We start from the raw sequence: 72,089 nt of genomic DNA on the forward strand, positions 1-72,089 counted from the left end.
TGGTATGAAGAACTAGAGCTTCAGACAGATCTAGTAGCGGATACCACAGCACTATACACAGATCCGCCAGAGGATAGAGCCACCGGCAGAAGAGCTATGCCGATACACAGCGCAGACCCTTAGAATTGGGATTCAAGATTCTCGAGTAGCTCCCATGAAGGGAGTAATACGTTTTGGGAAGAAGGGAAAGCTAAGTCCCAGATATGTGGGACCATACCTTATCAGCAGAAGAGTGGGCAAGGTAGCATATGAGCTAGAGCTACCCCAGGAAATGTCAGTTGTCCACAACGTATTTCATGTCTCTATCTTTGAAGAAGCATACCCGATGCCACCGGTGATTGAGCCCCAGATGCGGATCCGCGAAAACCTCAGCTATGATAGTCGGCCTATTCAGATAATAGACCGAGCAGTTAAGAAATTGCGGAACAAGGAAGTACCATTAGTCAAAGTCATTTGGCACAGTCACACAACAGAAGAGGCAACTTGGGAGACAGAAGCCAGCATGAGACAGAAGTACCCAGGATTATTCTAAGTTCGAGGACGAACTTTTTATAAGGTATGGGGAGTTGTAACGCCCGAAAATTCTCAAATTATTTTTAGAAATATTCTATGATTTTTCTGGAATTTTTAGATATTTTTCCAGAATTTTTCGAGTAGCGGAAGTAGCAAAAATAATTAGAACCGCAAAATAGCTTAGGCGGGAATCGAACCCGAGACCTATGGTTTACGGATAAGTTTAGTAACCGGTGAACCCAGCAGGGCCGTGCTGAAAGAAAGAGGAACCAATTATATTTATATTGGAGTTTGGTTCAATAATCCACTTAATATAAATTAAGAACTTAAGATGGGTTTGGTTTAATTTGGTTCGGCAGCCCTATCCTCACAAACCTCATGCCACTTTTCTCCAAACCCTCACCGACGCCAACCTCTCTTCCTCCTCTCTCTCTCTCGGCGCCCTAGCCCAAGGTCCAAAGGTTCATCTTCCGGCGACGACTCCAACACGAAAAAGGTTCTTCTCCGCGAGAGGAACGCAAAGACGCAAGTGGATCGTCGAGAGGATCGTTTCCTATGGAAAACTAGCAATCCAAGTCGTAAGAAACTACGCGCAGGATGTAAGAAACCCCTCACCTGCATTATAATAGCTTCCGTTTGAATTTTTTTGCTTAGTTAGGATGTATGCAGATTTTTATCGATATCTAGGGTGTATTTAACTCTCTTCGCATATTAGGGATTTAGTTGAGCACCTCTAGAAGGGCCAGGCATGTTTTCCCTCTTCAGATAGGAGGTTAGACGTTGTCAGGTGCCTAGAGGTGGTCTCCCTAATAGGGAGAAGAGTTAGAGCATCCTAGGTGCTCGATTAAAGGTCTAATTCAGTAATAGACAGTTTAAATTAACTTATTAAATGCACTAGAAGCATTTGAAACAGAAAATTAGATTTACTTCGACTTATGTAGGACTACGGTCCAATGGGTGGGCTCCCACAGTCGCCTCTAGATTCAGACAACCTACCTCTAGGTTCAGATAACCTAGAAAGAGCAATTTAGAACAGTTTAGCTATACTCAGTATTTTACTTTTCAGTTGGCACTGTACTGGATTAGATATCCATTGGGCTGGGCTCCCATAGTCGGTCCCTAGGTTTAGATAACCTAGTAGCTCTACTAAATTCGGGACTTCCAACCCCGGGTCTAGTTAGAGATGCGCGCATAGCACGTACAGTTGTCGGGCCCCTCAGCAGCATGTTTAGTATTTTCACTTATTATTTGTATACGGTTTTCAACCTTTCACAAATTAGTTCGTGAACTCAGTACAGCTCTAGCAGTAGCTCAGTATTCGCGTAGCTCAGTTTCAGTATCATGCGCCAGTTTAATTTTTCCCTGTGAATATGCATGATGACCTTATGTTCAGCTCTTGATATGCCATGCTTAGTTTATTCAGTATATTCAGCATATGTTTTAAACAGCATGATTTTAAATCATATTTGCATCGTTGCATGTTTTTGTGAGGTAGATGGTTTCTTACTAAGCTTTAAGCTTACAGATACTATTTTTCCTTATACTGCAGATAAGGGTAAAGGAAAGATGGACTAGCAGAGGGAGCTGGAGGACAATGCAAAGGATGGTGTGTGTGGCAGGAACTGGAATAAAAGACCTTGGAGAGTTTAGCAAATTAGAAACTAGTTCTTCCTTAAGACATTTTCTTATACTTTGCTTTTTATGCATTTCTAGTAGTTAAAGGTTATGAGTTGATGAACCTTGCTTTAGCTTAAGTTTAGAATTGTTACTACATGTTGTTAGAATAGTTATTATGCATTAGGTAGTTGTTGTATGAGGTTTTGGCACGAAGCCGTGCTGAAATCAGAGTTTCTGATTCGAAATCAGAAACCCCTGATCGGTCAGCAGACCGATCAGGGATCGGGTTTCTACAACAGAACCTTCTGTTCGCTCCCTGATCGATCCGTGGATCGATCAGGAGCTGGATCGCGGCTCACTGATCGGTCAGCAGACCGATCAGTAAGCCACTGATCGGTCTCACTGACCGATCAGGGACCAGCTGGATCGGTCGGCAGACCGATCCAGCAGCATACAGAAGCGATGCAGCTTCTGGATCGGTCAGCTGACTGATCCAGGGTGTTCATCCGTGCCAATAGTAGCCGGGATCGATCCGTGGATCGACCCAACGGGAAGCAATCGATCCAGTTCAGTTTGGATTGATTGGGAAGCTCAGTTTCGACCAAGAAACTCAGTAGATCAACTTCTAGTCCATGGGGGATGTAGGATACGCTTTGTGTTCCTCAGATTACATCCTTTAGCACATGTAGAACCAAGAACAGTCATCAATTAGTAGAAAAATTTTAATTAGCCCAGCTTTCCGCACAGTATAGTTTAGCATAACTGTAGCGACCGGCCTTGCAGCCTAGTACCCAGAAGGCGGGTCTTTACATTAATAACCTCCATGGAATACCAAGAGTCACAACTCTTGGTTACTCCCATGAGGTGGCATCCTACTTAAGCAATCATGATGATGTGGAGCATCATCATTGGCCCACTCTTTGCCAACTCACCAATGAGGTGGCAAATGGTCAAGTCAAACTTGACCCTTCATCTTCCTCTCAAGTCAAGTCAAACTTGACCACTTCTCTCCCATGATTGATCAAATTTAACCATTGGTTCAAGTCAATTTTAATTTAATGAATCTCTATTCATTGAATTAAATTGACTCAATGAGTCTATGTCCAAATTAGACTCATCTAACATATGAACCAAATTGAGTCCAACTCAATTACCTAATTTGGATTACTCTTAATCCAATTTGGTTCATCACATGGACCTAATTCTTTAGGTTCATCAAATGAACCTAATCTCCATCTAATTTGCCCTTTGTGTGTGACCCTATAGGTTCTAATAACATTGGCAATGCTCCTAAACCCATTTAGAAGCATAAGTAATGAGCGGTATCTAGCAACACATCATTACTACCCAAGTTATAAGAATGTTAAGATCCAACATCACCTTGTGACTACTAATTGTAACTCTTCACAATATATAACAAGTGTCATTCTATCCTTGATATCTAGATTGATCAATGTGAGGCATAGACCGTGTTATCCTCTAATCAATCTAAATCTTGAATCCCAAGTAGAGTCACTCAATCAAATGAGCTCAACATCTCATATTAACTCATTTGGGCATGGCCATGCACTTAGTGGTCTCACTCTATCAAGAATATCGATGTCAGATCTCATCTACATCACTCACATCCCTCCGCATAATTTGTTACATACCCAGTAATCGCCTTTATAGTCCACCCAGTTACGAGTGACGTTTAACGAAGCCAAAGTATGCAACTCCTTATGTAGGGAACCATGGTGACTTCAGGTCTAAGGATAAATAGTCATACTAATAGCCACATGAGAAAGTATATGACACTCATATAATGATCCATGATACTTTCTCATGGTGGGTCATTCAGTATACATTCTCCAATGCATACCCATGTGTCAACTTGATATCTCCATATCCTTGACTTGTGAGATCAAGTCATCGAGTTGGCCTACATGCTAGTCTCGTCACATTAACATTGTCCTTGAATGCTAATACTTGACTAGGAATGATTAAGAGTAGTGTTCCCTATATCATCTCACTATCAATTCAACTAACCGATTGATATAGGTAAGAACCTTCTACTCAAGGACGCTATTATACTTAGTTATTTGACACCAATACAAATAAGCATAATAACCATAAACAAATGTCTTTATATATATATAAGAATATGATACAACGAGTCCATACAACAATCATCAAATGATTGGTTCTAGAGCTCTAACTAACAATCTCCCACTAGCACTAGTGTCAATTAGTATAGGCTCTAAGACCCAATGACCTAGTGTGACCATCATGCTTTCTCTATGCCAAAGTCTTGGTCAAGGGATCTGCGATGTTAGCCTTAGTGGGTACTCTGCAAATCTTCACATCTCCTCTATCGATGATCTCTCGAATGAGATGAAAGCGCCGTAGTATGTGTTTGGTCCACTGATGTGTGTGAGGTTCCTTGGCCTGTGTTATTGCTCCATTATTGTCACAATAGAGCTCTATGGGATCAGCTATGCTAGGAACCACCCCAAACTCAGTAATGAACTTGCGGATCCAAACTACCTCCTTTGCTGCCTCTGATGCAGCAATATACTCGGCCTCTGTTGTAGAATCAGCTACTGTGTCCTGCTTCGAACTCTTCCAGCTCACAGCACCACCATTTATGCAAAACATGAACCCAGACTGTGATCGATAATCATCCTGGACAGTTTGGAAGCTAGCATCACTGTAACCCTTTACAGCTAGCTCGTCATCGCCTCCATATATCAAGAAATATTCTTTAGTCCTTCTTAAGTACTTAAAAATATTCTTGACTGCTATCCAGTGACTTTCACCTGGATCTGACTGGTATCTGCTCGTCATGCTCAAAGCATACGAGACATCAAGACGAGTACATTGCATGGCGTACATGATAGAGCCCATGGCTGAAGAATAAGGGATCTGATCCATGCGATCTCTCTCCTCTCTAGAAGAAGGACTTTGATTCTTCGAAAGACTCACACCATGTGACATCGGTAGAAATCTCTTCTTAGAGTTCTGCATGGCAAATTGAAGTAATACCTTGTCAATGTATGTACTCTGACATAGGCCAAGAAATCTCTTAAATCTATCTCTATAAATCTATATTCCAAGAATACGGGATGCTTCACCTAAGTCCTTCATTGAGAAACAAGTCCCTAGCAAGTCTTGACAGACTGCAGCAAAGGGATGTCTTTCCCAATGAGTAGTATGTCATCCACATACAATATAAGATAGACAACTATGTTCCCTACAACCTTCTTGTAGGCACAAGGTTCATCTTCACTCTTGATGAAATCAAACTGTTTGATTGCATCATTGAATTGAAGATTCCAGCTCCGAGAAGCTTGCTTTAGTCCATAAATGGACCTATGCAGCTTGCATACTCTGCCAGTATGCTGTGGATCTACAAAACCCTCAGGTTGTGTCATGTACACATCCTCGAGTAAATTTCCATTCAGAAACGGGGTTTTGACATCCATCTGCCAGATCTCATAATCGTGGTACGCTGCAATAGCAAGCATGATCCGAATGGATTTAAACATCGCTACTGGAAAAAAGGTTTCATCATAGTCAATACCATGAATTTGCTTGAAACCTTTAGCTACCAAGCGACCCTTATAAATAAGTCCATCCATGTCAGTCTTTCTCTTAAAGACCCACTTACACCCAATGGGTTTGACCCCTTCAAGTGGATTAACTAAAGTCCATACTTGGTTAGTGTACATGGATTCCATCTCGGATCTCATGGCCTCTAGCCATTTCTCGAAATCTGGAGAAATGAGTATCTCTCAGGCTGACAACGTATCCTAACAAATCTGCGAAGAGGTAGGTCTACTTGAAATGGTTATGGTTCCTCAACTCCTTATGGAACAACATCATCCACAACACTTTGTGTTTCCAATTCAACTTCCATCGAGGCTTCAGTGCTATGGTCCACGTCTTGAACTTCTTCAAGATCGAACATACTCCCACTAGTCTTTTTAGAAACAAAATCTCTTTCTAGAAATACCCCAATCTTAGCCACAACTATCTTGTGTTGACTGGGAATGTAGAAGTAATATCCCTTCATTTCCTTGGGATATCCAATAAAATAGCACTTATCGGATTTGGATCCCAATTTGTCCGAGACTTGACGTCGAACGTAAGCCTCACAACCCCAAATCCTCATAAAAGACACCTGGGCATCTCTCCCAGTCCATATCCTATATGGTGTCTTTACTACAGCCTTAAATGGAACTCGGTTGAGAATGAAGGTTGCTGTGTCTAAAGCATAGCCCGAAAGATACATGTGAAGATCTGTGTGACTCATCATAGACCGTACCATATCTAATAAGGTACAATTCCTCCTTTCGGATACACCATTCCACTGTGGTGTTCCAGGAGGAGTGAGTTGGGATAGGATCCCACACTCAGCTAGATAGTCATGAAACTCATGGCTGAGGTATTCACCACCTCGATCTAATTGAAGTATCTTAATACTCTTGCCAAGCTGGTTTTGTACTTCATTCTTGAATTCTTTGAACTTTTCAAAGGATTCTGACTTATGTGTCATCAAATACACATAACCATATCTACTGAAGTCATCAGTAAATGTAATGAAGTACCTATAACCACCTCTAGCAGTAACATTGAAAGGGACACATACATCACTATGTATAAGACCTAACAAGTCATTCGCTCTCTCACTGTGTCCACTAAAGGGAGTCTTGGTCATCTTGCCCAGTAGGCATGACTCGCATGTCTCATAAGATTCAAAATCAAATGAATCCAGCAAACCATCATTATGGAGCTGGGATAAGCGTTTGTCATTTATATGACCTAAGCGATAGTGCCAGATATAGGTTTGGTTCATGTCATTTGACTTAAACCTCTTGGTACGTATGTTATAGATAGGGTTTTCAAGGTCTAGAATATAGAGTCCGTTCATCAGAGGTACACTACAATAGAACATATCATTTAAATAAACTGAACAACATTTGTTCTTTATTATAAATGAAAAGTCTTTCTTGTCTAAACAAGAAACTGATATAATGTTCTTAGTCAAAGCAGGCACATAACAACAATCATCCAATTCTAGTACAAGCCCAGAGGGCAGAGATAGAGAATAAGTTCCTACAGCAACAGCAGCAACCCGTGCTCCATTGCCTACTCGTAGGTCCACCTCGCCCTTCGTCAATGCCCTGCTATTTCTCAGCGCCTGCACATTAGTACAAATGTGAGAAGCACATCCGGTATCTAATACCCATGATGAAGAAATAGATAGATTGACTTCTATAACATATATACCTGAAGTGGAAGTCTCACTTCTCTTCTTCTTAAGATCTTCCAGGTAGACTTTGCAGTTCCTCTTCCAGTGCCCGGTCTGACCGTAGTGGAAGCAGGTAGCATCCTTGGCGACCCCTCCTTTGGGTTTCAATGCCTTGCCTTTGCCCTTGGCTTGGGGCTTTCCTTTACCTTTAGACTTGCCCTTGCCTTTACCCTTTTGCACCATCAAAATGGAGTTGGGCTTAACCTTCTTAAGGTTGATCTCAGCAGTTCTCAACATACTCAGAAGCTCAGGCAGTGGCTTGTCAATTTCATTCATGTTATAATTTAGAACGAATTGACTATAGCTATCTGGTAAGGATTGCAAGATCATGTCAGTGGCCAGCTGTAACGCCCCGCCCCTCCTGCTAAGGCGACGGGGGTTACTTGCGACACATATATACTTAACACAACGGAAGTCTTACTTAGAGAATTTAAAAAAACATTTTCTTACTTAAAAATTCACCATAGATATAAAAGAACCACATAGCATACCTATCATATTTTTGAGTCTTAAATACCCAAACACATACTTAAGGTCATGGAGTCATAAGGTAAAAACATCAACATGGTAAATTTCTTATTAAATAAAAGCAGGTCATTTCTTTTAGCCAGTCCACTACCGCACACATCCTTCTAGCCCCTCCTGCTGCTCCCCTAGTCCATCCATTTCTTGCCTTTATCTGTGGTACAAGAAAGTAAGCTGTGAGCACTCATGGCTCAGTAAGTTCCTTTCCTACTCACAAAAACCGTAAAACATATTAAAAACACAAGTCATAAGGCATAAAGACAAATGTATCATGTCAAGAGCATATCATGGCATATCATAACATAACATAAAGTATCATGGCATAATCATAAAGTATAAGCATGGTAAATTCCTAAACATATATCATGCAACATATGCAACATGTCTTTTGAAAACTTATACAATACATACTTAAACATAATCTCAACATGATTGGGGCCCCGGCTTGTACCACATACATAAATGCGCGCGTCCTATGTAGGTCCAAGGTAGCAAGTCTTGAACCCTACAAGGCATACATACTAGGCCCGTTTCTTAGTCCATCGACCTAGGGGCACTTAGGAGCCCATCCCTAACGAGGCCCGTTTCTTAGTCCATCGACCCCGGGGCGCTTATGGAGCCCACCCTTGGTACAAGCCATACATAAAGTAAAGTAGCATGTCATACATATCGTAGTTCTTATTCTTACATGCATATCATGTTTCTTGACATATCATAAAACATGCATTTTTTTGGGCACACAGCACATGCATGAATCATAGCATACATCATGAACATATCACTTAGCATATCATAAAGCATGCATATTTGGGCACACAGCACATGCATGAATCATAAGCTTGCATAATGAACATATCATTTTTATCATATCCTAAAGCATGCATGATTGAGCACATAGCACATACATGGATCATAAGCATACATAAGAGAGCATATCACTTATCATAAAAGACATAACCTTTCATGGAATCATTAAATAACATCTCTTGATTCATTCATAACATGTGAGGTACATCTAGGTCACTAAACCCATATGGCCGAAAGTCATGAATAGAGGCATGATCTCTAGACAACATACAAATATAAAAATCTCATGATATCTTCACATACTAGCTTAATAAAGGTCATAAGCATGTTAACCTAAATTTTTAAGCCCTCCTAGGTTTCAAATTCTTCATGGCCGAAACCTTTCATGTAGAGCAAACAAGTTCTAAATAACATGCAAACATGTAAACCCTAAGCTCATATCATATCATATTTCATAAGGAACCACTTAAGCATATTTAGTTTGGGTTCTAAGTTCCTTAAGCTCCCAAACTTATCATGGCCGAACCCTAACATGTCTCCTTCTAGGTTACAAGTAGCATGGAAGTGTTGAACCTTAAGCCAATATCTTATACATTTTCATGAGAAACAACATAAGCATATTTGTTTTAAATTCCAAACTTCCTAGACCCCTTAACTCAAGGTGGCCGAAACCTATAACTCATGGAATTAGGTTTTTAGTGGCATAAGAGCATGGTAACCACAACTACATTTCATAGCATATATCACAAGACATCATAAGCATATATAAGTTGGGTTCTAAGTTTTTTCTAGGCTTTTAAACTTGTAATGGACGAAACATATAAATCATGGAACTAGATTTTTAGTGACATAAGAGCATAGGAATCACAACTACATTTCATGGTACTTATCACAAAAACATCATGAACAAATGTAAGTTGGTTTCAAAATTTCTCTAGGCCTTTGCACTAGTATTGGTCGAACCCTGACAAGCATGAACTACATTTCTAGTGGCATAAGAGCATGGAACCACAACTACATTTCATAGTACTTACCACAAGAAGCATCATGAACATATATAAGTTGGGTTCTAAGTTTTCCTAGTCCTTTAATCCAAAAGTGGCCGAAACATGTGAGTTAGGTTTTTGTTTTTCATATGGCCTAAAAGCATGGAAAACCCTACACAATTTTCATGACATCATAACAAGGAACACATGAGTAAACTTAGTTAAAAAAATCCTACACATACTAGCTTTAAAACTTAGTGTGGCCGAAAGTTACATGTACTCAAAATTCTATGTAACAAGCAACCATAAAAACATCCACTAGTTTCATATTATTTTATCAAGAAAGTCATGAGCTTCCTAGCCTTGGTTTAAACTTTCCTAGACTTCAAATCTCATCATAACCGAACCTTTATAAGCATGAAATAAGATTTATAACTAACATACAATCATGGCATAAAACTTCATACCTTGTCTTAGGAAAAATCTTAGCATGCTTAGCCCTAGATTTAAAACTCTCTTAAGCCTTTACTTCTTACATGGCCGAATATTCATGGGCATGAAAAATGGAGTTTCAACAATATACAAGTAGGAGAAAAAGTTAACAACATCATTATCATAGAGTACATAACTCAAGAATAAGGAAACATGCTTAGTTTGAGTCTTAAACTTACCTAGTCTTCTTGTTCATGCTTGGCCGAGAGTTTAAAGCTTATGGATCTAAGTTTTCATCATTTATTCTAGCATGGAAACCTTAGATTAACCTTTTACATAAAATACATATCACAAGAAAAATAGTAAGCATATCTAGTTACAACTTTCTTAAACTCTTCTTCTTCTTTTGGCCGAATTTTCTTAAGGCAAGTCCTAGGTTTTTAAGCGATCTAACTCCATGAAAAACCATACAAACTATTGTACCACAGGTGAGGGGAAGCTTACCTAGTAATCACTTGTTAATCTTTAAAGAAATGGTACCCTTGGTGAAGAGGAAGTAGGGAGCTTCTTCTTCTAGCACTCCTTTTGATTTTCTCTTGCTTGGAAGGGTACGCCTTGAAGGCTCCTTCTTGTAGTTTAGTTTTCTCTTAGGGAGAAACCTAAACTTGGCTTGTGGAGATGAGGGAGGAGGCTTAGAGTCTTGGCAAGGGTGAGGGAGAAGGAAAAAAAAATGAAAACCTTTAGTTCCTTTCCTTTTTATGCTAAGTAGGTGGAAGTTACCAAAATGAACTTTGCTTCCCTTCCTCCTTATTTCATGCATGTATTTTCTTAATGAGAATATGTCCTCATTCCCTTCCCTAAATTCTTCTCTTTATTATCCTCTTAAACCCCACGAAAATAGAGAAGGAAAGGGAGAAAGACAACTTGTCTTTTGCTACTCTTTTTCCTTAACCAAGAGGTAAACAAGAGAAAGAAAGCCACTTGATTTTCCCTTTGCTCCTTCACTAAATTTTAGCTTTACTTTTAACTACAATTCCCATCATTTCCCATTCACATATTATTCATTATCCTAGTGGTTATCATACATAATTTTATTTCTATCCTTTGTGAGAGGTTCAAGGTTCAAACCTTCACCTCTTCTTTTATTTCTCTTATTTCTTTTTTTTTTCTTTTTGATTCTTCAAATTTTTAGGCTCTAAAGCAAATAACACCCATATACTTATCTCATAATTTTGTGGGTGTTACACCAGCTCTTAGCCAAGCGGGAATCCCAACCTCTGTAGTTTTTCTATGTACCCAATCATTTTGAGTACATATGGGCCTACGGGAGTCCCATCTTGCATCTTGCACTGAAACAGTGCCTTAGAGATCTCGAATCTCTCGTGCCTCGCTTGTCCTTGATATAGTTAACAAAGATATTCAACCATATTATAAGCGCCCATCAAATCGTGTTGCTTCTGAAGCTCAGAGTTCATGATCGTGAGCATAAGACATGACACATCTAATGCGTCATCTTGATGCTTCTTGTAAGCATCTCGGTCAGCTTGCGTGGCAGTGGCAGGAGGTGCCTCGGGAATGGGATGCTCTAGGACATACAGTTTTCGTTCCTATGTGAGAATGATTCTCAAGTTCCTATACCAGTCCAGGAAATTAGCTCCATTGAGCTTGTCCTTCTCAAGGACGGAACGCAGGGAGAAAGAGTTCGTATTTGACATCATGGTTATCTACAACAAAAAAAATGTAGAAAAATAAATATCATATTCTATTAATCGTCTAATTAGGCCTTTGATTAAATGATGCTCCCACTGAATTATAGAATTCATGTGGGACAAGATCCACATCATACTATGCCCTGAGTTAGCTTTGGCTAAATCGCCGAAGACTTAGTATGATCGGTAGGTAACTAATTACCAATTACATCTATATGCAACTCTTGTTTATAGGATCAAGATCCGTATTTATATTAAAACTCGAGTTAGCTTTGGCTAATACGCCCAAGAGTTAATATAAACGTGATTTTGTCCTATCTTCCAACTATTGGATAAATGCCTACAGTTAAACTTGATTTAACTAGTTGTACTCAATCTAATTGAGTTTTTACTCACCCATGCGTTGATAGGCGGGACCAAGATTATCCCTCCATACTCTACCAAGATAATATGTGTTGCTCTGCTTTGGCAGATTAAACAACTACATATGATCGAGGTAGTGATAGGTATTACGGTATGGTAAGCATTTTTTTTTGAGTTGACGCGATTGAGATCTAATCTAATCGACGATGTGTATCATATACTCGACTTAGATCTAATCTAATCGTGGAGGTGCATCATGTGCGTGACTTAGATCTAATCTAATCGTTAAGACACTAATTAATTACTAATCTAGCATGCATCACATATACACACACAAGTAATTAATTAATTTTGTGATTAGTCATGACCCTACTACGATCTTCTCAAGCTAATGAGAAGATCGGATGGTCAACCTACGGTCAACAGCTTCTCAAGCTCCTTCCTTTGACCACCTTGTGTTTCTCGCACCCTCCTCATAACTCTGTCTCGAGTGAACCTTCCACCGCCTCATTTTGTACATTACAAAAAGTGAAACTCGAGTTACATTCGAGTCTAAACTATTTATGTAACACCCACGAAATTATAAGATAAGTATATGGGTGTTATTTTCTTTAGAGCATAAAAACAAAAAGAATAAGAGAAAAGGAAAAATAGAAACCAAAATAGAATAAGAAGAGGTGAGGTCAAGGATTGAACCTTGAACCTCCCACAAGTAATAGAGTTATATTAGTGGATGGAACCACTAGAGTAATGAATGATAAGTGAATAAAAGATAATGGAAATGGTAGTTAAAGGAGAGAAGATGGTTAAGTAAAAGAGCAAGAGAAAATCAAGTTGCTTACCTTCTCTTCCTCTTGGTTAAGAGAAGAAGCAAGCAAAAGATAAATTGCCTACTTCCCTCCCTCTCTCTATTTTCATGGGATTAAAGGAATGAGGGAAAAGAGGAGTTGAGGGAATGAATGAAGACATGCTTCATTTACATAGGAATAAATAGGATTGGGAGAAGAAAAGCAAGGGATTTAACTCTTTTTCTTCCTCCTTCCTTCTCCTTCTTCATTCTCCACCGAAACCAAGAGCCCTCCCTCTCCTTATTCCAAAAGCTAAGCTAAGTTTCCTCTCCAAGAAAACTAATTTACGAGAAGAAGCCTTCAAGATCTACCCCTTCCAAGCAAGAGAAACAAAAGGAAGTGTAAGAAAAAGAAGCTTACTCCTTCCTTTGCACCTAGGGTACCTTTTACCTTAAGAAAAACCACAAGCGAAAGGATGTAAGTTTCCACTCACCTGTGGTACAATAGCTTATGTATTTTCTATGAGATTAGATTGCCTAAAAACCTAGGATACCTTCATGGAACTTTCGGCCAAGAAAAAAAAAGAGAAAAGAAGGACCTAGGAAATGTAAAGATCCAAGTTTGACATGCTAAATATGTTTATTGTAACATGTACCTTATGGTAGGAAATTTATCTAATGTTTATATGTTAAAATGTTTGGTTAGAACTTAGAATGATATCCCTAGACTCTCGGCCAAGCATGAATAAAGGAAATAGGTAAGTTAAGACTCAAACCAAGTATGCTCCTTTTTGTTTTGTGATATGTACCTCATGATGAGAAAGTTGTTAACATGATATGCTCATGCCTATATGTTGATTGAACTTTATTCCATGCTCATAAACATTCGGCCATGGTAGGTTTAAGGGCCTAGGAAATTTTAAAACCAAAACTAAGCATGTCATGATCTTTCTTAAGATAAGATATGAAGTTGATATGATATACTCATGTTTATATATTAGGTTGAACCTTATTCCATGCTCATAAGTATTCGGCCATGATAGGATTAGGGGCCTAGGAAAATTGTAAAACCTAAACTAATCATGCCATGATCCTCCTTAAGACAAGATATGAAATTAATATGACATGCTCATGTTGTAGTGTGGTTAGAACTTGTTTTCATGCTCCATGAACTTTCGGCCACAACAATTCTATAAGCCTCGGAAACCTAGAACTTGAACTAAACATGCTCATGATGTTCTTGGTAATAAATACTATGAAAATGGTTTAGGGTTTCCATGCTTTTATGCCACATGAAATCTAGTTTCATTGTTCACAAGTTTCGGCCATGGTAAGTTAATGAGCTTAGGACACCTAAAACCTAAACTAAACATGCTTATGTTGTTTCTCATGATGTATGATATGATGTTAGTTTAGAGTTCACATGCTTGTATATTGAATTTTCTAGCAAATGGGATACTTGATGATATTCGGCCATGATGGGTTTATAGACTTAGAAAACCTAGAACCTAAAATAAACATGCTTATGTTGTTTCTCATGATGTATGATAGGATGTTAGTTTAGAGTTCACATGCTTGTATATTGATTTTCTAGCAAATGGGATACTTGATGATATTAGGCCATGATGAGTTTACAAGCTTAGAAAACCTAGAACCTAAACTAAACATGCTCATGATGCTCCTTATGATACATGATATGATAATGGTTTAGGGTTCACATGCTTGTATGTTGATTGTTAACCTAATTTACAACCATGTGTTTCGGCCACTATATGATACTAGGGTGGAGACCTAATTATGATTTCCATGTACCTCGCATGCAATGTTTTATGATGTGATAAGAGCTTGCTATGCTTCTATGTTTATGTATGCTTATGATCTATGCATGTTGGTAACCCTTATGATGTGGTGTGTGCCCAAGTTATGCATGCTATTTATGATGAGCTGTGTGCCCAAATTATGCATGATATTATGATGAGCTGTGTGCCCAAACTATGCATGTATTTATGATGTGCTGTGTGCCCAAATTATGCATGCTACTATGATGAGCTGTGTGCCCAAATTTTGTATGATATGATACATTAAGAAATATGATATGCTTGAAATAATAAGAACCATGATATGTAAGACATGCTACTTTACTTTATATGGCTTGTACCAAGGGTGGGATCCATAAGCACCCCGGGGTCGATGGACTAAGAAACGGGCCTCGTTAGGGATGGGCTCCTAAGTGCCCCTAGGTCGATGGACTAAGAAACGGACCTAGTATGTATGTCTTGTAGGGTTCAAGACTTGCTACCTTGGACCTACATAGGACGCGCGCATTTATGTATGTGGTACAAGCCGGGGCCCTAATCATGTTGAGATTATGTTTAAGTATGTATGTAATAAGTTTTCAAAAGACATGTTGCATATATTTTTCATGATACATGTTTTCGAAAGTCATCTCGCATGATACTTATGACTATGTTATGTTATGCTAGGACGCACTTTATGATTATGCCATGATAATTCATGATACTTATGATCATGTTATGTTATGCTAGGATGCACTTTATGATTATGCCATGATATGTCATGATACTTATGATTATGTTATGTTACGCTAGGATGCACTTTATGATTATGCCATGATATGCTATGATACTTATGATTATGTTATGTTATGCTAGGGTGCTCTTTATGATTATGCCATAATATGCCATGATTATGTTATGTTATGCTAGGATGCATTTACGATTCTTGTCATGATATGCCATGATACCTTACGATTATGTTACGATATGACGCTTCTATACATGATATGATTAGTTGTCTTTATGCTTTATGCCTTATGAATATGCTATGCTTTACGATTTTTGTGAGTAGGAAAGGATCTTACTGATCCTTGTGTGCTCATAGCTTACTTTCCTTATACCACAGATAAAGGCAAGGAATGGATGTACTAAGGGAGCAGCAGGAGGGGCAAGAAGGACGTGTGTAGTAGTGGCTCGGCTAAAGAGAAAGACCTGCTTTTAGTTAATAAGAATTATGCTTATGTCGTTATTTCATGACTCCATGACATTTCATCATGCTTATTAGTATTATGGCTTAAATTCATGTTAAGCATGCTATGTGACTTTATATGATAGGTAGTTAATGATGATGATTTGAAAAGTAAAAGAAAAAGTTTTAAAGAAAAAAATATATATATACTATAAACAAGACTTCCGCTGTTTTAAGTAGAAAAGTTTATTAACAAGCAAGTAAGTAAGATAAGATAAGAAGAAAAAGAAAAGTAACCCTCGTCAGCTTGAGCAGGAAGGGGCGGGGCGTTACAGTTTGGTATCAGAGCCAAGTTTAGCCTTTTCACTACACACATGTCAAGCCTCCATCCTGCCGTTCCAAGTAAGAATCTATATGCTTAATTTAATTCTTCTATGATGCTTTAATATTATGCATGTTTACTTATTCTTTGATGATGATAAGTCACTGTTCTAGTTTAGGTATGCATGATGGTAGAATAAGAATGATAATGATCTTATGTTAGCTTGGATAGAAATAACGATAATTTATTGTCATTTAATGAAGATAAGCATGGCTAGGAGACGTACTACCCGAGCAGACGAGACAGCAACTCCATCAGATCTGACCCAGGTAGTTACTGACCTCCAGCGTCAGATCACGGAGCAACAACAGCTGATCACGACTTTGGTGGGTCAGCAAGAAAATCCTGCCACCCCGCCAGTAAATCAGAATGTAGTGTCCGTCATCCCAGTAGTTGCACCAGTACCACCGATAGCTCCTATCCCAGTGGTCCGACAGGAGACCTACTTGATACAGTGGCTAAGGCTGAAGCCGGAGAACTTCTCAGGTACTTGCGAGCCATGGGACGCTCAGGTCTGGTTCAAGACAGTGGAAAGCATAGTGGAATTACTGGACTGGCCCGTATCGGAAAAGATCAAATGTGTATCATTCTGCTTTTCCGAAGACGCAAGAATGTGGTGGGAAAGAGTGAAGGCAAAGAGACAGATTAATCTGATGAACTGGACGGAGTTCTTCGAAGAGTTCTTCCATATGCAAGTGACGAACCGGCATTACAACGAGTTCACCGAGTTTCGGCAAGGTGACCTATCAGTGAATGAAGCAGTAAAGCGCTTCAACCATCTGGCACGCCTATGTCCAGAGTTGGTTCGCACAGAAAGAGAAAGGGTCAGACTGATGATGAAGATGCTTCGACCCGAGATAGCACTGAACGTGGCCGGCGGAATTAATAGACCGCAGACTACAGAAGAATTGATCAGCAGTGCCCTGATCACGGAACATTATCAGAAAGCGATGAACGAGAATAAGAATCAGGCATGAACAGAAGGACAAAGACCTTCAGGTACCAAAACAAGCTGGAAAGGGACCCCTACAGGAAAAAGGAAACAATGGGACAATGCAAAAGATGACCCAGTGAATAAGCAACCGAAATACCCTCAGTGCACTATTTGTGGGAAACTGCATTCCGGAGTATGCCACAAGGGTACAAGAAAGTGCTATAATTGCGGAGGGGAAGGACATCTGGCCAGAGACTGCACTAACCGGTTTTAGGCACCACCCCAGCAGAATAACCAGAACAAGAGTGCCCCCTCACAACTACATCAGATGCAAGCTGCTATTGAAGGAACACCGATTAGCCAAGGGAGATTGGAAGCCCCGCCAACTACGACGAATGCCAGGGTTTTCTCACTTACTAAAGAAGATGTGGCCAGTGCCTCTACTGTCGTCGCAGGTCAGTTAACTACTTTCAGTCAATATGCTAAAATTTTATCTAATACGAAAGGCGAACCAGTGTTTGAATTTATCGGGAAGCCGAGAGACATTCCGTGTCATTGGATCGAAAATATGTCCGGGCAACTCTTTACCATGACCATAGCAACCACATTATTCGACAACCTATTGGAGAAACAAACCAGTGACCAAAGCCTCCAAAGGATTAAACAAGAAACCCTAGAAGGGAAGAATGACGGATTCTGGATCGCGGACTGTGGGATATTATACCTCAGGGATCGATTATGTATTCTCGGGGATCCAGAGTTGCGAAGAAGGATACTAGAGGAAGCTCATTCAATGCCCTATGCAATGCATCCAGGATCCACCAAAATGTACTAGGATTTGAAAAAGAAATTCTGGTGGTCCGGTATGAAAAGAGATGTGGCTCAGTATGTCAGTACCTACCTGACCTGTCAGAGGGTTAAAGCAGAACACCAGAGGCCTGGAGGATTACTGCAGCCTGTCCAAATTCTAGAATGGAAATGGGAAGATGTCTCTATGGACTTTATATCAGGATTACCCAAGACAACAAACGGCTATGACGCCATATGGGTAATCGTGGATAGATTAACCAAATCTGCCCATTTTCTAGCAATCAAGATGACTTATTCGATTGAGCAACTTGCTCAATTATATGTCAAGGAAATTATTAGATTATATGGGATTCCTAAGACCATCATTTCAGATAGAGATGGTCGTTTTGTTTCATATTTTTTGGGAATGTGTCCAGAAGGCTCTTGGTACGAAGCTATTATTCAGTACTGTCTTCCACCCTCAGACCGATGGACAAACAGAAAGGGTTAACCAAGTATTAGAAGATATGTTACGGGCATGCGCATTAGACTTCAAAGGGAGCTGGAGCCGATATTTATGCCTAGCGGAATTCACCTACAACAATAGTTACCAGGCTACTATTGGGATGGCGCCCTACGAGGCTCTGTACGGGAGGAAATGTAGATCCCCTATATGTTGGTACGAAGGCGGTGAAAAGAAAGAGATGGGATTTCAAACCGAGTTCATCGATAACACCACCCGTGCTATACAGAACATCCGCCAACGAATAGAAACTGCTCAGAGTCGATAGAAGAATTATACGGATAAGCGACGAAGGTCATTGGAATTCAGTGTCGGAGACTCAGTATTTCTCAAAGTAGCTCCTATGAAAGGAGTAATGAGGTTCGGTAAGAAGGGAAAGCTAAGCCCGCGTTATGTTGGACCATACCGAGTTCTGAAAAGAATCGGCAAAATAGCTTACGAAATAGAGCTGCCTCAAGAGTTGTCAGTCATTCACAACGTGTTCCACGTTTCGATGCTAAGAAATGCATTCCGAGCACGGACCAAGTGATCGAACCACGGGCAGTACAAGTGCAAGAGGACCTAACCTACGAGAGCCGACCAATTCAGATATTGGATCGAGACGTCAAAAGACTAAGGAACAAAGAAGTACCCTTAGTAGATGTCCTGTAGCAAAATCAACGGTACGAAGAAGCCACGTGGGAACGGGAAGATGATATGAAACGGAAGTATCCGTCGCTATTCTAAGTTCGAGGACGAACTTTCTATGAGGTATGGGGTACTGTAACACCCAAGAAATTATAAGATAAGTATATGGGTGTTATTTTCTTTAGAGCATAAAAATAAAAAGAATAAGAGAAAAGGAAAAATAGAAACCAAAATAGAATAAGAAGAGGTGAGGTCAAGGATTGAACCTTGAACCTCCCACAAGTAATAGAGTTAAATTAGTGGATGGAACCACTAGAGTAATGAATGATAAGTGAATAAAAGAGAATGAAAATGGTAGTTAAAGGAGAGAAGATGGTTAAGTAAAAGAAAAAGAGAAAACCAAGTTGCTTACCTTCTCTTCCTCTTGGTTAAGAGAAGAAGCAAGCAAAAGATAAATTGCCTACTTCCCTCCCTCTCGCCATTTTCGTGGGATTAAAGGAATGAGGGAAAAGAGGAGTTGAGGGAATGAATGAAGACATACTTCATTTACATAGGAATAAATAGGATTGGGAGAAGAAAAGCAAGGGATTTAATTCTTCTTCTTCCTCCTTCCTTCTCCTTCTTCATTCTCCACCGAAACCAAGAGCCCTCCCTCTCCTTATTCCAAAAGCTAAGCTAAGTTTCCTCTCCAAGAAAACTAATTTATGAGAAGAAGCCTTCAAGATCTACCCCTTCCAAGCAAGAGAAACAAAAGGAGGTGCAAGAAAAAGAAGCTCTCTCCTTCCTTTGCACCTAGGGTACCTTTTTCCTTAAGAAAAACCACAAGCGAAAGGATGTAAGTTTCCCCTCACCTGTGGTACAATAGCTTATGTATTTTATATGAGATTAGGTTGCCTAAATACCTAGGATACCTTCATGGAACTTTCGGGCAAGAAAAAAAAGAGAAAAGAAGGACCTAGGAAATGTAAAGATCCAAGTTTGACATGCTAAATATGTTTATTGTAACATGTACCTTATGGTAGGGAATTTATCTAATGTTTATATGTTAAAATGTTTGGTTAGAACTTAGAATGATATCCCTAGACTCTCGGCCAAGCATGAATAAAAGAAATAGGTAAGTTAAGACTCAAACCAAGTATGCTCCTTTTTGTTTTGTGATATGTACCTCATGATGAGAAAGTTGTTAACATGATATGCTCATGCCTATATGTTGATTGAACTTTATTCCATGCTCATAAACATTCGGCCATGGTAGGTTTAAGGGCCTAGGAAATTTTAAAACCTAAACTAAGCATGCCATGATCTTTCTTAAGATAAGATATGAAGTTGATATGATATGCTCATGTTTATATATTAGGTGAACCTTATTCCATGCTCATAAGTATTCGGCCATGATAGGATTAGGGGCCTAGGAAAATTGTAAAACCTAAACTAATCATGCCATGATCCTCCTTAAGACAAGATATGAAATTAATATAACATGCTCATGTTGTAGTGTGGTTAGAACTTGTTTTCATGCTCCATGAACTTTCGGCCACAACAATTCTATAAGCCTAGGAAACCTAGAACTTGAACTAAACATGCTCATGATGTTCTTGGTAATAAATACTATGAAAATGGTTTAGGATTTCCATGCTTTTATGCCACATGAAATCTAGCTTCATGGTTCACAAGTTTCGGCCATGGTAAGTTAATGAGCTTAGGACACCTAAAACATAAACTAAACATGCTTATGTTGTTTCTCATGATGTATGATATGATGTTAGTTTAGAGTTCACATGCTTGTATATTGAATTTTCTAGCAAATGGGATACTTGATGATATTCGGCCATGATGGGTTTATAGACTTAGAAAACCTAGAACCTAAACTAAACATGCTTATGTTGTTTCTCATGATGTATGATAGGATGTTAGTTTAGAGTTCACATGCTTTTATATTGATTTTCTAGCAAATAGGATACTTGATGATATTTGGCCATGATGAGTTTACAAGCTTAGAAAACCTAGAACCTAAACTGAACATGCTCATGATGCTCCTTATGATACATGAGATAATGGTTTAGGGTTCACATGCTTGTATGTTGATTGTTAACCTAATTTACAACCATGTGTTTCGGCCACTATATGATACTAGGGTGGAGACCTAATTATGATTTCCATGTACCTCGCATGCAATGTTTTATGATGTGATAAGAGCTTGCTATGCTTCTATGTTTATGTATGCTTATGATCTATGCATGTTGGTAACCCTTATGATGTGTTGTGTGCCCAAGTTATGCATGCTATTTATGATGAGCTGTGTGCCCAAATTATGCATGATATTATGATGAGCTGTGTGCCCATACTATGCATGTATTTATGATGTGCTGTGTGCCCAAATTATGCATGCTACTATGATGAGCTGTGTGCCCAAATTTTGTATGATATGATACGTTAAAAAATATGATATGCATGAAATAATAAGAACCATGATATGTAAGACATGCTACTTTACTTTATATGGCTTGTACCAAGGGTGGGATCCATAAGCGCCCCGGGGTCGATGGACTAAGAAACGGGCCTCGTTAGGGATAGGCTCCTAAGTGTCCCTAGGTCGATGGACTAAGAAACGGGCCTAGTATGTATGCCTTGTAGGGTTCAAGACTTGCTACACTGGACCTACATAGGACGCGCGCATTTATGTATGTGGTACAAGCCGGGGCCCTAATCATGTTGAGATTATGTTTAAGTATGTATGTAATATGTTTTCAAAAGACATGTTGCATATATTTTTCATGATACATGTTTTCGAAAGTCATCTCGCATGATACTTATGACTATGTTATGTTATGCTAGGACGCACTTTATGATTATGCCATGATAAGTCATGATACTTATGATCATGTTATGTTATGCTAGGATGCACTTTATGATTATGCCATGATATGCCATGATACTTATTATTATGTTATGTTATGCTAGGATGCACTTTATGATTATGCCATGATATGCCATGATAGTTATGATTATATTTTGTAATGCTAGGGTGCTCTTTATGATTATGCCATAATATGCCATGATTATGTTATGTTATGCTAGGATGCACTTACGATTCTTGTCATGATATGCCATGATACCTTACGATTATGTTACGATATGATGCTTCTATACATGATATGATTAGTTGTCTTTATGCTTTATGCCTTATGAATATGCTATGCTTTACGGTTTTTGTGAGTAGGAAAGGATCTTACTGAGCCTTGTATGCTCATAGCTTACTTTCCTTGTACCACAGATAAAGGCAAGGAATGGATGTACTAAGGGAGCAGCAGGAGGGGCAAGAAGGACGTGTGTAGTAGTGGCTCGGCTAAAGAGAAAGACCTGCTTTTAGTTAATAAGAAATATGCTTATGTCGTTATTTCATGACTCCATGACATTTCATCATGCTTATTAGTATTATGGCTTAAATTCATGTTAAGCATGCTATGTGACTTTATATGATAGGTAGTTAGTGATGATGATTTGAAAAGTAAAAGAAAAGTTTTAAAGAAAAAATATATATATATACTATAAACAAGACTTCCGCTGTTTTAAGTAGAAAAGTTTATTAACAAGCAAGTAAGATAAGATAAGAAGAAAAAGAAAAGTAACCCCTGTCAGCTTGAGCAGGAAGGGGCGGGGCGTTACAATTTACAACAGAAATAAATAAATAGAAAGGCACGATGCGCAGGTCGCGTAACAAATATACAACACGCACAATCACATGACGGCACGCAGGCCGTATTATGAATTACAATACAATTTCCAATCATATTGGGGTCTTTTGGGTCATGACCATCACAAAATAATATACAATTCTAAATTTTGTAATTTCCATAAATTTCTATAATTTTTGTCTAATATTTTTACAATTTTATGAGTAAAAATTCCCGACGGTCCCGTTTAGCGATTTTCGGACGCAATCGCGGAACGAAGCCCCTTACGGGGTTAGGGGCAGCACCCCTACCCACGATATAACCATTGCGAGTGTTCCTAAGCGATCCTACAGTGCCTTAGCCCGCTGTCCCAAAACGATTTGGGGTGAAACCTTGCCGTTTCGGAAAAATTTTCTCGATAGTCGAAGCCTACAAGTGTCTAAACTCTTGTGTTTCGCTTCTACGAGAAAAATAGCCATAAAATCTATAAAAATAGTAAATTTATAGAATATTATAGAACTGATATTTTTCATAAAAATACAAACAAAAATTCGTGCGCGTTTCACACGTGACTCTGATACCACTATTGGGTTTTTCGGGCCGCAAAAATCGCTTTTTGCATTGCGGAAACCCCGAAACCCCACCACCGGATTCTTGCGAAGAAATAAAATTTATGTAAAACTTAGAGTACGAGTTTCTAGCCTAGATCTAAACTAGATCTACAAAGGAGAAGAGCTTTACCCTTGATGCGATGCCCTTTGCTAATCACGCTCGTCCAAGGTTCGCCGGATCTCGAGAGTATCAAAGTAGATACTCCTCTATGTGTATCCACACAAGCAAGATGTAACGATCCGGCCCTTTGGCCTCTTGGGCGGCCCTTGCGGCGGCCCACTGGTGGCCCTTATGTCGTCGGCCCATTTGGCGACCTCTCATGTCGTCGACCAACGACCCTTTGGCCGTGTCGTTACTCACTAGGACTTTCCACCCCTGGTAGTGGATTTTTGCCTTCCCCAGGATTCAAACTCTAGACCTCCAGGCTAAGTACTAGAATTTATGAATCCTGGTAGCCAAGTGAGCGCCGGGTCGTTACACAAGAGATGGAGAAACCAAACAAAAAGGTGTGCTAGCACCTTTAAAAGGTTCGGCCAAGGTGGAGGAGAGGGAGAGAAGAGAGAGCTTGAGGAAGAAGATGAGAGTTACACAAAAGAAATGAAACTCACACCATGAATGAGTGGTCGACCACATGAATGAGGTTAATAACCTCCATGGAATACCAAGAGTCACAACTCTTGGTAACTCCCATGAGTTGGCATCCTACTTAAGCAATCATGATGATGTGGAGAATCATCATTGGCCCACTCTTTGCCAACTCACCAATGAGATGGCAAATGGTCAAGTCAAACTTGACCCTTCATCTTCCTCTCAAGTCAAGTCAAACTTGACCACTTCTCTCCCATGGTTGATCAAATTTGACCATTGGTTCAAGTCAATTTTAATTTAATGAATCTCTATTCATTGAATTAAATTGACTCAATGAGTCTGAGTCCAAATTAGACTCATCTAACACATGATCAAATTGAGTCCAACTCAATTAGCTTAATTTGGATTACTCTTAATCCAATTTGGTTCATCACATGGACCTAATTCTTTAGGTTCATCAAATGAACCTAATCTCCATCTAATTTGCCCTTTGTGTGTGACCCTATAGGTTCTTATAACATTGGCAATGCTCCTAAACTCATTTAGAAGCATAAGTAATGAGCGGTATCTAGCAACACATCATTACTACCCAAGTTATAAGATTGTTGAGATCCAACATCACCTTGTGACTCTTCACAATATATGACAAGTGTCCTTCTATCCTTGACATCTAGATTGATCAATGTGAGGCATAGACCGTGTCATCCTCTAATCAATCTAAATCTTGAATCTCAAGTAGACTCACTCAATCAAATGAGCTCAACATCTCATATTGACTCATTTGGGCATGGCCATGCACTTAGTGGTCTCACTCTATTAAGAATATCGATGTCACTCCCGTCATATAGGAGGGATAGATCCCATCTACATCACTCACATCCCTCCGCACAATTTGTTACATACCCAGTAATCACCTTTATAGTCCACCCAGTTACGGGTGGCGTTTGACGAAGCCAAAGTATGCAACTCCTTATGTAGGGAACCATGGTGACTTCAGGTCCAAGGACTAATAGTCATACTAATAGCCACATGAGAAAGTATATGACACTCATATAACGATCCATGATACCTTCTCATGGCGAGTCATTCAGTATACATTCTTCAATGCATACCCATGTGTCAACTTGATATCTCCATATCCATGACTTGTGAGATCAAGTCATCGAGTTGACTTACATGCTAGTCTCATCGCATTAACATTGTCATTGAATGCTAATACTTGACTAGGAATGATTAAGAGTAGTGTTCCCTATATCATATCACTATTGATTCAACTAACCGATTGATATAGGTAAGAACCTTCTACTCAAGGACGCTATTATACTTAGTTATTTGGCACCAATACAAGTAAGCATAATAACCATAAACAAATGCCTTTATATATATATATAAGAATATGATACAACGAGTTCATACAACAATCATCAAATGATTGGCTCTAGGCTCTAACTAACAGTTGCAACACTTCGGGATGGACTCGTTAGCATCTAGATGCAGAAGGATTGCTTTTTCGAAGATGTACTAGACTGCTGCTCGAGACCTCCTTTTATTCACTGCTAAAGGCGCCTTAAAGCCCATCTGAGGCGCCTCCAACCCGCCGAGTCAGCCGCGTGGATTAGCACTGATCCGGTCGCACCTCATCCACTTGAAGGCGCCTTCAGCCACTCCAAGCCGCGGGCCAAGGCGCCTTCAGTCCCCATGAAGGCGCCTCCAACTCCTCTGCACAACTGGCTTCGGCTTGCACCCGAGGCGCCTCCAAGCTCCATGGAGGCGCCTTGGATACTGTTCATCCGAGGCTTAACTTGTTCCTTTTGTACGTGCAAGATATGTTAGTCCCAAAACAACACCGTACCCTGCAAGACAAAGTTAGAACAGATATAAACATGATAAATAAGTGGTTGTCAATCATCGGACTGTCCGGGTCTGACTTCGAATTTCTGACCGAAAACCCTAGGTCGACCTGACGCTTACTGTTCCCTCTATGGGGAATGTATCCTCACCTACTCCCCTCAGGAGAGATTACCTAGTGTCAGTCCAGTCCACCAGACCGACTGGACTTTCTGCCTAGAGTTACCACCCCCTAGGACCTAGGGTTACTGTCCCCTAGGGTTTTTCTCCACCTAGGATTACCACCCCTAGGACCAAAGGTTACCGCCCCTTAGGATTTTCCTTCACCTAAGGTTACCACCCCCTAAGACCTAAGGTTACCGCCCCTTAGGTTTTTCCACCTGCCTAACCGCAGTTAGTGTTGGAGCAATCCCAATGGTTCGTGGGACCATGTGTTTTGGTGTTTTGGCAAAGGGTTTAAGTTAGGTTTACCCTTATTATTTGATATGTGTACTTGAGTTGTGCAGGACTGCAGGTGACACATGTGACTCAGGTTGACGGCTTCGGGTCCGATGAAGGATGGCATTGAGGACAAGCCGCGGGCTTGAATGCATCTGAGGGATCGTGGACAAGGCAGCAAGGACAAGGGCCGAGGGAAGCGACTTCGAGGCATACGCGAAGGATGTCATTGGAGACAAGCCGCGGGCTTGGATGCATCCGAGGGACGAGAGCCAAAGGAAGTAGGCTTGAAGGCAAGAGGTCAAGGCTGCAAAGAAGAGTCAAATGAGTCGTGAGGGTACGAGTGCATGAGAGATTGTACTCAGAGTAAAATCCTAGTTTTAGGGGTTTACTGTAGCGGCACTGCAGCAGTTACTGTAGCGTACTGTAGCAGTCGACTGGTGTATGGACCAGTCGACTGATGCACTGTAGCAGAGAGCCGTTAGGCTGGCACCAGTCGACTGGTGCCGATACCAGTCGACTGGTAACGGGCAAATCAGCCTTGCTGATTTCTCAAGCTCTATATAATGGAGCTTGGTATGGTCGACCAAGGCGACGAAATTAGACTTGGTTAAGGTCTAATTAGTAGTCTACAAGTGCTCAAGTGTTTGTGGAATCCAAGAGGTCTTGGTGTGTTGTGGTGAGGTTTCTCCACCCACAAGGAGCGACTTGAGATAGCCGGAGTTTCCGGGGGCTAATCCACCGAAGGATCGGGATCGTCCACCTTATGGACAGCCGTGGAGTAGGAGCATCATCTCCGAACCACGTTAAACGAACGTGTATTGGTTTGCTAGTTCTTTTCTTTCTTTAGCTTTCGTATTCATTGCTTTAGTATTTGTATTTCCGCTGCGCAAGCTAACAATAGTGTAGGAAGCTAACGATTTAGGGGTGCCGTCTATCCAACCCCCCTTCAAGCCGGCCACCGATCCTCCAACAGTTAGAACTTTCCTGAAACCTCATTTAAGCACATTAGATAATAAGGAATCTTAACTTTGAATTCCTTTTCCATTATCAAAACTTAGGTTCGATCGTCGGATGCTTCCCGCACCGACATCCCAAACTCAATCTATCATTGTTGTGTCTTGGACTACCCAACACCATATCTAACCCTCTAGCTTCAACCGCGAATCTTTTTAGGGTTTTCTCCAAACTATCAAGTTTTGCCTTCAAAGCTTGATTTTCCTTTTCTAGGTTCCTTACCCTAGAATTGACTTGTCTACATTGTACATTCTTAGACCTACCCATCTTTCTAGGCATATGTCTCCACTTCTTAGGATTTTTGACTAGGTTCTCCATTACCTTATTCTCTTTAGTAATGAGAATCTAAGATGCTTAGATTTATCATGTATAGGTACCTTAGGGGTTATGATCTACATTGACCCTATTTCTATCATGATATCTAAAACCAAAATTATGTATGGGTAAATAATGAAAATTATTCCTAGCATGTATGGGAAAGCAACAAGTTGAATTACATTTCAAATTAGGGTATACCTCCCTTACCCTTGAAGCTCCCCCTTAACTTGAGCTCCTCTTCTTCTCTCATTTCTTTAAATGTGTTAGCTTCTTGATCTCCTTCTTCTTAGGGCATTTGGTGTGGTAGTGACCCTTCTCCCCACACGTGAAGCATACAATATGCATTCTCCTCTTTTGGGCTTTTTCATTCCTACAACCCATGTTAGTATTTAAAATAACTTGATTGAGTTTAGGAGTTAGATTCTTCTTACCTATAGGACACCTACTCTTGTAGTGTCCTTTCTCATTGCACCCGAAGCAAATGATGTAGTCCTTTGACTTGACTTCGGTGAAGATGCTTGCAAGGTTGACTTCTAAAAATTCCTCTTCACTTGTCTTAGATTCTTCTTCAACCCTTGATGATGTTTCCTCATCCACACTTGTGTATGTCATTTCTTCATCCTTCTCCTCCTTGAATGATCTCTCATCTTCTTCTCCTCAGAAGTCGAATACACGTCATCTTTTGATTGCTCCTCCTCCACTTCTTGGACCATTGAACCCTTCTCCTTGGGCTCTTCCTTTTCATGTGTAGGGTTAGGTTCTTCTTTTAGACTCAACTTTATCTTGCTCCATAAGCCATAAGCATTTCGTACTTGCTTACATCACTTATCACATTAGAAGGTAAAATATCAATTAAAATCGATATTACCTTCTCATTTGCCTTTGATCATGATCGTTGTTCCTCGGTACAATATCTTAGTCGGAGTCTTTTCCCTTTCTTGTCTCTTGGGACTTCGAACAGCTCCTTGACATTGAACGGCTCCTTGACCACCATCATGGTGTCCTAATCGGTTTCAAAGAAGACCTCCATCTTCATCATTCAATAGGTGATATCCCATAAGCTTCCTCTTTTATATTTTAGCGGAGCTATCAAGTCGGCCATCCTTGAAAGTTGCTCTTCTTGGTGATTAGTCCGATGAAGTACTACGACCTCGTTCTAATACTACTTGTTGAGGATTGGTGGTCGGTTAGAAGGGGGGTTGAATAAACGTCACCCCAAGTCTATTACAAACTCGACATGCTCGTTTAAAGTGGTTTGGAGATAAAACTCCTACTCCACGGTTGTTCGTAAGATGGACGATCCCGATCTATCGGTGGATGACTCTTCAGTAAACTCTGGCTAGCTAATGTAGCTTCTTGTGGGCGAAAAAATCTCACCACAAGTCTCATAAGAACACTTGAGATGCTAGAGCACTGGTAGAAGTAGTACCAAAGAAAAATTTTTAGTTAATTATTTTTTAATTTTCTTTTTCCTTTTATAATTAACTATTAAAGATAATAAATAATCGAAATAATTTTTACTCTTTTAATGTTTCTTTAATTTTACTCTTTTTTTATTAATCTTATCGTATTTTTATTTTTAATAAAATTCTTAAATAAAAAAAAATATATGGATAAATTTAGTTAATCATTATGAGTTTAACCTTTTTTTTTTTTTGAAAAAAAAATGAGTTTAGATTGTCCATTACTTTTGTACGAAATTCATTAATTTGATAGGTTAGGTTTTATTCAATTTAAGATAAAGATAATAAATTTTTACTTTAATTTAGGACTGAAAGTTAGAAAAAAAATATTTTTGAAATTAAATATTTTCTTTCAGAAATATAAAAATATAACGTACGTGTTGAAAATATCAAAATTTTAAATGCGCTCTTTCTTAAAAAGTAGAAGGGTTAAAAGATTTACGCATTAGATTTTTTGTTGAGAAACCAAATTTCTAAAGATTTCTAATTCGTACTCCCCCTTTAATTCTGGACACGATCGACTCAACCCAGATATAAGCATTAGCGATATGCAGTGATTTGATGGCGACTTATCCTGTTGTCATCAACTCTGTATGTTTCTTCTAATTACTTGTTTATATGGTAGTAGAAAGGTGTTAATTATCATTTTATATTTTGATTTCTAACTATTATATATTTGTATAGATTTTTTTGAAATAAAACTTATAATCAATGGATATTGAATTTCTGAATCGTGGATGACAAGTACTTTTAGATTTACTTTAATGATTGGAGAAAAAATTTTATAAATTCTTTCAGTTTTGAAGTTATTTGGAGAGATTAAAGATTTTAATATTATCTTTTTTATGGTAATTAAACGAGCAAACTTTTTCAAACAATAATTATTTAATTTAATGGCAGGACTTCTTTATCCGGGAGATTTTAGGCTTAAGGTTAGGAGTTTAATACGTATAATTGCATGATTTATAGAAATTAAACGAACAGAATAATTTTACATCTGTAAGGACTATAAAAATTATTGTTATTTTTTATAAAAAGAAATTGTAGATAAAATTAGGGAACACAAAATCACCACCATCATCTTAGAATTCGAGAGAAAATATATTTTTAAATGATATTTGTCATGCATGTATAAATTTTGAATAAATTACTTGAATTAAAATAAGTGACTTTTATAACAAAAAATATAGTACATTTGTTACTTAAGTATGATAAAAATATATATATATTATGTTAAATTAGTAAAATGATAAATTGAATATAAAATAAAAATAAGTGAATAAATTAATTATAATTAAATATTCATGTTTTTTATTATTGAATAGAAAATTAAAATAGTTTAATATCATCTAGAACAAATGGGTATCGGTAGTCGCTTTGGCCGAGTGGTTAAGGCGTGTGCCTGCTAAGTACATGGGGTTTCCCCGCGAGAGTTCGAATCTCTCAGGCGACGATAGAAGTTTTATTCTTATGTTTTTTGGCAACCAAATTATCTCAAAATTTATTTTCAAGTATTATTAGAAGGTTACGGAGTAATGACAAAGAAAATACACACCAAAATCCATATCCATTATTACATCGCGATTAACAAAGTAAGATGCATTCAAAGCGAGAAACACATAACTATCGACTTCAAACATGTTTTTATTTCATAAAAAACAATAAACACCGCATTAGTCATCGCAATCACTTCTTCAACAAATTCTGGGCCAAGTTGGCATATCCTTCCAAGCCGCCTCCGCCGGATTGAGCCTCGCCGGAGTCATCATCCGCCGGAGGAGCTTTATCTGCCCCTTCTTCCTCTACTTTCGCCCCTGCTTCTTCAGTCTTTGCCGCTGCTTCCTCTACTTTCGCCTTTGCTTCCTCCGTCTTCGGAGCGGCGGCAGCAGCAGCAGCAGCTGAACCACCGGTGGTGCGATACTGTTCCAGATACGTCTCCGCTTGCTCCACGTACTTTCCATAACTGCTTTCCTCGACCTTAGTGTAGTGAGACACAGCACCGAGCAAGTCGGAGGCTGCTCCTGCGGCGGCAGACTTGTCGACCTTGTCAGCGGCGCCGCCGAAGGTGGACTTGGCCGCGTCCGCCACCACTTTAGCGCTAGAGAAGAGCTCGGTCGGGTCCATCTGCTGCTGGTGTCCGTGGGAGTCTCCGGAGCCAGTCTTGTCGGCGCCACTGCTGTCGGAACCGCCGGAAGCAAAAGCCGGAAGCTTGCTGAAGAAAGAATCCATGAGGGCTAACTACCGGAGGCGATGGCGAAGAAGGTAGCTGGGTGGGGGTGATATTTAAGCAGCAGCAGCGCAGTTGAAGTGGAAGATATCTGAGAAATCCTAAAGTTGAGAATGTGTGGGTGGGAATCGATGGTGCTTTAATAATATCTATTGCGTGGAAGAAACGGCAGAGGATGCAGCGTCGCTATGGATAACGATGGCCACTTGTGTCGGCAAGAGCGCTATGATGGGCGTGTCCATTCCTCTGGCCAAGCGATGGGAAGGCCACCACGGATATGCCGTCGACATTGCCATAAATTTACATGTCCTTTGGTAACACGAATTTATGATTACGGGTAAATTCAATAAAGTAATCTAATTGACTTATTTATTATAAATTTAATTTATTGAATATAGCTTGTGTGGGTATCTATTATTGTCATTCTGTTTCTTTTTCAGAAAAAAAAACAAAGAAAAACTTTTCATTCATCTCAAACTGAGATGCCAGTTGTGGGATTCAGTGAGATTGTGTGCTTCATTCACTTTGAGTTTGAACTAACTTTGTGGTACTAAGCATTCAAATACAGTCTAGAACTACCATCACAATCCAAAAGAAACCAGCATGTCCTGTTTGGAACACGGGAAGAGCCAATTAGGTTGCTTTATCTCCTCCTTCCTCATTTGTTTTTGGATATCACACCCACCCTTTCTATCATTTCTCAGCTTTGTGAATACTTGTTTCTTGAACTCGGAATCATTTGAAGATGAAGAAAAGCTCGAACCTGAATCAGAAGTAAATCGCGTGTCATTTTTCTTTGACGGAGTTCTGTTGCTTCCGGTGGCAAGCTTCAGCTCAAGATCATTACTCTCTTTCATGGTGAGCATGACTTCTCCTTTGTGTCTCTCTATGTATTCCTCTGCTGAGAGTGCAAGGTCAAGCAGGTGGCGAGGCTGCTGCCTCCAGTCACAGTAGTCATCACATTTACTGTCTCTGCCTTTTTCATCCCTTTCTCCGTCAGTTGGTTTATACCTTTGCCTTTTCATGTCAGCCTTCTTCATTTCTCTCATCAGCAGTTTCTGGATATTGTACAGACGATGGAGTTCATGGACCTGGATCAAGAATGGAAATCAACTTAGCGTTTGAGAAAAAACTTGTTCATTGTAGATCAATGAAGAGTACTACCTGATATCTAAAGATTTCTTCCTGCTTTAACATGGCAATCTTCATGCATTCTCTGTCATATTGTTTCATATCTCTGGCCTTGCCACGGCGTTTCAACTTTTTTTGAATTGCTTCAAGAGAAAGCTCCCAAACAATATTTATGCAGGCGATCCGAAAAATAGTAAATTTACCACAGAAAAAAAAAATAAAAAACAATGATAAAAATGCATTCAATTTCATTCCAATTCAACAAGGACAAGGGTTCTGTGCGAAAATAATTTATGTCAGTGATTTTGCATCCTATCATCTACTGTCAAAGCTTGCGATAAAGAACGACTGTGGTTGCTTAACACAATAGCATAGGAGCTCTCTCTTTGTTTTCGATCAAATATTTACATTATATCTTATACATAAGATGTTAACAGATAAAATACATACATCACCTTATTGGTTGCCTATTGGTAAGTGAAGTTACTGCTAGTCTCATATTAGCATGATAAGCAACACAATGTTATACTTTCCATAAATTGTGGAAGTACACAGTAGCTAGCTACATCAATCTCTTGGTCAGTTGTGCAATAGCTATATAAAAGAAATCTGATAGTTAGCTTTGCCTTGTTTGGAGCTGGCTTTGAGTTTCTACACTGCTATAAGAATCAGTTATTGTTCCACGAGGAATATCAGTAAGGTTGAAAAGAATCTCACTTCAGGAATTTCAAGGGCTTAAAAAGTTTGTATGGAAGTCCAACAAAGAAGCAAAAAAAAAATATTCCTCTGCAAGAGGGTGAAGTGCCTCTATCTTTTCACTGAAGATTTCTGATAAATTCTTATTCTTCATGAGACCGGCGACAGATATCTTCAGTATGCTAAAATCTCATGCATCTTACATGTCAACTAAGAGATTTTCAAAAAAAAAAAAAGCATGATAGCCGAAAATATATAGTGGAAGGGAATAAGATTTGTCACCGTACCTGAGTTCTCTTAGCTATTTCTATGAAGAGTAGGACTTAGCAACCTTCAGAAAGTTTGAAGTGAATTCTCCTTGTTTCTTTACTTTCAACTTACAAGATCTTAATGCCCAAATCTGCCAAGACAAAGGAAGGATGCAAAGATTCTGCACATGGAGTTTCACCAGGATATTTGAGTGGGCTTCAGCCAAATCTGACTCCTTGACCTCGTGCACTAGAAGTATTTATGAAGGGGGAAAGATGCTCAGACAGTGACATGAAAAACAATACATAATCAAATAAGATGAGATGGCCCATCTACTCTATCTCCATTAAAAAAACATAGAAGGATTAGCGAGGGCGCTGAGGACGAGTGTCATCATTGAAAAACATGGAAGGGTACCAATTTATAACAAAAGAGTCTTAAGATGTCATTCAGATATTCACGGTTCAATCTCCATTTACAATATATTTATAAGAATTTTCCTTCAAATGAAACACACAACCATAAAAAATTTTCGATTTATCCTAACAATCAATAAAAAATTTCTATAAAATCAAATTGATCATCCTAATATTAATATTACTTGGTTCATCATTATTCTTTTTTTATTCAAAAAATATAAAGCACTATTGATCCTGTCCAGAATCTGAGTTAGACGAAGGTGGATGAGCTGTCGTTAGTATTGACAGAGAGGCAACTAGGACACCCTTCTTGTATGCGCCTACAAGAACGAACCCCCACGTGATGCTGCCGTGCAACGATGACTGTGTCGGCACTACTTGAACTCTACGCACACTCAAACAAGCACACGGAACGTTAGAGGCCAGAAACCAGGGAAAAAGTCCCCGGAGCAGGCTCTCTGATGTTCATGTCAGGTACTTTTTCCCCAGAAGAACAGTGTACGAAAGAGAAAAAAAAGTAAAGGACAAGTGCGAATGTGCGAGAGAGCATACCTGCGCAAAGGCGAGGACCTCCCTTTTTATATGATAGTGCGTACCTCTGGAGCCTGATTGTGTCAGCGAATATTGGGTGTTAGAACTTGTCTGATGATGGGGGATGCGTGGCACCCTTTTGTGGACTGGAAGAAAGTTCCATTCACATATGACCATAGACCATTGGAATATTCTCTGACATACAACAGTTATCCTCTGACAGACGATTACAATTCCCTAACCTTGTTGTCGTGTAGCACCTGCTGCCCTGACTGGGTATGACTAGGGCAGCTCGGGGTGAACTGTCAGGTATAACACTTGGCCTAAGTCTTGAGGGACAGGGAGAGCTGTGGTGAGATCGCTCAAGAGTTGATCAGAAGTTTGTCTACTGAGAGAATCAGACCTGGATATAACCAAGCTATGCCAACCTGACCAGCTAGAGCAGGTCAAGCTTTACCCTAATTACACATCCTGATTCAGATCCTGATCTGTAAGCATCCGACCAGACATTATGGGTCTGACGACACCAGACAGTCCTACCTCTTATTTCCCTAGCTATTGACTGCCACGCCCTCTTGACTATTGACTGTCACGTCCTCCTGACTGTTAACTGCTACATCCCTTTGACTTTTGACTACCACGTCTCCTTGACTGTCGACGATTGGACCCTACCATTATGCACCGTATCATAAGCCTCCTCCCAAATCTAATCGAAGGAGGCTCAAGTCCGACTGACTAGACCTAGTTCCTGATGTCATTTACCTCGCCAGGATAACTATTCATGCTGCTCCTTTCCTCACAGTGCTCTCTTCGATCTCGAGTGGTGGTTTAATGAAGGCTCTGCTTGCTGATAACTTGCCCAAGAACAACAGTGTATAAAGCTGACACATGAGTTGTTGAGTATGAGAGTATGCTTGCTTATACCTCGCTCTGGGGTAAGAGTTTAGAATACTGACCGGGAGGTCGTTGGGCGCGAGATCATGCTCACTTATAACTCGTGCTGGGGCGGGAGTCTGGGGTCGTGAGAGCATGCTCACTTATAACTCGCATTGGGGCGAGAGTCTGAAGGTGTGAGAGCATTCTCACTTATAACTCGTGCTGGGACGAGAGTCTAGAATCCCGATCGAGAAGTCGTTGGTCATGAGAGCAATCTCACTTATAACTCGCGCTAGGGCGAGAGTCTGGAGGCGTCAGAGCATGCTCACTTATAACTCGTGCTAGGGCGAGAGTCTGGAGGCTGAGAGCATACTCACTTATAACTCGCGCTGGGACGAGAGTCTGGAATCCTGACCGAGAGGTCGTTGGTCGTGAGAGCAACCTCACTTATAACTCGCACTGGGACGAGAGTCTAGAGGCATGAGAGTATGCTCACTTATAACTCGCGCTGGGGCGAGAGTCTGGAGGCGTGAGTGTTAGCTAGAGCCCTAGAGCCAATCATTTGATGATTGTATTTTGGACTTATTGTATCATATTCTATATAAATAAAGACATTTGGTTTTTGGTTATTATACTTACTTGTATTGGTGCCAAATAAACTAAGTATAATAACGTCCTTGAGTAGACGGTTCTCACCTATATCAATCGGTTAGTTGAACCGATAGTGAGATGATATAGGGAACACTACTCTTAATCATTCCTAGTCGAGTATTAACATTCAGGGACAATGTTAATGCAATAAGACTAGCATGTAGGTCAACTCGATGACTTGATCTCACAAGTCATGGATATAGAGATATCAAGTTGACACATGGGTATACATTAGAGAATGTATACTGAATGACCCGCCATGAGAAAGTATCATGGGTCGTTATATGAGTGTCATATACTTTCTCATGTGGCTATTAGTATGACTACTAGTCCTTAGACCTGAAGTCACCATGGTTCCCTACATAAGGAGTTATGTACTTTGGTTTCGTCAAACGTCACCCGTAACTGGGTGGACTATAAAGGCGATTACTGGGTATATAACGAATTATGCAGAGGGATGTGAGTGATGTAGATGGGATCTATCCCTCCCATATGACAGGAGCGACATCGGTATTCTTGATAGAGTGAGACCACGAAGTGCATGGCCATGCCCAAATAAGTCAATATAGGATATTGAGCTCATTTGATTTAGTGAGTCTACTTGGAGTTCAAGATTTAGATTGGTCAGAGGATGACACGGTCTATGCCTCACATTGATAAATCTAGATGTCTAGGATAGAAGGATACTTGTCATATTTTGTGAGGAGTCACAATTAGTAGTCACAAGGTGATGTCGGATCTCGACATTCTTGTAACTTGGGTAGTAATGATGTGTTGCTAGATACCGCTCATTACTTATGCTCCTAAATGGGTTTAGGGCATTGCCAACGTTACAAGAACCTATAGGGTCACACACTAAGGATAATTAGATGGAGATTAGGTTCATATGATGAACCAAGAGGATTAGATTCATTTGATGAATCAAATTGGATTAAGAGTAATCCTAATTGGGCTAATTTGAGTTGGACTCAAGTTGATTCATGTGTTCAATGAGTCTAATTTAGATTATGACTCATTGAATCAATTTAATTTAATGAATTAGATTCATTATATATTAAATTGGCTTGAATCAAATGGTTAGATTAGATCAACCATGGAAGAGGTTTGGTCAAGTTTGACTTGACTTGAGAGGAAGATTAAAAGTTAAGTTTGACTTGACTTTATGCCACCTCATTGGTGAGTTGGCATTGATGTGGACTAATGATGTTACTCCACATCATCATCATGGTTGCCAACTCATGGGAGTTACTAGTGAGTGTCACCTCATGGAGGTTACATTCTCTCCTTGATGACAACTTAATGCATTAATGAGGGGAGTTACACATGAGAAAAGTGGCCGGCCACATTTTGAATGGTGTGTGAATTGATTTTGATTATTCATTCAAGTGTGGAATTTTACATCTTCTTCCTCTCAAGCTCTCCCTCTCCTCCTTCCTTGGCCGAACCACATAGGTGCTAGCACACCTTGGTTTTTGGTCACCTCCACCTAGTGTGTTCGTGTGGATATGTGTAGAGAGTTGTCTACATTGACAATTTCGAGATCCGGCGTACCGAGGACGAGCGGGATACGCAAAAGGGCACGCAACAAGGGTAAAGATCTTCATTATGTAGATCTAGAAGTTTTGTAACTCGTACTCGTATGTTTTCGAATTTTTCTTCGCACGAGATCCGTTGGCTAGGGTGATTCAGGATTTCCGAGACGCGAAAAAGCGATTTTCGCGGCCCGAAAAATCCAACAGTGGTATCAGAGCCACGTGCGAAGCTTGTACGAGTTTAATTTGATTTTTGTGAAAAATTAAAGCTTCTGTACATTTCTGTAAATTTATGGTTTTTATAGTTTTAAGAGTAATATTTCTCGTAGAAGTGAAGCGAAGCACAAGTGTTTATACATTTGTAGGCTTCGACTACCGAGAAGTTTTTTCCGAAACGGCATCGTTTCGACCCAAATCTTTTTGGGACAGCGGGATAAGGTGCTCTTGGATCGCTTAGGAGCAACTCGCGATGGTTAGATCGCGGGTAGGGGTACTGCCCCTAACCCCGCAAGGGGATTTGCTCCGCGATTGCGCCCGAAATCGCTAATCGGGACCGCTGGGAAAAATTTACTCATAAAATCTGTAAAATTATGAAAAATTACAGAAAAATTACAAAAATATATAATTTTGAATTATATATTAATTTTGTGATGGTCATGGCCCAAAGACCCAATTTGATTGGACAATATGTGTTGTAATTCATAATACGGCCTGCGTGCCGTTATGTGATGTGCGTGCTTGTATTTTTATTTTATTTTCGCGACCTGCGCGTCATGCCTTTCGCATATATTCTGGTTGTAAATTAGATTTAGACTCGAATGTAACTCGAGTTTCAAAATTATAATGTACAAAATTGGAGCTGTGGAAGGTCCACTCGAGACAGAGTTACGAGGAGGGCGCGAGCAACACGAGGTGGTCAAAGGAAGGAGCTTGAGAAGCTGTTGACCTTAGGTTGACCATCCGATCTTCTCATTGGCTTGAGAAGATCGTAGTAGGGCCATGACATAATCACAAAATTATTTGATTAATTATTTAATTAATTGTTTTGTGTGTATGTGATGCATGCTAGTTAATTAAGTAATTAATTAGTGCCTTACGATTAGATTAGATCTAAGTCGTGCACATGATGCACCCTTCGATTAGATTAGATCTATCGAGTATATGATAGCATCATCGTTTAGATTAGATCTAAATCACGCCAACTCGTAATGCCTACCATGCCGTGATACCTACCACTACCTCGATCGCATGTAGTTGTTGAATCTGCCAAAGCAGAGCAACACATACTATCTTGGTAGGGTACGGAGGGACAATCTTGGTCCCGCCTATCAACGCATGGGTGAGTACAACTCAATTAGATTGAGTATTCCTAGTTAACTCGGTTGGATCGAGTATAACTATAGGCATTCTTCCAACGGTTGGAAAGATAGGTCAAAATTACATTTATATTAACTCTCGGGCGTATTAGCCAAAGCTAACTCGAGTTTTATTATTAATTCGGATCTTGATCCTATAAACAAGAGTTGCATAGAGATGTAATTGGTAATCGTTACCTACCAATCATACTAAGTCTTGGGCGTATTAGCCAAAGCTAACTCAAGGGTTAGTATGATGTGGATCTTGTCCCACGTGAATTATAGAATTCAGTGGGAGTATCATTTAGTTAAAGGCCTAATTAAATGATTAAGAATATGATACTTATTTCTGCATTTATTTCTGTTGTAGAATTTCCATGACGTCAAATACGAACACCTTCTCTCTGCGATCTGTCCTTAAGAAGGACAAGCTCAACGGAGCAAATTTCCTGGACTGGTACAGGAACCTGAGAATAGTTCTCACCCAAGAACGTAAACTGTACGTTCTGGAGCAGCCCATTCCGGAGGCTCCTCCTGCCACTGCCACGCGAGCAGACCGAGATGCTTATAAGAAGCATCAAGATGACGCATTAGATGTGTCCTGTCTTATGCTCGCGACCATGAACTCTGAGCTTCAGAAGCAACATGAGTTGATGAGTGCTTACGATATGGTTGAACATCTTTGTCACCTATATCAAGGACAAGCAAGGCACTCGAAGAGGAACTCCAAAGAATACCTGGAAGATCTTAAGAAGAAGAGAAATAAGATTTCTACTTCAGGTATACATGTTATAGAAGTCAACCTCTCTATTTCTTCATCGTGGGTATTGCTAGTGGGAGATTGTTAGCTAGAGCCCTAGAGCCAATCATTTGATGATTGTATTTTGGACTTATTGTATCATATTCTATATAAATAAAGGCATTTGGTTTTTGGTTATTATACTTACTTGTATTTGTGCCAAATAAACTAAGTATAATAACGTCCTTGAGTAGACGGTTCTCACCTATATCAATCGGTTAGTTGAACCGATAGTGAGATGATATAGGGAACACTACTCTTAATCATTCCTAGTCGAGTATTAACATTCAGGGACAATGTTAATGCAATAAGACTAGCATGTAGGTCAACTCGATGACTTGATCTCACAAGTCATGGATATAGAGATATCAAGTTGACACATGGGTATACATTAGAGAATGTATACTGAATGACCCGCCATGAGAAAGTATCATGGATCGTTATATGAGTGTCATATACTTTCTCATGTGACTATTAGTATGACTACTAGTCCTTAGACCTGAAGTCACCATGGATCCCTACATAAGGAGTTATGTACTTTGGTTTCGTCAAACGTCACCCGTAACTGGGTGGACTATAAAGGTGATTACTGGGTATGTAATGAATTATGCAGAGGGATGTGAGTGATGTAGATGGGATCTATCCCTCCCATATGACGGGAGCGACATCGGTATTCTTGATAGAGTGAGACCACGAAGTGCATGGCCATGCCCAAATGAGTCAATATAGGATATTGAGCTCATTTGATTTAGTGAGTCTACTTGGAGTTCAAGATTTAGATTGGTTAGAGGATGACACGGTCTATGCCTCACATTGATCAATCTAGATGTCTAGGATAGAAGGACACTTGTCATATTTTGTGAGGAGTCACAATTAGTAGTCACAAGGTGATGTCGGATCTCGACATTCTTGTAACTTGGGTAGTAATGATGTGTTGCTAGATACCGCTCATTACTTATGCTCCTAAATGGGTTTAGGGCATTGCCAACGTTACAAGAACCTATAGGGTCACACACTAAGGATAATTAGATGGAGATTAGGTTCATATGATGAACCAAGAGGATTAGATTCATTTGATGAATCAAATTGGATTAAGAGTAATCCTAATTGGGCTAACTTGAGTTAGACTCAAGTTGATTCATGTGTTCAATGAGTCTAATTTAGATTATGACTCATTGAATCGATTTAATTTAATGAATTAGATTCATTATATATTAAATTGGCTTGAATCAAATGGTTAGATTAGATCAACAATGGAAGAGGTTTGGTCAAGTTTGACTTGACTTGAGAGGAAGATTAAAAGTCAAGTTTGACTTGACTTTATGCCACGTCATTGGTGAGTTGACATTGATGTGGACTAATGATGTTACTCCACATCATCATCATGGTTGCCACCTCATGGGAGTTACTAGTGAGTGCCACCTCATGGAAGTTACATTCTCTCCTTGATGACAACTTAATGCATTAATGAGGGGAGTTACACATGAGAAAAGTGGCCGGCCACATTTTGAATGGTGTGTGAATTGATTTTGATTATTCATTCAAGTGTGGAATTTTACATCTTCTTCCTCTCAAGCTCTCCCTCTCCTCCTTCCTTGGCCGAACCACATAGGTGCTAGCACACCTTGGTTTTTGGTCACCTCCACCTAGTGTGTTCGTGTGGATACGTGTAGAGAGTTGTCTACATTGATAACTTCGAGATCCGGCGTACCGAGGACGAGCGGGATACGCAAAAGGGCACGCAACAAGGGTAAAGATCTTCATCATGTAGATCTAGAAGTTTTGTAACTCGTACTCGTATGTTTTCGAATTTTTCTTCGCACGAGATCCGTTGGCTAGGGTGATTCAGGGTTTCCGTGACGCGAAAAAACGGTTTTCGCGGCCCGAAAAACCCAACAGTGAGAGCATGCTCACTTATAACTCGCGTTAGAGCGAGAGTCTAGAATCCCGATCGAGAGGTCGTTGGTCATGAGAGCATGTTCACTAATAACTTGTGCTGGAGTGATAGTTTGGAGACATGAGAGCATGCTCACTTATAACTCGCGCTGGGACAAGAGTCTGGAGGCGTGAGAGCATGCTTACTTATAACTTGCGCTGGGACGAGAGTCTGGAATCCTAAACTACACATGGCCTGAAGCCTTGACCTGGATGTGATCTGAAGGCCTGACCGAGAGGTGATTCGAAGGTCTGACCAGGAAGTAATCCGGAGGCCCGACCAGGAAGTGATCTGGAGGCCTGACCGGGAAGTGATCTGGAGGCCTGACCGAGAAGTGATCTGGAGGCCTGACCAGGGAGTGATATGGAGGCCTGGACAGGAAGTGATTTAGGGCCTAATCGGGAAGTAATCTAGAGGTCTGACCAAGAAGTGATATGGAGGCCTGACCAGGGAGTGATCTGGAGGCCTAACCAGGAAGTGATTTGGAGGCTTGACCGAGAATTGATCTGGAGGCCTGACCAGGGAGTGATCTAGAGGCATGACCAAGGAGTGATCTAGAGGCCTGACCGAGAAGTGATCTAGAGGCCTGACCAGGAAGTGATCTGGAGGCCTGACCGAGAAGTGGTTCGTCTGAGCAGCATCTGCGGCTTGAAGTGGTTATGCTCAAGGACTTGGTCTAATGCTCTTGTGACCACAAAGTGCAATACGTAAGGCCTTAGTCAAATTTCAATCTTACTCTGATTTCGAGAAGGAGTAAAGGCTCCGAGTTTTGATCAACACTTCCTGTCATCTTTTGTTTTATTTCTTGAGGCCCTCGCATGGAATTTTCAGTCCTCGAGGCATGATCTTCATAAGGTAGGGCGCTCCTGCTTGCATACCCACCATTATTTTCTTGTCACTTCTATCATAAATTCCTTTCATCGGGAGATGACACGTGCCCCACGAACTTTACTCCTCATAATGTATGACGCATACTTTTTGCACGCACCCCCAAATCGCTTCCACTTCTCGATCCGATGGCTGACGTGCATTGTGCCATTTCAATTGTCCGGCTCACAACCTAATGTTTCCTAAGGGTTTTGATTTAAAAACCCTAAAGGTTGTTCGCTACTGTTCCTTAGCGCTTGTCTTGCCTCGACCTTTCTTTCTCTACTTGATTTCACTCGCTCACCTTCCTCTTCGTGCCTCTCTTTCTGTAAGTACTCCTTCTTCTTCATCTTCCACTCCTATTTTCAATCCTACAATGACCGGCAAGATGGAAATACCCTGGTATGCGTACTTCTATTCTGACTTGTCCGATGACCATCCTTCTTCTCCTCATATCGGTTTTGTGATCTTTTTCAAGGATCAACTTCTCGGCAGTCTTCGCTTTCCTATCCATCCTTTCTTTTCTTCTGTGAGTAGGTATTTTGGCATTCCACTATCTCAAATCTCCCCCAATGCCTTCCGCGCTATGTGTGAAATGGTGATTCTTTGCCGCTTGTATCAAATCTCCTTGACTCCTCAGCTTTTCCACCATTTTTATTCCCTCAAACACTCAGAACCAAGTGTCTTCATGATGCAATCCCGGACCGGGTACATATTTTTTGAGGGAATGTCTTCTTCCAACAAGGGTTGGAAGTCTCAATTTTTTTATGTCCAATTACCTGAGTCCGGGTCTTGGCCTATTGAGTGGTGGTACACTCTTCCAACTCCCTCCAAGCTACGTGATCACCAGCATCAGTCAAACTGCCTCACAACTTCAGAGAAACTGGAGGGAGTGCAGCTTCAGCTTTCCAAGCTACTACGAGAGAGTGTGTTATACACTTTCGGGCTTAGCCCTATTTGGACGCCTTTGGGCGCTCCTTTTGGTAAGATCTAATGTCTCCCCTTTCAGGTCTTCGCTAACTGAGGTATTCTCTTTTTATTTTGCAGAAGCTACCATGTTTCGCGCTTATGCCCTCGACTCTTCTGAGTTGCCAAGCGAGATTCTGAAGAAGTGAGGCCAAGAGATTTTGGCGAGCCAGGAGGTTCCTCCGGCCTCTCAGGCCAACGCCTCAGTAGAGGTTTCCTCGTAACAATATGGGGACCCTGAGACCCTCGGAATTGAATCGCTCTCCACTGAGGCAACTGCGGGTGAGAGGGCTCCCTCACCGCCTCCAGAGCAACATTTGTGCCTTCAGCGCAAAAGGTGACGCATGACTCCGACAGTCCAATCTTCACCACAGAGGATACCTGAGTCCTGACCTTCCTCTAAAGCCAAAACACCCGCTCGGGTGACCCCTTCCCCGGTAACAAAGGCGGTTACCTCTTCTCTTATTCCCGTCCTCATTTCGGAGAAGACCAGCTCCCAAATGGGAGACCAGCCCAGTTCTTCCACACCTTCTGCTCCTACTTCGGCACCTACTTCTTCTTCCCTCCCTAAGGAACGCCTCAAAAGTAGGTATGCCTTCACCTCCTCCTTCCATCTTCCATCTCTACAAGTGATGGGCCTCATTCCTTCTATCAGCGCCTCTCCCCACTGTGGTCAGGTGCAACTCCATGGGGCCCTGGCTAACTCATGGGAAACTGTTGCCGACCAAATTTTAGAAGGCCCGCAACTAGAGTTGGTTGACCTGTTCTTGCAACGGCTAGTATCGGTGAGTTTTCTCTATTTCTTTTTCATATCCTTGAGGTAATGCTAATCCTCCCCTACTCTTGATGGACTTGTGTCATGGGCCTAAGGATATCGCAATACATGGCTAGTCTACAGTGAGAGAACAAGTCTCTGAGGGCTCGCCTTCGGGAACTGGAATCTCACATGACCACCAACTACGTTTGTGATCTGACCACCCCTGATAACCCGATGCAGTCCTATCTTTAGACTGTCAAGGAGAAGGCCCAAGTCGCAAGGGGCATGGCTTAGGTGGAATTAGAGAAAGTACAGACCTTGTAGACCACCCTAAAGACGAGTGAATCCAAGCTTAAGTCTGAGGGACTGAGCCTTGCCCAAATTGTGACCGATCTGGAAGAGAAGAAAGCTGAGGTGACTACCCTCTCTTCGCGGCTGCGGGAGCTTCAAGAGGCCCACACTGCTCTAGAGAGAGATTTGGCAGTCAAAAAGGCATATCTATCTACAAGCGCTGATCAGGAAGCTGCCTTCAGAAGCAGTGGGAGGTAGCCAAGGCTACCCTCAAGTCTCTTCAGGCGGACCTCTCGAAGGCCTGGGACGAGGCCGCCACTATACATCAAGAGCTGGTTATGGTTCGAGTTGATGCAGATAAGGCCAAGGGCGAGTTGAAGGACTATTAAGCCGGTGAGGCTGCTCACCTATAAGCTTACAAGGCCACCTTCCTTGCTCTTAAAGAATTTGGAGCTAAGATAGACGGTCTCATTAATCGGATGGTTTGCTATGGTGGTGTGGGGGCCTTGCTGCAGCTCTGTAAGAAAGGTTACCTCCGGTTAACCCCTTCTAACGACTTCTTGGACCACGCTCGCCTTCTCCTAGAGCTTCCTGATGAAGCTTTTCCCTCTTTTGATGATTAGTCTGTGCTTATCTTGTATCCTGCTCTTCTAAGGATGTAAGACTTTTTCTCCTTCTGTATCTTTGATTTGAAAATTATGAAAGGCATGTGTCTGGGCGGACTACCCTGTGCAATGTATTGTTCACTTAGTACGTTCACTTATAATCCACGCTACTGTCCACTTGATATGCTCAAGTAACTTGTTAAGTGTTTATCTCTCTCGTAGGTATTTAGTTAACTTAACATCTATGTAGACGTCAAGCCATGCGATCGGGCAGGTCCCTTTACCTGACTGGGTGTCTACCTTGAACGGCCAATTCAATGTCCCGATCGAATTTATTGATGTGGCTACCCGGTCAATTGCTCTGCCTGACCAGCCTACTCTAGGGCTCCTGACCAAGTTTCACACAATCTTGCTACTCGCCTAGTCATGAGCCACGATACTCCAGAGTCTCCTTACAGGACCGAGGGGGAGCTACTATAGCATCGCCTATTCCCGAAGCCACAACAAACCCTTATCCCCCTCGTGTCCCTCACCTCCGGTTTTTCCAACACACCCCCTTGGCACGATTTTCTAGGATGATCCTACAGCCATCGTTGCTTTTAAGTCTATGGCTGACGCTAGCTACCTTAGGAACAGACTGTCTGATGGGCCCTGATAATGAGGCCCTTTGTGCCCCCTTGACAGCTATAAATATCCTTCCCCTTCCGCTTCACTGAACTTTTCGTCTCTAACGTAAGCCTTCCTCTTGTTTTTGGTACCTGCTGTGCTCTGACTCTTGTGCTTTGTGTTCGCACCCTCTTATAGATTCCCCTGCACCTACCTATGTTCCGGAGTTTTGACCTTCACTGACGTGGATCTGTATGATCTCCGCTTCTCATATAAAATCCCCATGGTCACACATATCATCATACCCTCTGAGGTTCACAAGGTTTCTTCCCCTCCGGCGGGATATGTGACTTTTTTCAAAGAGCAGTTTGTCGCTGACCTCTGTCTTTTCATCCATCCTTTCTTCTCTGAAGTGAGTCGTTACTTTCGCATCCCTCTTTATCAACTTACCCCCAATTGCATGAGAATCTTGTGTAGATTCATCCTCCTCTATGAAGTGTGTGATGTACCCTGGACTACTGACCTATTCCACTGCTTCTTTACCTCCCGTCGTCATAGTGAGAGCTTTTTCCATCTCCAAGCCCGCATCTGAACTACCTTTTTTGCTCCTCTCCCATCCTCAAACTCAGAATGGAAGGATAAGTACTTCTTCCTGCGTTTCCCCCTTGCCGTGGAGTGGCCTACACAATGACGATCAGCTCTTCCTTCGGCGCCCTATATGGGGGGCTTTTAGATATACCCCAATTTTATGGAAGCCTCAGCGCAACTGGCAGGTTGGCACTTAGACTTGCACCTGCTTCTGACGAAAGATGTGTCATTTCTGTTTAGGTTGAGTTGCATCCCTTCAGAGCTACCACACTGTTTAAGTAAGGCTTACCATGCCCAGACTCATCTTTGTCAACCTACTTTGATTTTGGTGCTCTTCTTGCAGCAAATGTTCTGACTCAAGTATCCCTGATCAGGCCTCTTCCCCTAAATGATATGGAAATAAACTGTCAGGGATGCATCATTCTGGATAGGAGGGGTCTCTCTCATTCGGCTCCCCTTCCTCTAGGGTTGGCTGCCTCAACTACTCCTCGTCTGGCCGCTCAAGCAACCCCTCCTGCTCGACCTATTTCTGGATCTGTGAGACATGCTCCTCCAACTCCTATAGCTCATCAACCGCGGACCCCATCAGAGGAATCATATTCAAATGAAAAATCGCTCTCACACAGACCAAGACACCGACCTATGGGACCCGACCTAGTATTTGAGGCCCAAACTGCTACTCCAACATCCCGACCAGCCTCTACTTTCGCTCCCGATCCACAACTCCCGAGTGACCCTGTTATGCCGCCTAGAGCTCGGACTGGAGTTGAACAAGGGAAGGCTCCGGTCGTTAAAGAAGAAATTGCTACAGAGCTACCCTCTGCGCCAACGCCCCAGGCTGCACCGAATGCCCCGATCAGGCCTTCTTCCTCCATAGAGAGGCCTCATGGGCCAACGTCTCACACTACCCCCACTCCCCAAGCCAGACCTTCCTCCTCCTGACCATCTGCCTCTATGCATCCTGACCCCAGCGAAACCGTCGCTGGTCCATCGACTCATCCTCATCCCTGTGAGACCACTGCTGGACCATCACAATCGCAGCCCTCTAGCTATCACCATTATCAAGCCACTAAGCCATCAAAATGGGGCTTGCGCCATCAATCGAATGTCAAGACTAGTCGTCTCACACTAAGGGGAGAACTAGCGACTCATTAGGAAGAGAGTCTGTAACAAATGCATACTCTCCCCCTACCCGCTCAACTGGATTGATTCTCCATAGGAGTTGCTGCGGTATGCCCCCATTCTCCCTTATTGCTCCTCTTTTCTTTACTCTAACCACTAGCTTACCTGCTAACTTACCTGCACAGGTTTATGCTGAGTTCCTAGTATTGAGTCAGACATTCTCCTTCCTATATCAGCAGAATAAAATTCTAAAGGATAATGCGGCTGACTTGGAGTCTCAATTATCTAACTCTGCCTCAGTCATGTCCCAACTAAAGGCGGAGGCAGCGACCTTAAGGAAGATAAACACCTCCTGGGAAGAAACCCTGGGAGAGGCCCAACTAGAGACCGGCCGTCTCCAAGATGACAAGAGTAGGCTTGAAGCTCTCCTATAGTCATCCGAGGCTAAGTGTCAAGAGGCTCAGTCATAACTGACTCAACATACTACAGCTCTGGAGGACTTAAAGCTCCTACATAAGCAAGAGATGGATTGTTTGACTCAAGAGCTGCAATCCAAGGACATGCTTCTTATGGACCAGAGAAGGGATTTGGAGTCTCAAGCAACGGAGTTGGGCTCTTTGCAGGTAGAGTTGTGTCAGGCTTAGTCTTCCTTATCTAGCTCCGTTATTGCCTTAGAGACTTATAAGGCAGGGGAGAACGATCATCTACAAGCGAGCCGGGAAGAATATTTACGCTCTCCAGAGTTTGGCTCACAAGTGGAGGATCGCTTCGTTAGGTCTATGGCTTATGGGGCGATAGGAACACTCCAGCAACTCAAAGAGGGAGGGTATCTGTCTTCCGATCCTCCTGAGGACTTCCTGGATCATCGTCAGATCCTCAGAGAGATGCCCAATGATGTATTCTCAGAATTTAAATAACTCTTCTTATTGTACATGAACATCTTGCCCATTGTACTTATAAAAGTTCATTTAATTTTCACTGTTCCTACTACTACTTCCTCTTTAGGTTTTATGCTTTTTCCTTAATTCTTACTCAGTGAAGCTTGAGTCGTTTAACCCTTGCACAGGAACTTGAGCAAGTCTTAGTGATTCATGAGTATTCTAGATCTAATTATCCTGATCGGGCATTCATGCCCGACCGACCATTTCATGCACCAATAGTATGTCGTCTCGATCTTAAGTCTTACAAAGGAGTAATTCACTTAAGTACGACAGGGCTTGAGGTAGTTAGCACTCCAAGGATGGTCCAGCCTCTTACCATGAGCATCTTGTAGGTAGTAGGCGCCTGACGCTAATTTTTTAACAATTTTATACGGTCCGTCCCATTGAGGTGCTAACTTGGTTACCTCCCCTACAAGCTTTGTCCTTTTCCACACTAAGTCTCCTTCTCTGAAGAACCACAGGATCACCCTCCTATCGTAATTTTGACGCATCCACTGCCTATAGGCAGTTAACCGGGTAGCTGCTCGCTCTCGAGTTTCACTGATAAAATCCAGTTCTGAAAGTCACCGCTCGGCATTCTCCTCATCATACAACAGCCTTCTAACGGATGGCACCCCAACCTCTATGGGCACAACTGCTTCACCACCTTAGACCAGATGAAAGGGGGTGAGCTCGGTGCTTTCTCGTGGAGTCGTGTAGTACGCTTAGAGGACGCTAGGCAACTCTTTCACCCAATCACCGCCTACATGATCCAACTTGACCTTCAGCCCTCGAACCATATCTTTGTTGATGACCTCTGTCTGCCAATTACTTTGAGGATAAGCATGAACGTAAAGGCCAGGGTTATTCCAAATCCTCGACACCATTCCTGGATCTTGCGCCCTTGGAATTGTCTTCCATTATTTGAGACCAATTTGTGCGGTATTCCAAATCGGTATAAGATGTTTTTTCAGAGAAATTGAATAATAGCTCCCTCAGTAATTCTGGCCAGAACTTTTGCTTCCACCCATTTGGAAAAGTAATCCACTGTTACAAGCAAAAAATCATTTCTGACCTGGTGCCATTGGGAATGATCCCACAATGTTCATGCCTCATTGATTAAAGGGGCATGGGACTATTAAAGTTTTCAACATGTCGGTCGGTCGATGGATCAGGTTCCGATACTTTTGTCAAGATAAGTAAGTATTCACCAGTCGTTGAGAATCTTTCTGTAGAGTGGGTCAGAAATACCCGGCCAGTAATACTTTTTGAGCCAGTATCCTCCCCCCAACATGGTTACCGTAACACCTCTGATGTACTTCTTGTAGGGCATACTCCGTCTCCTCCATTCCTAAGCATTTGAGAAGTGGTTTGAAGAATGCTCGCTTATACAGCTGGTCCCCGATTAGGATATATGCATGAGCTCTTTTCCTGATAAACCTGGCTTCTTCCGGATCAATAAGCAAAACGCCCTACTGAAGATAAATGATCATGGGGGATCTCTAGTCGATTGACTCCTCGATATTATTCTACAGGTCTATCTGAGCTATTAGGAAGGTCCGGGGCTATCGACCTATTTAGCACCCAAGTGGTCAAAGAGCTGGCCATTTTAGCTAGTTCATCAGCCCTTTGGTTATCTGGCCGGGGAATCTTAGTCATTGTGACTTCTTTGAAATCCTCTTTTATTTTCCCATATGCTTCCGGTATAGCTATAGTTTGTCACTATTAACCTCGAAGTTGCCCGCTAATTACTAAGCTATGAGTTGAGAATCTGAATAAATGACTACCTAGGCGGCTCCCACATGCCAAGCTACTTGCAACCCTGCTAATAGTGCTTCATATTCTGCTTCGTTATTAGTAGCTCTGAAATTTAACCTTACAGTCAGTTGTAGGATATCTTCCTGAGGAGATATCAAGAGTATCCCCACTCTGCTGCTTTACAGAGTGGATGACCCGTATATATAGATCTTCCAAGTTTTTTCAGAATCAGGTTAATGGACCTCCATCAGAAAATCTTCTAGGGCTTGCACTTTAATTACCGTTAGGGGCTGGTATTGTATGTCATATTCTCCCAATTCAATTGTCCATTTGATGAGACGACCTACTACCTCCACGTTAGTAAGAGCCTTCCCCATTGTCCTGTTGGTCAGGACTGTAATAGGGTGTACCAAGAAATAGGGTCTTAAGAGACAAGCCATGAGTACCAATCTATAAACTAATTTTTCTAGGATCATGTATCGGGATTCGACCCTTTTCAATAAGTGGCTGAAGAAGTACACCGACCGCTGTATATTATCTTACTCTTTCACCAACATCGCCCCCACGACCTCAAAGATTGCTGACAGATAGATCTAGAGCGGTTCCCCCGCAATAAGCTTAAATAGTGAGGGTAAGGTCTCCAAGTGGTTTTTCAATTCTTCGAAGACCTAGTTGCATTCTTCATCCTATTGAAACTTGGTCGCTCGCCTGAATACCTTGAAGAAGGACAGTGCTCGATCTGCGGACCGAGATATGAACCTAGACAGTGCAGTTATTCGGCCCACCAACTTCTGAGCTTTTTTCATATTTTGAGGCACTTTCATATCTCAAAGTGCTTGGACCTTATAAGGATTAACTTCAATTCCCCACTCAGTAACAAGGTATCTCAAAAATCCTCCCCCCAACTTCAAACAAGTACTTCAATGGATTTAACTTCAGCCCATATTGTCGTAGTGTGCCGTAAATTTCTTCTATGTCAACAATCAAATTTATGGCCAGAGTGGATTTGATGAGGATGTCATCCACATGACCTCCACATTCCTCCCTATCTGCTCCTAAAAGATCTTATCCATCATCCTTTGGTAGGTAGCTCCTGCATTTCACAATCCAAAAGGTATGATGGTGTAACAGAAAGTACCATCTACCGTAATGAATTGATCTTCTCTTGATCTTCCCGTGCTAGAGGGATCTGGTGGTACCCTTGGTAAGCATCGAGCATACAAATCCTTTCGCAAATCGAGGTCGACTCTACCATATGATCAATCCTGGGTAGATAGGACCACATTAGAGATGGCACGGTTGAGGTCTTGGAAGTCGATGCAGACTCTCCATTTATTGTTGGGTTTAGACACTAGGACCACATTAGAGAGCCAGGGATGGAACTGCACTTCTCTAATGTGTCCTGCATTCAAGAGATGGTCCACCTCAGCTCGGATGATCTTATTTTGCTCGGCTGAGAAGTTCTGCTTCTTCTGCTTGACCGGTCGAGAATCGGGCTGAAGATATAGTTTGTGCTCAGCCACCTCGGGCCTGACTCCAGGTAGCTCTTCGGGGGGCCAAGCGAAGACGTCCCTATTACGCGTCAAGCGTTGAACCATGTCTATCTTGATCTCGATAGGAAGGTTGCTCAATATACGAGTGAGGTTTTCCGAACGCTTGAGATAGTGTTGGACCTCCTCCCAAGGGATGGGATCCTCTACTATAGGCAAAGGCTCTTCTTGGATGATGTGGATACTGCCATCCTAGATTCTTTGAGCCTTGCGAGCCTCCACCTTCACCATGTCGATATAACACCTGCGAGAGACTAATTGCTCACCTCTGACTTCCTTGACCTGGTCTCCCACAGGGAACTTGATCTTCTGGTAGAAAGTGGAGGTTGTCGCTCAGAACTCGTGCAGTGCCAATCTCCCTAAGATGACGTTGTACGAGGACGGCGAACCCACCATTATAAAAGTACTCTTCCACGTCCTCACCAGGGGCTCGCTGCCCAAAGATATGGCTAGCTTGATCTGGCCCATGGGTCTTACTTCATTGCTGGTGAAGCCGTATAATGAAGTGCCACGGGATGGAGTTCACTAGCGTCGATCTGTATTCCTTCGAATGCACTCTTGAACAGTACATTGACAGAGCTTTTGGTATCAACTAAAACTTTGGCCATGTGACTGTTGGTTATGAAGACTTTGATTATTAAAGCATCATCATGAGGAAGCTCCAGCCCCTCCAGGTCTTGCGGCCCAAAACTGATGATAGACCCTGCAGCTTGTTCCTGGCTGTATCCTACAACGTGTATCTCTAGGCGATGCTCATGAGATTTTCGAACCCTAACAGAATATCCATCTGTGGGCCCTTTCGAAGATCATGCTAATCCCTCGGATGGCCGCGTTTCCCCTTTTCTCCTCTTCCCGGACTTCTCCGGGCTCTTGGTTGCGACAGAGCTACTGACTTCCTTGTCCTGTATTGTTGGGCAGGGGTCTACCAGACTAGCCTGCTAGGGCTACTAGCCGGCCAACAACCTCTGGATCTTGGGTGCGATCTCAGGTGGAGGTAGGCCCAGCTCAGCTGCACGCCAGGAGTCACGAGCGAACTGGAAGCAATCACTTGTGACATGAGTGTGAGACGTATGGTTAGTGCAATAACGCGACCCCCACTGATCGAGCCTTGGGGCTTGGAGAGATGCCACACATTAGGCCAGCCTGTAATCCTGACCGGGAGGGAATTGTGGTTGAGCATCTTGGGTCCGTGGAAGAGACTGAGCTGGCAGTTGGAGTGACCTCTTCTCTGATTTGTTGGCGGAAGCCGACGCCTTGTCCGCTTTCTGTCGAGCCGCCTAAGCTTCTTCTACGTTGATGTAACTGTCAGTCTTCCCTAGCATCTCATCAAAGTTCTTCATGGGCTCTTGGATGAGATCTCGAAAGAACTCCCCTTCTACCAATCCATAGGAGAAGACGCTTATTAATATTTCAGAAGTAGCGGACGGGACGCCCTAGGTCACCTAGTTGAAGTGTTTAATATAGCTTCTCAAGAGCTCGACAGACCCTTGCTTGAGAGTGAAGTGACAGTAGTCTGTCTCCTGGTACTTCATGCTGCTGGCAAAATGACGCAGGAAAATAGTCTTGAAATCATGAAAGTAGGTGATGAATCCGCTCGGCAATCCATCGAACCATTTCTGTGCCGAGCCAGATAGAGTATTCAAGAACACTTAGCACTTGATGGCATCGCTGTATTGGTGCAATAACACAGTGTTCCAAAACTTCTGAAGATGATCCTTCGGATCCTTACTACCTTCATACTCTCCAATGGCCGGGGGCTTGTACCCCTTCGGTAGTTTCTCCTCGAGTACCCTTAGAGTGAAGGGCACTTGCTCATCAGGCTCCCCCCGGGGCTCCTCCCTGAGGACTATGACTTTTCCTTTCTTTAAGTCCCTGGACGGGGAGCTTTCCGCCATGGAGGCATGCAGTTGCTCTTTCTTATTATAGCAGTCCGGGCACTTATGGTAATAATCTGAGCCCGGTTCCTGATAGAAGGTCGGGGGGAACTCCTCGGGCAGTTTCCTCTTAGATCCTCTATCATAAACGTGAGTCGGGTCCTTGAAAATTGCAAACATCTTGTATGGTCTTGAATCAATGGTCTATTTTTCGAAAGTCGCTTGCCTCTTGGCCTCCTTGAATAGTTCATACTCCTCTGCTGTCATGGTCACGTTGATTCTTTCAGTCTCTTCCATCTTCATGCTCCAGAATAGATGAATGTGTTCCCACAGATGGCGTCAAATTGATCATGTCTGGAATCTGAGTCAAACAAAGGCCGGATGAGCTGTCGCTAGTGTTGACAGAGAGGCAACTAGGACACCATTCTCGTATGCGCCTACAAGAATGAACCCCCACGTGGTACTGATGGACAATGATGACTATGTCGGCACTACTTGAGCTCTGAACACATTCAGACAAGCACACGGAACGTTAGATGCTATAAACCAGGGGAAAAGTCCCCGGAGCAGGTCCTCTGACGCTCAAGTCAGGTACTTTTTTCCCATAAGAACAGTGTACGAAGGAGAAAAAAAGTAGAGGACAAGTGAGAATGTGCGAGAGAGCATACCTACGCATGGGAGAGGACCTCCCTTTTTATATGATAGTGCGTACCTTTGGAGCCTGACTGATGTCAGAAAATGTCGGGTGTCAGGACCCATTTGGTGATGGGGGACGCGTGACACCCTTTTGTGGACTGGAAGAAGGTTTCATTCAGAGATGACTGCAGACCATTGGAATATTCCCTGACATACATCAGTTATTTCCTGACAGGTGGTTACGATTCCCTGACCTTGTTGTTGTGTAGTACCTGCTGTCCCGACCGAGTATGACTAGGGCAGTTCGGGGTGAACTGTCAAGCATAACACCTGGCCTAAGTCTTGAGGGGCAGGTAGAGTTGTGGTGAGATCACTCAAGAGCTGATCGGAAGTTGATCTACTGAGAGAATCAGGCCTAGGTATAACTGAGCTGTGACAACCTGACTAGTCAAAGCAGGTCAGGTTTTCCCCTGATTGCACATCCTGATTCAGATCTGGTATCCTGATGTGTAAGCACTCGACCGAGCAGTATGCGTTTGACAACATCAGACAGTCCTACCTCTTATTTCCCTAGCTATTGACTGTCACGTCCTCCTGATTGTTGACTGTCACGTACTCCTGACTGTTGACTATCACATCCTCTTAACTTCTAACTGTCACGTCCCCTTAACTTTTGACTGCCATATTTTTTTGATTACCGACGACCGAAACCTATCATTATGCACCGTATCAACTATGTTCTTTCCAAAGAATCAAAGACAGCTAAAGCTGCCATGACATGTCCCCTAAACTTTTGTGATCATTAACAGTTGTCTTGACATGGTTGTGATATGCCTACTATGCATTCTGTACTTGACTTGATTATTAAATATGTAGAACTAGATATATAGCTATGGAGACATTATATTGTTTGTCTGTTGATCTAGTTATTGGAACTCTAGAAAGAATCCAAAGTCCACAGAACTCATGCCTTCAGATCTGATGTAGAATTAGTCATATATTTTGGAAATTGTCCAACTGTTCATACTTCATACTCTTAACATTTTAAGTTATAAGAAGATTTTTCTAATCTAAAAAAGTATTCTTAAATGAAAATGAGACGTTAAACAGATTAAGTTTTGAAGGTGGAACAAACAAAGTTTTTGCAATGTACTAAATAAATATGATTTTGTTACTCTTAAATGAAATCGATAAAAACTAATATTATGAATTGAAGCAAAAATCTCGGTAAAGTCGAGGTAAATGTCTCTCTTATATGCTAGTCACTATTCCAAAAGTTAGTAGTCGTCCATGATTTATCTCCTCCGTGTTGAATCTGGGACAGATTGACGGGAGCGCCGGGGACAAACGTATTTACTTTTTGCCACCGATGAATAGAAGCAGACAGGAAGGCATGGGGAGGCGTGCAGTATTGATGTTTACTTCCGTTTCTGGAGGAGGAAATGTCCTTACTGTACTAACATGGCCGTCCTCTAAACCAATTCAGGCATGGCACAGAAACAAAGAAACCACTAAAAAAAGATTAAAGGAAGGAAGAAAGAAAGAGAGAGAGAATCAACAAAGCATGATACAGTAAGTTCCAACATGTGATAATTCCTTTTTCGATAATTTTTAAACCGTACTTGTAATCAACTTTCCTTAATATTCAAATTACATATCTAAATTTTATATTTATCAAAATATATATCTATTTTCTATTATACTTCTCTTTCACCAACAACATAAGTCATCGATGGTATATAAACAGTCAACTACCTTAATCGATTCTTAGACCTGAATTTCAGACATTATTCGATTATGCCAATTGACTATCAAAAAATTGAAATGATAAGTAGTGCAATAAACTTGGTTTTAACGTGTTTCTGAAGTATCCTAAACTTAATATCTCAATCCATATCTAAGGATTACACACAAGAAGTTGCAATGAATGCCAATATGCAATGAGCTTGGTTTTGATTTTTAAGGTTTCTAATGTCATCATAGCCAATTATATAATCATTTCAAACTAGAACTATTACACTCTTGAGAACTCTTAAGTGTAATTATGTCGTCAGATCTAGATTTCACAATCTAAATTGAGAGTTGTAAATTTTTAAAATCTTTCATTGCCTTGAAACAATTTAGCACAAGCTTATTAAATGATTTAGGCTTATCATACTCAATCACAAACACTAATAAAGGATTCCTAGGACTCTCTTGATTTAAACCATGTCAAACATTTGAAATTCTAGACAATATAGGCCCATCAATGAGTTTTTGGCCAAAACTCATCAATGGCCTTAAACATGTCATAAACACTTTAAACTAAGTTCTTTGCACTTCTTGGATCTTCCTAAGTAAAATCATGTTATTAGACCTAGATATCATAGTTTACTTGTGATTTTTTAAAATTTTCACAACCTTTGTATAATTTAGTACAAACTCATTAGAGGAGCTAAGCATGTCATACTCATTCACCAACACCATCAAAGAGTTCTCAAGACTCCTTTGATTCAGACCATATCAAGCTTTTAAAATTCTAGATACTGTAGGTCCTCAACAAGTTTTGCTGATGGACTTAACCACTTCATAAACACTTCAAACTAAGTTCATTACACTCCTTGTATTTTTTCTAAGTGTTATTATACCCTTAGACCTGGATTCCACAACTTATTCAAAACTATGGTTTTTTAAAATCTTCACATCATTAGAAGACCTAGGTTTGTCATACTCGATCACTCGGTAACACTATCAAATAATTCTTAGGAGTGTCTTGATTCATACCATGTCAAACTTTTGAATTTTTTAAATACTATAAGTCCACTAACGAGTTTTTGGTCAAAACTCGTTGATGATCTTAGACATTTATAAACATTTCAAACTAAATTCGTTATACTTCTTGAATTTTCCTGAGTATAATCATTCCTTTAGACATGGATTCCATAGCCTAAACTAAGAGTTGTAGGTTAAATCTTCATAGCTTTAAGAAAAATTAACGTAAGTTCATTAGAGAACCTAAGCCTATCATACTCACACACCAACACTATCAAAAAGTTCTTATGATTCTCCTAGTTCAAACCATGTTGAGCTTTTAAAATTCTAGACACTGTAGGTCCATTATCGTGCTTGTTGAGACAATTCGACATAAACTCATTAGAGGTCTATACTTGTCATACTCACTCATCAAGATTACCAAAGAATTTTTAAGACTCCCTCATAGATCATGTCAAACTTTTAGAATTCTAGACACTATAAGTCTATCAATAAGTTTTTTAACAAATTAAATATCGCTATGGCCTTAAGTGCCTTATAAATACTTATAGTGTCTATCAATAAGTTTTTTAACAAATTAAATATCGCTATGGCCTTAAGTGCCTTATAAATACTTTCAATCAAATTCATTGTATTTCTTGCATTTTCTTGAGCGTAATCATGTCCTCGGACTTGAATTCTACATTCTAAATTGAAAGTTAAAATCTTATAATTTTTTAGATAGTTTGATACAAACATATTAAATACATAGCAGTTGCTACTGGTGAAGCAACAGTCGATGAAGAAAGGATTTAATTGAAAATATGTACATATTTTGATAAATATAAAATTTGGATATCAATTTGGATATGAAGGAAAGTTGGCAAAGTTATTTAATAAATTGCCTTTCAATCTTTATGTGTTTGATCATCTCATGCAAGACTCTGCATTTTTATATGGTAAAAGACGAAATCATTCATCCCAGCGTCTTTGTCGCACCCGATCTAATATCATCACAAGAAAGATAAATTACAAGAAAGATAAATTATGATAGCTGAAAGGATAAATGACGATGAGATAAATTGCACCGGCTTTACAATTTTAGTTTTATTCTCGGAGGGAGGGAAGGAGAGAGAGGGGGAGGCACAGCCGCATGGGCTGCTGCGTCCCACCTTAGCCTTGCGTTGAAAAGACAACAGAGGACGACCACCATGGCTGAGCTTATCTTATTCTTACCCTAAAAAAAAAATCTAAATTCTCTCTCCCATCTCTCTAGTTCATGAATTTGGACAAATGCATCGTATATTGGTCCACTCACGCACCATGTTTTTCTTTAATTTAGTGATTTGATTTAATAGTTCCCGTTTGTTGAACCATTTCTGTCTAATCTCTAACCTTTGTTTATCTGAAATCTAAATGACTAATTCATTTCTCCTTGGCACTTTAGTCCAATTTTCTTCTTCTAACATGATTAATTACTAGATGATACAATAGAAATTTGTGAACGTAGCGTCGGATATAAATGGCATCATTATCACTATCATCATCATATCTTTTTCTTCTAGATTTTTGGAACATGAGGTGCATTCAATAACTAAGATTCTGCGAGATGCGCTTATGGTATTGGTTGCCTCTAGTGTTATTTTGATGAAGTTAGTTGTCTCGGAGTTGCAACTGATCTTTCAGGTCTTTGAAGACTAAAATAAACAACCGAAATTTTCTAATTACACAAATTAAACAAAACATTCATCAGCGTGAAGACTCATAGATCTTTAAATACCACCTCTTCTATTGTGCTTCTAGTTAATTAAGTTGTTGTTCTATCCCTATCTGTTTTAATTATGTATCTTGATTCCAAGAAGCACGCATGGGGATCTTGCAAGGGTCCCCGCACCCACCTGAAATCCCTCATGGAAGCACCTCCCCTTGTTCCTTGTCCTTGTTACTCGACACTGTCTGTCTGAAAGACTTGGACTGTGATGGAGATGATATCCACAATTAAATAGCCCCTTCAATCAATATTTTGAAAACCAAATCAATTTGTCGGTTTATCAAAGTAGTAGAAGTTATTAGGGATGAGTACCAGGGGCGGAGCCATGTTGATGATTGATGGGGCAACTGTCCCACCTCAATATTTTGTAAATGTCCATAGATATTAGAAAATTACAATCTTGCCCCAGTAAAAAATAAAAGTAGGGCTCGCAAGTTGCAACCCTCGTGCTGAATTTCCCTTCTCGCTGCCCTCTCCCTGCGCGGCTGCGCACCGCTTGTGCTCCCTGAGACGACCCCCTAATGGCCTAAATTTTCTGTTTCAGGTTTTGTGACCCTTAATCGCTGCAAGTTTTTTCCTTTTCCGCTGGTTTTTTAATGCTGGCGATGAGGTATTTCTGGAAAAAAAATTTCCTCTTTTGCAGTTGTATCTTTTCTGATCTTTAAATTGACCTCTACCGATCTCGGAGTCATCTTAGTTCAATGTCTGCAATCGGGAAGTCGACGAACATCTTCTGGCAAGAATGCTAGGTCGGGAAGGTCGATCGAGAGAAGCTGCTCAAGCAGAAGAGTTGTGTCATTTGGATAACTGGGCTCAGCAGCTCAGGTTTTTAATTTTCTCTTTTGCTTCGTGGAAATTGATAAAGGAAAAATGGTACAAGTCCTTAATCGAATAATAATTTAATCTGAAAGTATTGTGTTTCTTTTCTTTTTATTATTTTAGGGGTTATGATTTTCCTCCTTCAGTGATAAATCTAATACATTGGTTGTCATTTCAAAATATCAATTTACTTATACAATGCAGGGAGTAAGACTAAGTCAGCATATTACATGTTATGGCTTGTTTTGTTCTCATTTGCATGGCGAAGCCCTGATTTTTTTTTAAGGAATCCTAGGTGGTTAAACCACTAAAGATCTCTGAGTCACTGTCTTTTTTGATACTGCACAAATTTACTAAAATTTTCTATGCTCATTAGTGTAACTTCTGTTTATATTTGTATCAGATCATTGAGGATCAAAAGCTTACCAACTTCATAATCAACAATGATATTTATTACCCCATCTATTATAAGGGGCTTAGCTCCGCCCTGATGAGTACAAGTTTAATTAAACTGAATTAAACGATCGATTTTAAAAATCCGTTGAGACTATTTAAGAAAATTATGTTTTTTTAAAAAATATCAATTATTTCAGATAGTTTAGTTCAATTTCGATAAAACTGATCATCTAAAATTATCATTCTCAAATCAAAAAAAATATAATAACAAGGACGATGAGGATGGTGCCTACTATTGTAGATCGATAAGAGTTGACTACTTCATTATCATATTCTCGAAATATGTTAAAGTCATCTTCATAATAATAATTGTTAATGCAGATGTAGCTCCATCTCCTTTGATTTGCTGTCATCAAATTGTTGGTAGCTTGACACAGTCTGAATAATGAAATAATGACATGAACCATAACTCTTTAATTAGTTCTCGAGGTCATGATGATAGGACATTCAAATTATCACTTAGATATTTATAATTTAAACTTCAACTATAATAAATTTATAAAAAAAAAATTTTCTAAATAGAGGACGTAATCAAAAGATGTTAAATTTCTGGATTGATCGTCGCGCGTGTTTTCCGATTTATTCTGGTAGCCGTTGAAAAATTTCCATGGAACCGAACCGATCTCCCAAGGATAATCAATGAAGTTAATTAAAATTATTATTATTTTTTCTAATTAGTTGACGATCGAATCGCTTTAGGTATAACATATCCTTTTGGATTAGATATCTGTGACATATACTAATGCCACAATAATATCGTTAGACTTTTAATTAGTTGTTGCAGTTTCTTATTAAGATGGCATTTTTTTGATCATGTTACCTGTGATTATTAGTAATCGTTCTCTAAAGTTGCAACCACTTACATTTTGAAATACAAATACTGAAAATTTAAGAACCCAAGAATCTTCAACACTTGAAGAGTACTCTTTAGAGAAAAAATAATAACGAAATGCATTCACTAGGAGAAAAGTTATTTAAGTTTGAAGTAACTTGGATTGGAAAATAGGAAATGATTTTATAAGGATGGAAAAAGTGGGCTACCCCTTGCTTGCTACAATGTATTGTTGTCATTCGCAAGAAAAGGGGCTAGAGAAACTTAAATGTGTTGGCCCGTTGGTCGCATTTGGTGGCCTTTCTAAGTATTGTAAGCCTATGTGCTTAGGCCTAATTGTGCCTTTTCATCTGAGTTGATCGTGCTTATTGATTTTATCCAAATGTATAAAAGATGTATTCTAAGGTAGATGCACTCTAGGAGGGGTATCGAAGTTCACTTTATAAACACTTTTAAAGTTACCAAAAAAATTTTAAAATGATCATATTATATTTTTATCAAAACTCGTAAGTAACTTATACCCACTAAGAGATATTACTATATATAACTTATATTCATTAAAAGATATTACTACATGTAACCTATGCCCACTAAGGGTCATTACTACATGTACATGTAAGTAACCTATGCCCACTAAGGGTCATTACTAAATGTAAATAACCTATGTCCACTAAGGGGCATTACTACATGTAACTTATGTTCACTAAGAGACATTACTACATGTAAGTAACCTATGCCCACTAAGGGGCATTACTACATGTAACCTTTGCCCACTAAGGGACATTACTACATGTAACCTATGTCCATTAAGGGGCATTACTACATGTTGATTAGTAACTCCCTAATGTTAGTAACCACTCATTCTTATCTTATCCTATTAATACATACTTCTTATATGAAGTATGTGAGTGAGAGAAAAAGAAAGAAAAGGAGGGGAGTCCAAGTAAGAAGAGAGTGATAATCTCTATCTTGTTGAGAAGAACAAAAGAATGGTGTCATCACACATCATCAGGTTAAGGGTTGAAGCGTTGTGACATAACATTGATAGTTCGAGATATGTGACTATCATCTCGACTTCGAGCAGCCCGTGGTTAGAGTTCACAACAATTTCGAAGATTTGCAGTGTAGACGACTGGTGTATCACCAACCAAGGCACAATATTTAATTTCTACAAAGTAGAAGTAAATTATGTGTTTTACTTATATACATAACCAACACTGATATCAGAGCTAAGTTGGTTTGATGCACTTCGTTGACCAACTGATCAACGAATCTACGAGTGAGAAACTCGCGAACTCGGCTGAATATCGCATGCGCAGAGTTTTCTCAGGATGTCCGGACACACAAAGATGCTCAGGAAGCCAGAGAAGAAATGCTCGGCGCGCGTGTTCAGCCACACACAAAACTTCTCATCCGCGCTCTTAGCATAGATACTCAAGAACGCGACTGAGCCGTGGTGCTCGGGAAGAACTCGGGAAGAACTGTGATGCTCAGATTCTCGACACACGAGTGCGGTTCTTAGGAGCAGAGGTCCGCAGTGCTCGACATGTAGAGGTGCTCAGCACGAAGTGCTATGCAGCATGTGCATTGCTCGACACTTGTCCGAATTAAACTCGATTTATAACTTAAAGTGGGAGACAACCAATTGACCTTGGCTTGAACCGAGTATCACGGGGCAAGATGAAGAGGTCCAACTTTAAGAAGTGTAACATAATGCTGTCGGTGTTTGGCGGTGTGTGGACTCACAACGGCAAGTAGGTTTGCTTTGAGAGTATAAAGTGACTACTTGTGTACAACATCTTAATCCGAATGGTGAGAGGCAATTTCAGATTGTGGTGTATGATGTGTTGGAGGATCTTGCGGCCGACTAGAAGGGGAGTTGGATAAACGACGCCCCCAATTACTAACTTCCTACGTATTCGTTAGTGCGCAAGCGGAGTAATACAATGCAAATTACGAATACGAAAGCTAAAGACAAAGAAAAGAACAAGCAAACTAATGCACGTCAATGTAACGTGGTTCGGAGATGATGCTCCTACTCCACGACTGTTCGTAAGGTGGACAATCTCGATCCTTCGGTGGATTAGCCCCCGGCAAACTCCGGCTACTCAAGCAACTCCTTGTGGGTGGAGAAACCTCACCACAACACAAACCAAGAACACATGGACACAAGAGACCATTCTCCAACGCAAAAGAGTTTTGGGAGAAGCTGATCGAACTCCACGAGGGAACCTCCGACACAAAAGTAAGTAAACGTGACTTGTTGCTTAATAAATTGTATAACCTAAAAATGCAGGAAGATGAGACGACCTGTCAACTCCACGCACGGATACAAGACATCCTAAACTCCCTCCACACAATCGGTCAAAAGGTCGAGAATAGGGACATCATAAGGTATACACTCAACTCTTTTCCTAGGAGTACATTGTGGGCATCAATGGTAGATGCCTACAAAGTCTCCAAAGATTTATCTTCAATTAGATTAAACGAGCTATTTTTCAGAATTCGAACTTCATGAGCAGACTAATACACAGCCTTCCGAGAAAGGAATTGCTTTACTTGCAGGTACCGGTGGAGCTCGCGAATCAAGATCACGACGAAGAATCGAATAGGAGCCGGAAGCATAAACCGACTCAGAAGAAGAAGACAATGAACTAACCATTGAACTCATGAACCTTGTGAAAAGACTCTACAAGAAGAAGAAAGGCTTCAACAAGAGGGACCTAAAAAAGGCAGTCCAATCCAAGGAGGTCCAACCGAATTCTAAGGTAAAATTTGAGGTGATCTGCTACGGATGCAACCAGAAGGGGCACATCAAGGCCAACTGCTCTAACCAAAAGAAAGCAAAGAAGCAGAGAAGGAAGAAGACCCTGAATGCAACATGGGATGAATCTTCCTCAGAAGACGACGACAACGAACTCGATCAGACGAGTTTACTTGCACTGATGGCCTGGGACCAAATCAACCTGTCCGAGAGTGAGAGCGAGTCGGAGGCCGAGTCTGAGCAAAGCCACGGATCCGTATCCGTTTCTGAAGGGTTCGATCCCTCTGTAAGTATCTCTCGACTCAATAATTTAGTTAATTATTTGTTACGAAAGTTAGCTAAATCAAACCTTAGAGTCAAGTCACTTCTAAAGGAAGTAGAAGTCCTTAAAGAAGTGACTAACTCCGAATCTTTAACTGAATCAGTTCAGACTGGAAACTCAACTCAAGTCCAAAAACTTGTAGAAGAAAATTTCAGCCTAAAAATTCAAGTTAAGGATCTGGAGAAAACACTAGAACGGTTTTCTTTAGGTTCCAAGAATCCTGACCTAATTCTTGGGACACAAAAAGCTGTTTACAATAGAACTGGTCTAGGATTTAGACCAAAGAAAAAATATAAATCTTATTCATCTCTTGTACAAAGAGCAAATAGAAAAACAGTCCAAGCATGGGTCCCCAAGTTCAAATTGATTAATCAAGTTGGACTTGGTCAATATTGGATCCCGAAGGATTAAATACACTATCTCGATAGACCATATCGAGACTATGATCCAGGGGGAGCAAAAAGAAAGACGATATTAATAAAATGAACATAATTTAAAAAAAATCAAAATTCAATTAAAAAATTCAAAATTCAATTAAAAATTTGAAATTAAATTAAAAAATTAAAAATTAAAAATTTAATTAAAAATTCGAAATTAAATTTAAAAAAAATTAAAAATTTGAAATTAAATTAAAAAAAATTCAAAATTCAAAATTCAATTAAAAATTCAAATTCAAAATTCAAAATTAAATTAAAAACTCAAAATTTGAAACTCAATTCGAAATTAATTCAAAAAATAAAAGTAAAATTCAACTTAAATCAAATAAAAATAGAAGGAGGATCCAGAATACCTGACACCCCCAACTAAACTACCCGACTGGATAACCGAACTTAATCTACCCGACAGGGTAACTGAACTTTACCTACCCGGCAGGGTAAATAGGGTTAGATTAAAATGAGCTAGGTTTAACTTGACCCACGGTACTGGTGAAGTATTGGATGATAGTACGTTGGGGAAACTTAGTCATCGCATGTCTAGGAAAATATGACTTCGACCTGGTGCATTTGGCTAAGTGAAACTGACCGAAGCTACCCTTTATGGATCCTAACCAGTTAGACCAAGGTTTTGTACTAAGTTCAATGGGTAGGACTATTTGGAAAACCTCTAAGGCATGGTTACTTTAATGATGTCCTTGTGACTCACCATAGCCCAGAAGTTTATCCAAAGAACGTCAACTTGTTGAACCTAAAGCTAAACCTGAATTTAACACAAAGTTAAACCAAACCATTAAATTGAAACTAATTCATCTCACAAAAATTATAGGATCCCCTGATTGAAAATTTAGATCGGATGAGATAACTAAGGATTATAAAAAAATTAATTCAAAATTAAAATAAATTAATTTTTTTTAATTAATTTAATTCAAAAATTAATTAACTAATATTATTTTTTCAAAAATTAACTTAAATTATTTTTTCAAAAATTAACTTAAATTATCTTTCAAAATTAATTAACTTAAATTATTTTTTCAAAAATTAACTTCAATCATCTTTCAAAATTAATTAACTTAAAATTATTTTTCAAAATTAATTAACTTAAAATTATTTTTCAAAATAAATTAACTTAAATTATTTTTCAAAATAATTAACTTAAAATTATTTTTTCAAAAATTAATTAACTTAAAATTATTTTTTCAAAAATTAATTAACTTAAATTATTTTTTCAAAAATTAATTAACTTAAAATTATTTTTCAAATTAATTAACATAAAATTATTTTTCAAATTAATTAACTTAAATTATTTTTCAAATTAATTAACTTAAAATTATTTTTTCAAAAATTAATTAACTTAAATTATTTTTTCAAATTAATTAACTTAAAATTATTTTTCAACTTAATTAACTTAAAAGTATTATTATTTTTCAAATTAATTAACTTAAAATTATTTTTTAAATTAATTAACTTAAATTATTTTTCAAATTAATTAACTTAAAATTATTTTTCAAAATAAATTAACTTAAATTATTTTTCAAATTAATTAACTTAAATTATTTTTTCAAAAATTAATTAACTAAAAATTATTTTTCAAATTAATTAACTTAAAATTATTTTTCAAAATTAATTAATTTAAGTTATTTTTCAAAAATATTTTTCAAATTAATTAACTTAAATTATTTTTCAAAATTAATCAAACTTAAATTATTTTTCAAAATTAATCAAACTTAATTATTTTTTAAAATTAATTAACTTAAAATATTTTTTGAAAATTAATTAAATTAAAATATTTCTCAAAATTAACTTAACATAAATTATTTCTCAAATTTAAATTAACTTTTAATATTTAACCTAAAAACCTAATTAATAGAAATTAATAACCTTTGAAAACTTAATTAATCATAAACTTCTTCAACGATAAAATTAAATAAATAAATTAAAAAAAGGACACGTGGCGCCTGAAAGAAGCGCCTCCCACACAAGAGAGACACCCTTAACAGCGGCGGGAAATCTTCCGCCGACCTGATTAAGGCGCCTCGGACTATCTTGAAGGCGCCTCAAAAGGCGCCTTAAGGAGCCTTTAAGGCGCCTTCATTCCGCGATTTTGCCACGAACAGAAAGCTTCTTCTGTTCGTTTTCTTGTCGAAACACAACACGAGGTTCTCATGCGATTTCTCCCCAACCAAGGCGCCTTCAACCCATCTCTTCCTCCTCTAATCCTAGCAATGCCTCCTAGGTATACTCTAAACTCTTCTCAATGATCTATTACATAAATTTCGTGCTAGTTTTGCTATTTTTCTTGTATAATGTCAAAAATAGGAAACTGGCTTATTTTTGATAAATGGCAAAGGGAGGAGAGTAGAGAAATTCAAAAGTAAAAGAAAGTCTGATTCAAAAAGAAAGCCCTGTATTAAGGGGGAGCTTCACAAAGTTTAAGTATTAGCTTAACTTATGCTTGTATTTGAATTTATATACTTAAGCTTCCTCACTTAAACATTTTAAATATATTTATGCATTTGTTTTACTTAACTTTGAATTTGGGTTGCCATAATCAAAAAGGGGGAGATTGTTGTTGCGGGAAGCATCCGACGATCGAACCTAAGTTTTGATAATGGCAAAGGATTCAAAGTTAAGGTTATGTTGTGATCTAACAAGTCTGTTTAAGTGTTTCAGGAAAAGTCCTAGTTGTGGTTAGGCAAGTGAAAACCCTAGGGGGTGATAACCCTAGGTCATAGGGGGTGGTAACCCTATGCGGAAAGTCTTGGTGGATCGAGTGCTTCAGGCAAATATCCTAGGGAGGGGTAACCCTAGGTGGAAAGTCCTGGTGTTGCGAATCAGGTGAAAGACTGGACCAGCCGAGAAGCGGAAGTCCAGTACAAAGTCCGGAAGCATCGAGCACCGAGCAAAAGTCCAGTCGATCTGGAGGATCGCACTGGAAACAAGTAAATCTCCTGAGTGGAATAGGTGAGGACGTGTTCCCCGTAGAGGGAACAGTAGGCGTCGGGTCAACCTAGGGTTTCCTGTCGGAAATCTAAAGTCAGATTCGGACAGTCGGGAGACTGTCAAACTTTAATTCATTATTATTATTATGCACTAACTCTGTGTTGTAGGTACTTTGGACTAACACATCTTGCAGGTACCAAAAAACACAAGCTAAGCTCGGATGTACAGTGTCCGAGGCGCCTCCATGGGGCTTGGAGGCGCCTCGGGTGCGAGCCAGCTTCTGCCAGCGCAGCTCAGTGGAGGCGCCTTGGTCCAGACCGGAGGTGCCTTGGACCGGGCTTTGAAGGCGCCTTGGAGAGCACAGAAGGCGCCTTGAAGGGATAAGTCGCGACTAGTTCAGGCTTGATCCACGCGGGCGACTCGGCCATCCTGGAGGCGCCTTGGATGGCTTTCAAGGCACCTTGAACACCCTTTATAAGCAGCACTCGACTAGCAGCTCCAAACAACTGCTCCTAAGCGATTCTCTTACGACAAACTGCAAACTCAACGCCCCCGAAGAGCTGTAGCAACATCCCGACGACCTGGAGCTCCAAATTCGCTATTTTTAAGTGTTGTCGGTATACTTTAACTTCTGTTTATTGTACTTAATCTGTAGTATTTTTGAACTTATAGTTGTTGCCCACCGAAAGCGGTCAAAGACTGCGGGCCTTCGAGTAGGAGTCGAGATAGACTCTGAACGAAGTAACCTCTCGTATCTTCTATGTGTTTGTACATTTTACTATTTCCGCTGCTTTAAAACTCGATAGTTTTTCGAATCCGTGAAAGTGAAAGCCACGAGCGATATTCACCCCCCCCTCTAGCGCTTCTCGATCCAACATAGAATACTCCTTCAGGTGGAGAAGTCTCTTACAACGTTGAAGCGCAGAAAATAGAAGCTTAAATACAACTCTAAAGCACACAAGCGTTAGAAATGAATTACTGGAGTTCGTTGAAAAGCTTTTGGACCAAGGCCATATTTATAGCCTTGGTCGGGGGGCGCCTGGAAGGGTTCCAGGCGCCTTGGGGGGATAAAACTTTATTCCCTAACGTTCAGAACGCATTGGACGCGTTCTGGTCAAAACTATTGGTCCGAGCGCCCTGAGGGGTTCCGGGCGCCCCGGACAGTTCCGGGCACCCCGGGCTGCTCCGGGCGCCCCGGACTGCTCCGAGCGCCCCGGGCTGGTCCGGGCGCCCCGAACAGTTCAGGGCGCCCCGGACCCTAAGTCAACTCCGGTTGACTTTTTTTCGCCTCGGTTGAGTGATCTCTGCTATCTGGAAAAGGGCTCACCCGAACCCAACTTTCGGTCTTCTCGAGCAAGCTTCCCTCCAGCTTCTCGTCCCTCGGAATCGCCGCGTGTTTCCTTCTTGTCCGCCGGCATACTCATCCGCAGTCTTCGTCCCTCGGACGCACCGCGTGCCGTCCTTCTCGCTAGCTGCGTCTCTTGCTCCCCGAACAATCTTCCGCTTGGGCTTTCGTCCCTCGGAATCACCGCACGCTTCCTTCTCGTCCGCCGATGTACTCTTCCGCAGCACCTCGTCCCTCGGGTTGCCGTCCTTCTCGCTAGTTGCGTCTTCCGCTCGACTACCTGTGTTCCTAAGCTCCTGCACACTTAGACATCATGTTAGAAACAGACAGGACCTAACTTAACTTGTTGATCACACCAAAACAACTTTGGGGTTCCAACAATCTCCCCCTTTTTGATGTGATCAACCCAAGTTAAGCTAGGGTCAAAATAGATATGAAAATAAAACAGTTTATATTGCAATAACGTGCAACAAGATTGGAAAAAAAAATTAAATTTCAAAAAAAATTCCAATTTCTACCTCCCCCTAGACTTATACTTTTTCTTTTCCCCCTTTGATCACATAAAAAATTGGGGTTGCAATAAAAATATAAGGGCTAACACTTAGAAAATTTATAAAGATCTATTCCAATGATATTTTGGAAAGTATTTCTAAGTAAAGAAAATTTTCTAAGTTAAAAATAACTTTTGAAAAAATTTCTAAGTATTCGTCATCAATAATTTAAAACTTTCTAAGTCGAAAAATTTATGCAAGAAAATTTAAGAGAATTGATAACATTAAAAGAGATTTTCTATGCATTTATTTATTTATATATTTTATTCTAATGTTTTTATCATAGAATTTTAAATTTCCATTTTAACTTACTACAATTTCTCAAATTTGAAGTAAGAAAATTTGAACATGCGAAGAATTGTATCATGTTAATTTCTGTTAATAGTTTGTCGAGATATTTTAATTGACAGGCTATTTCTCTCAGCTTTAAAGCAACAAATGTTAAACATGCAAGAAATTGTATTGACAAGATAATTGGTAAAAATTTGTTTGACAATTTTTCTAATTTGCAAGATTCATTCGACAAAATATTTTGTAACTTGCAAGAATCTTTTGGCAATATTTCTGATTTGCAAAATTCTTTTGACAAAATAATTTGTAATTCGCAAGAATCTTTCGTCAAAACTTTTTACAATTTGAGAAACTCTTTTGATAATATTTCTTATTTGCAATAAGAGTTCGACAGTTGATTTTCTAATTCGAAAAATTCTTTCGATAATTTAATTTTTAATTCGCAAAAATCTTCAGGTAATTTTTCGATTAATTTAACCAATTGTTCAGAGGGTAGAGACCATACCTTACTTACCTCGTCGACCGTTAGTTCTCCCCCTGTTGAATTGTTTTCTTCTGAAGATTCTCCCCCTTCATCGATGTTTAGTGAAGAAGGGTTTTCTATGTTCTCGAGATGTACTTTGGCTGTTGGTTCTGTTGGTGGCTCGGTGTCTACTGAGTCGTCGGATTCCAAAGGTTCTTCGTAGAGCTTTAAGAACTTTTCCCAAAGTTCTTTTGCGCTTTTGTATTCGCCGATTCTGTCTAGATCTTCATTTGGTATTGTACTTAAGAGGTGAAATTTAGCTCGCGCGTTTGCCATAAACTCCTCACGTTGCTTGTGGGTCCAGAGACGTTTATCGATTTCTTCTCCAAACGCATTCTTCGGTTCTTCATAACTAAATTTTATTATTGAAAAAAATACTAAAGTCTGAGCTAAGGTATACCTCCATTTTTGTTTCCAAACGGAAAACTCCCACTCGAATGCTGGTGGGTTGTCGCTAGCTCCGGTCATCGTTTTGTTTCTTCAGACGACGGTTAGTCCTTCTGAGGCGTACTCGACTCTGATACCACTTGTAGGACCGTTGCGACCGGCTGGAAGGGGGGTTGATGGATATCCTGCAAACACAAAAGCAAACAACTCTTCCTCGAACTCTTTAAGCTAACACTTGTAAAATAAACAAAGCAGATAAATAAAACATTAAAAAGATGAGGCACACGATTTACTTGGTTACAACTGATGTGATTGTTAATCCAAGGAAGGTTAAGCGCACTAGAATACTCCTTCAGGCGGAGAAGCCTCTTACAACGTTGAAGCGCAGAAAACAGAAGCTTAAATACAACTCTAAAGCACACAAGCATTGGAAATGAATTACTGGAGTTCGTTGAAAAGCTTCTGAACCAAAGCTATATTTATAGCCTTGGTTGGGGCGCCTGGAAGGGTTTCGGGCGCCCTGGGGGAATAAAATTTTATCCCCCAACGTTCAGAACACATTGGACGCGTTCTGGTCAAAACTGCTGGTCCGAGCGCTCGGAGGGGTTCCGGGCGCCCGGAGGGGTTCCGGGCGCCCGGAGGGGTTCCGGGCGTCCGGAGGGGTTTCCGGCGCCCCGGGACTGGTCCGGGCGCCTCGGACCCTAAGTCAACTCCGGTTGACTTTTTTCACCTCGGTTGGGTGATCTCTGCCATCCGGAAAAGGGCTCACCCGAACCCAACTTCCGGTGTTCTCGAGCGGGCTTCCCTCTGACTTCTCGTCCCTCGAAATCACTGCGTGTTTCATTCTCGTCCGCCGACGTACTCATCCGTAGTTTTCATCCCTCGGACGCACCGCGTGCCGTCCTTCTCGCTAGTTGCGTCTCTTGCTCCCCGAGCAATCTTCCGCTCCGGCTTTCGTCCCTCAGAACCACGCGCGCTTCCTTCTCGTCCACCGGTGTACTCTTCCGCAGCACCTCGTCCCTCGGGCTGCCGCCCTACTCACTAGCTGTGTCTTCCGCTCGACTACCTGTGTTCCTAAACTCCTGCATACTTAGACACCAAGTTAGAAACACACAGAACCTAACTTAACTTGTTGATCACACCAAAACAACCTTTGGGTTCCAACAATTACTACATGTAACATATGTCCACTAAGGGGCATTACCACATGAAGGTTAGTAATTCTCTAATGTTAGTAACCCCCCATTCTTATCTTATCCTATAAATACATACTTCTTGTGTGAAGTATGTGAGTGAGAGAAAAAGAAAGAAAAGAAAGAGAGTCTAAGTAAGAAGAAAGTGGTAGTCTCTATCTTGTTGAGAAGAACAAAAGAAATGTGTCATCACACATCATCAGGTTAAGGGTTGAAGTATTGTGACATAATATTGATAGTTCAAGATACGTGATTATCATCTCGACTTCGAACAATCCGTGGCTAGAGTTCATAATAATTTTAAAGATTTATAGTGTAAGCGATTGGTACATCATCAATCAAAGTACAAGATTTAATTTCTGTAAAGTAAAAATAAATTATGTGTTTTACTTATATCCACAACCAACAAAACTGTTATATGATCATTTTATGTTTTTTGTAATATAAACAAATAAATGCAATCTATGAGGTTATTGAAGTACATTTATATTGTCAAAGAAAGATCAAGAGATTTAAAATGATCATATTGCAATTTTAACTAAAACAACTTGATAAC

At 40.4% G+C, this 72,089-nt stretch overlaps 2 protein-coding genes and 1 non-coding gene across 4 annotated transcripts; 1 reads left to right on the top strand and 2 right to left on the bottom strand.

Moving 5' to 3' along the window:
- The first annotated feature begins 30,601 nt into the window (after nt 1-30,601).
- TRNAS-GCU lies at nt 30,602-30,683 on the top strand. Its single transcript has one exon. It is a non-coding gene; the product is annotated as a tRNA-Ser (tRNA).
- Nucleotides 30,684-30,778: 95 nt separating this feature from the next.
- Nucleotides 30,779-31,575, bottom strand: LOC121980529 (nodulin-related protein 1-like). Its single transcript, XM_042532605.1, has one exon. The coding sequence runs from the start codon at nt 31,457-31,459 to the stop codon at nt 30,917-30,919; it is 543 nt and encodes a 180-aa protein (XP_042388539.1). The 5' UTR covers nt 31,460-31,575; the 3' UTR covers nt 30,779-30,916.
- Nucleotides 31,576-31,946: 371 nt separating this feature from the next.
- On the bottom strand, nt 31,947-33,751 carry LOC121980528. Of its 2 annotated transcripts, XM_042532604.1 has the most exons (3): nt 33,572-33,751; nt 32,622-32,731; nt 31,947-32,548 (listed from the first exon to the last, which is right to left on the bottom strand). In XM_042532604.1, the coding sequence occupies exons 2-3, from the start codon at nt 32,688-32,690 to the stop codon at nt 32,039-32,041; spliced, it is 579 nt and encodes a 192-aa protein (XP_042388538.1). In that variant the 5' UTR covers nt 32,691-32,731; nt 33,572-33,751; the 3' UTR covers nt 31,947-32,038. The 2 variants fall into 2 exon arrangements, with proteins under 2 accessions (XP_042388538.1, XP_042388537.1); XM_042532603.1 differs by having other exon boundaries at nt 32,622-33,751.
- Between the last annotated feature and the right edge of the window lie 38,338 nt (nt 33,752-72,089).

Source organism: Zingiber officinale, chromosome 5A (genome assembly GCF_018446385.1).
Source record: "Zingiber officinale cultivar Zhangliang chromosome 5A, Zo_v1.1, whole genome shotgun sequence".
In the NCBI taxonomy this organism is placed as follows: Eukaryota; Viridiplantae; Streptophyta; class Magnoliopsida; order Zingiberales; family Zingiberaceae; genus Zingiber; species Zingiber officinale.

Coding starts and splice junctions, on each gene's coding strand:
- LOC121980529 (XM_042532605.1), bottom strand. CDS start 31,459: ATGGATTCTTTCTTCAGCAAGCTTCCGGCTTTTGCTTCCGGCGGTTCC.
- LOC121980528 (XM_042532603.1), bottom strand. CDS start 32,840: ATGAAATTGAATGCATTTTTATCATTGTTTTTTATTTTTTTTTTCTGT. Junction 32,549..32,621: donor AAGAAATCTTTAGATATCAG/GTAGTACTCTTC, acceptor TTCTTGATCCAG/GTCCATGAACTCCATCGTCT.